At 35.9% G+C, this 69,473-nt stretch overlaps 3 protein-coding genes across 3 annotated transcripts in view; 2 read left to right on the top strand and 1 right to left on the bottom strand.

The window, feature by feature from the left end:
- The window catches only part of LOC132556935 (uncharacterized), a 2,307-nt gene extending 626 nt beyond the window's left edge, over positions 1-1,681 (top strand). Inside the window, exon 1 of the mRNA XM_060221389.1 lies at positions 1-1,681. This exon is cut by the window's left edge and continues 626 nt beyond it. Coding sequence (XP_060077372.1) covers positions 1-1,681 — 1,681 coding nt within the window.
- Positions 1,682-16,060: 14,379 nt separating this feature from the next.
- Positions 16,061-16,711, top strand: LOC132556987 (uncharacterized). Its single transcript, XM_060221451.1, has one exon. The coding sequence runs from the start codon at positions 16,061-16,063 to the stop codon at positions 16,709-16,711; it is 651 nt and encodes a 216-aa protein (XP_060077434.1).
- Positions 16,712-27,570: 10,859 nt separating this feature from the next.
- On the bottom strand, positions 27,571-57,211 carry LOC132556981 (uncharacterized). Its single transcript, XM_060221445.1, has 15 exons — positions 57,137-57,211; positions 39,265-39,288; positions 37,533-37,700; positions 37,088-37,242; positions 36,151-36,243; positions 35,747-35,813; positions 34,954-35,117; positions 33,500-33,614; positions 32,862-32,888; positions 31,261-31,434; positions 30,716-30,867; positions 30,346-30,438; positions 29,684-29,750; positions 28,170-28,327; positions 27,571-27,765 (listed from the first exon to the last, which is right to left on the bottom strand). Exons 1-15 carry the CDS (start codon positions 57,201-57,203, stop codon positions 27,571-27,573), a joined length of 1,719 nt encoding a protein of 572 aa, XP_060077428.1. The 5' UTR covers positions 57,204-57,211.
- Between the last annotated feature and the right edge of the window lie 12,262 nt (positions 57,212-69,473).

Raw genomic sequence — 69,473 nt, 5'->3', positions numbered from 1 at the left:
ACCAGTTTGTGGCCATTTCATTGTGTATATTCTTATAACATCCATATACTCGGGGTATACAGACGGTTGTGGATTGTGGAGACAGATAAGGATTTTTTTATTCTCATACTTGAACATATTTGACCTTGTTGAAAGGGAGACAACAAAAGTGAGTTGTAGGAATGTGTTCTACTATAGTGCTATTGTCATAGAAAATGTTACCATGACAGCAGTATGGATGGTCGCTTTCGAAGGAGATTACCTATTTAAATTGTGCATTGTTTCATTAATGATAGTCAGTTTCATATTTGGAATTATTCTAAAATCTTCAAGTTGTGGTTGTATTCATTGGGTGGATTCGGATGATCCTATATCTGTGGACACTATGGATTTAGCATTGTATATAACCAAACAGGCCATCGTGGGCCAACATACCAATAATCACAGTGGGGATCAAAGATCACGTGATCAGCGTTATCTTGAAAACGGCAGCCATATTGAAGATACAGTGCATATCGATCACATACAAGGTTATGACAATGAAGGATTCCATAGCATATCGACACCAAATCTTGAGATTCCTTTAAATCTATCAAAGAAAAATCATTCCAAGAAAAAGAAATCTGCAGATGGGTCTTTATCTCAATCTGATAAATCTCCTAGGAAACTAGGATTGACCGGAAGTAGTGGTGACGTTGCTTCGAGCAATAGCAGAAATACAAACACCCTGAACATCAGTAGCCAAAGCAAAGGACAAAGTAAAAAAGGCATACATCCCGCCGATGATATGGTAATTGCTGCAGATGCTGTGTTACCACGGTCATCAATCAAACAGCGTAAGTCAACTAACGGAGTACAACACATCCCAGTACAGGGAGCGCTCTCCGACCGAGGAGCACCGAAACCAAGAGACAATTTGATGGTTAAGCAATTCTCTATGAGAAAAACAGCACATACGAAGGACATTCCGTTATTTCCCAACGAGTGTAATGGGATCGAAGGATCTAAAGCTTTTGGTTCTCCTAAGGCCAAGCATGTCCTTAGTAACTCCGTGGAGGAATACGATCCGGAAGACTCGGAAACGTCTGATGAATCTGAGTACATCAGCTATAGCTACTACTATGATACGGATTGGTCGACCATGCTTTCCTTTGATTCTGAGGATGCAAATACTTGGGCTCAGCCTGTCTCCCTTGTCAATCTCCACTCCTTGCCCAAAGACAAATCATCTGCCACCCAAAGTGTTCAGACTTGGCTCAGCCGACTAGAGGAGTGGGCACCGATCATGGAGCCACCGGAAGTTGCTTTAGAGGAACTTCCTGATGTGCTTGATAAGACATCTAGAGACCAACAAAATCTGTACATTAGCTCCTCTCATCACAGTGACACATCTCATCGTAGTTCCAGTGCATATGACTCTGCGTATCGCCATATCCCTGTCATATCAGACAAAGTGCAATCCCCTCATCCAGATCGCTCTTATAGGGTCGACACCCATCACAACACAGCCAACCCCACAAATTATGCCAGTTACGATTTGAAGAAAACAGACAAACTTTGCATTTCGCCAAACGAGTTAGACCGGCCACCCATTCCTGCCCTGCCAAGGACAGGACGAGGAACAATGGTTGACAACGGTGTGTTGCTATGGCAACAGGAAGACGCAGCTTCACCGGATTGTGTACAAGAATCGATGGTTTAGAATATGTGATATATGCTTTTATTTTTTACAAATTAAAGAAAATAAATTACACATACAAAACGCATGTACTACTGTCATTATCAAACTAGGAACAACTCTGAACATGTATAATTTTGTCATAATCATTGAAATTAGGACAATGACTTTGACCTTTTGTGTATTATAACGTGCCATGTCGGTAACATATTATATCAGAGTTAAATTAAATGCTAGGGTATATTGTACACGAAGAAAGATAGACTACAGGGAATTAAATTTCAATAAGATATATCTATCTTGCGGTATTTATAGATACAAGGAACGAGGAGGGTTTCTGTGTGAGCTGCATTGAAATACTCAATATTAAGAAATAATAGACTATGAATTTCATTGAAACCCTATATGTGCCCTTAACTTTACCTTGTAATGCTTCGTAAAAGTTTTTTTACCACGCATTGCAGTGTAAATTAAGTTTCATAATATTATTGTTCAAATGTCGAATTTCCTCGTGAAACATCTTTAAAAAATAAATATTACAACAAGAACAAGAACATTTGACAAAATACACAACTTTGATATCTAAAATTTGAAAATTACATTATCAAAAATATATAATCTTATATTAGCCAACAGGCAATTGAGGTCTCGCATGTTAAAAAATATCTGAAATGTTTATATAACTTACAATATCTTTAAAGCTGACATGGTATCCGATACCCTTGAGAACGATGTGATATACCCGATGACATGGCTGAGCAGACAACACTATCCATTCAATCACTCAGTACTGACTTTTAGCACAATAAGTAATCATTTCAGTTGACTAGTTCCTATCAAATTCATTACACATTGGATAGGTTCGGTAGATAATTATTTCTACTCAATAGGATTTTTTAAAAGGATACAATACAAGTTTCCTCTTAGATAGAGATCACCTTTGGTGATGAATCGTGCTAGTTAAATTCGCTTTACCATTTCTTCAGGGTTTCCGGAATTACTTTACCGCTGTTCCCCCTCTACCAGTTATTGCAATTACACTAAATGAACTTAAGTACCGTTTTAATCACATCGACCCAATTTGTTTATATCATTCTAACGAGATTCCAAGATTTTGGTTCTCCCAAGGCCAGACTTGTTGTTAGTAACTCGTGAAAAATACGACCCAAAAGTCAAATAATGACGAGTATAACAGTTATAGCTGTGACACACATTGGTCGATCATACATTCCTAGATTCTGGAGATGTCAATACCTGGGCTCAGCTTGTCTCCGTCGTCAATCCTTGCCCAAAGATCAATCATCCGCCACACGAGGTTTTTAGACTTGGCTCAGACGATAATGGAAGTGGTCGTTATCGAGCCACTGGAAATCGGTCTCTCTCGACTCTTTCATATATTAGAATCACACTACCGAACCAAAAGATATCTTTAATCCTATCGAACCATTTTGTTACAATTTATATTAGAAATTAAGACTGCACAAGGTAAATGTTTTACAACACTTTAATTGTAGGTGAAAATTTCATTATTTTGCGCGCGCGAGCGCACACAAACACACACACACACACACACACACACACACACACACTCTCTCTCTCTCTCTCTCTCTCTCTCTCTCTCTCTCTCTCTCTCTCTCTCTCTCTCTCTCTCTCTCTCTCTCTCTCTTCAAAATTCAAAAGCTAGCAGCACTAGAGCAAGACTAATAAATTGTGTTACCTGTAACTGAGCGAGATCGGTGTATCTCAGGGCTAAGATCCTTTAACATCCTAACCTCGGCTAACGACTCGGTTGGGATTATGATACAGGATCTCGACCTTCGACCAAGATACCCTGATCTTGCTCAGTTACAGGTAATTTTTTTTCTTGCACCTACTACTCTGAAAATTATTCGATATTTTATCAGAATTTGGCGTACCACATGGGGGCCTCAAACTACACACACAGCCTCTTCACTTTTAAACAACGTTTGGATAGTGCCGCTTAAACAATGCAGGCCGCACTTACAAAAAATACAACACATTTTACAGTGAAAATCTTATTTTATCTACAACACTTGGAATATGATTAATTAAATAGAATATCGTTGAATTTTTTTTACAACGATATAGCTTACGTTTCTGTTGAAATGCATGGGTGTAGGTGCCACATGCGTCCACACGCGGATGAATACACCGATGCGGAAACGCACGTAAGAGTACTAGACAGATCGGGCGAGATAGAAAAATCTAGGATGGGGTATTACGTGGAATATCCCTATCTGAGGTGCGAGAAAAGTTGTTCTTCTCCCCGAGGCAGGATAATTTTAACACTTATACAAATCGAATACTTCCTGTCTTTTCATGAGACAAGGAAGGTTATTTATTTACTAGTAAACTAACTAAAAGTTTACCGGTTTTAACCATAAACGCTGTATATCGGTAAATAGTTGTTAAACAATGCCAGAGAATATTTAAGTCAAAGTTATAATATACTTTTAATGTATTATTCAGTTCTATTGTATTATCCCGTGGGTGATGCTAAGAGTTACTGTTTAAGTTATCTTATGTACATATACCAAAATACCTAATTGTGGCTAGCAGCAGAAAATACTCTTATCTTTTCCATAATTTTTTTAAATACAAGTCCAATAAAAATCTACCACGCTAATGTATTACAAACAGAAAGGGGGGATATGTATACTTTGTACTAACCTTTCTGGTGTAAACTTATATACCTGGACATGTTTATTAATTTGCCCTTGTTCCTGTTATGAGAACATAGCATTACGCATACATTGTACCTGAATTATTTACGTGGCGGATATCAGTGGTGAGTTTACATCCCCGTGAAATCTTTATAAATCTTCCAATTTTTCTCCCATTTTTTTCGTGAGTTAGAATTAATATTGTTTACTTGTTGGTATATACCTTTGTTGATATTTGTGAAAGCTGTATGTTACAGTTCAATTGATATCAAGGACGCAATACTGTTCAACATAAAGGACTCTGTATATACGTGGGATATAGTGGTGTAAAGCAGGAGTACATCTGTTTTATCGTTTAAAATAAGATATTAATCTTAATAGATAAAGATCGCAGCAGGTAGATATGTTTATAGTTGTCATGAGAGGAAAGTCTCTAAATTTAATTTAGAGCCTCAACTACGACTCTGAAAATAGTAAATTTATAGTAGTCTAGCTGTAATTTTTATATTTTGTATTTTTTTTTTTTTTTTTTTTTTGGAATCCAATAGAATAAAATATATATAAAAAATATTATTATTATGTACACGACCCCGAAAGAACTAGTAAATAATATCGGACAAGAAGCAACATTATGCTACTTTTGAGGAATTTCAGAGAGATTATATAGATATATCTTTGAGAGAGAGAGAGAGAGAGAGAGAGAGAGAGAGAGAGAGAGAGAGAGAGAGAGAGAGAGAGAGAGAGAGAGAAAGAGAGAGAGATGGGGTGGAGGTGGGTGAGGCCGGGTTGGAAGAGATGTAATAACACGTACATTTTACAAAAACTAGTGAATGATATTAGCTTGTGTTAGTTTTGTTAAATTTTCTCAGGTATGCTCTATATATTGACATCTCTTATCTATAAGCATCTGCCAGATAAAATCTATAATATTTTAATAATTCTATAAAATATCAGTCAACTTTTTGTCTGCTAGTTTCTTCCCAGGCATCTGGTGTGTGACTACCACGCCACCAACTTTTTCTTCCATGTCGGATTTAAATTGACAATCGATTTATGGTCATACTATTCAAAATGAAAAAGCAAACACAGATCAAAGAATACAATATTCCGCACCGAATACTGCAGGGAAATTCAATAAAGCGTGTTCACCAACAGCGGCAAATTATTATAGGCCATCGATTTGTGTCAGAAACAATGGTGGTCGCTAGAGAAGCTAAAGTTACCGCCCTTGACCTATCCATGTCAACGCGCAATGAATTCTGAAAAAAAACATCTACCGATCTTTAAAAGACAATATATGAATGCCGTTGTCACTGCAAATTAAGGTACGTAGAAATTGGACCAGAGGGCAATAAACCGAAGACAAGCTGAGGACAAAAAACTGAGGATTGGAATCACACTACAGCTTCATTGATGGTCCAATGTATTATGTCTGTCGTCGCTTTGGTTTTCTGGTAACCGGAATAAGTAACTTTATGCTTACTGTTTACGTATAAGGGAGGGGGAAGTTAATGAAATCCATTTTAATATGTACAACATGTCTCTATAAATGTCCCCTGGCCGGTCTAATATCTGACTTATTTTGAATAATAAAATCCATGCATAAGCATTAATGACATTACGGTATATTAATTATCTCTATCGTTTTAATGTATAAGTATTAGTGACATTATGGTAAATTCATTATTTCTATCGTTTCAATGCATAAGCATTAGGGACATTACGGTAAATGAATCATTTCTATCGTTTTAATTATAAGCATTAGGGACTTTACGGTAAATGAACCATTTCTATCGTCCTGAACCACTGATTGCTTCTGTAAGTGTGTATCTATATATTTGTCGGGGCTACATTTTTGTATTTTTATATTGAATATCCATGACTGAGTAAACGATTTAATTATATTATTTCAGTGAGGCTACGGAACACTCAAATTCGTGAGAAAGTAATTATTTTGAACATCAAACGTTTATTAACTATTAAAATATAAAACTGAAAGCATCCTGGATAGTGAATCTAATTGTTCTGTGGATAGATATATCTCCTGGCACATACAAGTAATACATTTGATTTTTGTTGTTCATTTACCATGACAAAATATATTGATGAGGCGTGATTCATCTATTTATGAACTGTAAATTAACGTCTTTCACGAGATGTCAACAACATAAAAAATATTAATATGTTCAATACCATCGCTCCTTATATGGTTATCAGGCCTGTAAGGGACGTGAAATACCTGTCGCAAGGCTAAAATTCGTTCAATTTTTTTAAAACAAATTATCTGTAAGAAGGGAAACAACTCTTTTTCTTTTGAAAAATAATTTCCTATACATGTACCAGGTACATATCAATGATACTCACAAATATATACCACAATGTCAGCTTAAACTTTATTTTTAAAAAACAACTTTTTACAAAGAGTACAGACCGACTTATATGGTATATATTAAGTAAGTGAATTTGTGCAGTTGCATTGTTTATGATAGTATCTGTGGGTTACAATAAGTAATACAGGGTATATGATCTGCTTTAAACAGGTGCGACGATCCAAAGCTGAGTGTGAAAAAGAATTCATTAAAATTTTAAAAAAAACTGAGAAAATTTTGTTGCACTATTAACTGACCGAGTGTGATTGCTATTCCTGTGGTTAAAAAAAGACATATCATCTTTACAGTAAAAATGGAGTGATAAATCATGTAATTTTGGACAGAATCTGACAAAAAACGCAGTCAAGCTGCACGTGATCTTCCGTTTGTTATTGAATTTTTTGTATGGATGTATATAAAAGAAAACTTTACAGAAAAACCTTTTGACACATGACAGCTGGATTGTGGACAGTGTTGACACATGACAGCTGGATTGTGGACAGTGTTGACACATGGCAGCTGGATTGTGGACAGTGTTGACACATGGCAGCTGGATTGTGGACAGTGTTGACACATGGCAGCTGGATTGTGGACAGTGTTGACACATGGCAGCTGGATTGTGGACAGTGTTGACACATGACAGCTGGATTGTGGACAGTGTTGACACATGGCAGCTGGATTGTGGACAGTGTTGACACATGACAGCTGGATTGTGGACAGTGTTGACACATGGCAGCTGGATTGTGGACAGTGTTGACACATGGCAGCTGGATTGTGGACAGTGTTGACACATGGCAGCTGGATTGTGGACAGTGTTGACACATGGCAGCTGGATTGTGGACAGTGTTGACACATGGCAGCTGGATTGTGGACAGTGTTGACACATGACAGCTGGATTATGGACAGTGTTGACACATGGCAGCTGGATTGTGGACAGTGTTGACACATGGCAGCTGGATTGTGGACAGTGTTGAAACATGGCAACTGGATTGTGGACAGTGTTGAAACATGGCAGCTAGATTGTGGACAGTGACAGTAAATTTAATCAAAACAAACAGATATGCAACAACGTTTAAAAAAACAATGTTTCCTACTCTGTGTAAATTCTATATGAGTACTTTATTTGGCTGAATTTCATTAATTAACATATATTTTATTTGGTAAATGAATTGATAACGATTTCAAAAAGAGAAAAAGGACAGTTTTTATTCATTATTTACAATATTACTCGTGCTCTGTACAGACTTGGAAGGTATGACCTACAATACCAAATCGTATTATAACATATCATACATTGTGTTATTTTGATACCTTTTCCAAACACTAAGCAAGCGCACTAATAAGGAGTTGAAAGACAACAAAAATAACAGCCTGGCTATCGTTGTCAAAGCTCAACACTGCAGCATTCAAATGAAATACATTCCGTTAATTGGATGTACGAGAGAGCTTCAGATTCTCGATTCGTGAGAAAAGACTCAGATACAGTGTGACAAACAGAGGTGTCAATCATTCGGGAAAGATGTGAACGAAATCAACTTATCTTAAATTAATTGAATCGAAAAATGCGCATGAGGAGAAGACAAACATGAGTAAAACTCGTGCACGTAAGGCAGGCTAAATATAAATGGTTATGTTATTTACTTATGAAAAATCATTTTTATGATATTCGATGTTTATTGATGCGTTTGTTATCAGTAATTTATAATGAAAATGAATCCGGAATTAACTTTACGAGATGGAGACAACAGCACTAGGGTAGATATATTTAGCAAATCGTTCTCCTTCATTTTAATCTTAATTCGCGACGAACGACTTTTGTGAATTTATTTCCGTTATATAATTCGTGATATTCGCACATAAAAAAGCTGATTTACATTAGGTGGAATATATGGTAAAGAGTCTGGAATAAAATGAAGTCCTGCCTGCTGAATCTATGTTAAAGAGTCTGGAATAAAATGAAATTCTGCCTGCTGAAACTATGGTAAAGATTCTGGAATAAATTAAAATCCTGCCTGCTGAATCTATGGTAAAGAATCTGGAATAAATTAAAATCCTGCCTGCTGAATCTATGGTAAAGATTCTGGAATAAATTAAAATACTGCCTGCTGAATCTATGTTAAAGATTCTGGAATAAATTAAAATCCTGCCTGCTGAATCTATGGTAAAGAATCTGGAATAAATTAAAATCCTGCCTGCTGAATCTATGGTAAAGATTCTGGAATAAATTAAAATACTGCCTGCTGAATCTATGTTAAAGATTCTGGAATAAATTAAAATCCTGCCTGCTGAATCTATGTTAAAGAGTCTGGAATAAATTAAAATCCTGCCTGCTGAATCTATGGTAAAGATTCTGGAATAAATTAAAATACTGCCTGCTGAATCTATGTTAAAGAATCTGGAATAAATTAAAATCCTGCCTGCTGAATCTATGTTAAAGAGTCTGGAATAAATTAAAATCCTGCCTGCTGAATCTATGTTAAAGAGTCTGGAATAAATTAAAATCCTGCCTGCTGAATCTATGTTAAAGATTCTGGAATAAATTAAAATCCTGCCTGCTGAATCTATGTTAAAGAGTCTGGAATAAATTAAAATCCTGCCTGCTGAATCTATGGTAAAGATTCTGGAATAAAATGAAATTCTGCCTGCTGAATCTATGTTAAAGAATCTGGAATAAATTAAAATCCTGCCTGCTGAATCTATGTTAAAGATTCTGGAATAAATTAAAATACTGCCTGCTGAATCTATGGTAAAGATTCTGGAATAAAATGAAATTCTGCCTGCTGAATAGATGTTAAAGATTCTGGAATAAATTAAAATCCTGCCTGCTGAATCTATGTTAAAGATTCTGGAATAAATTAAAATACTGCCTGCTGAATCTATGTTAAAGAGTCTGGAATAAATTAAAATCCTGCCTGCTGAATCTATGGTAAAGAATCTGGAATAAAATGAAGTCCTGCCTGCTGAATCTATGGTAAAGAGTCTGAAATAAAATGAAATCCTGCCTGCTGAATCTATGTTAAAGATTCTGGAATAAATTAAAATCCTGCCTGCTGAATCTATGTTAAAGAGTCTGGAATAAATTAAAATCCTGCCTGCTGAATCTATGTTAAAGAGTCTGGAATAAATTAAAATACTGCCTGCTGAATCTATGTTAAAGAGTCTGGAATAAATTAAAATCCTGCCTGCTGAATCTATGGTAAAGAATCTGAAATAAAATGAAATCCTGCCTGCTGAATCTATGTTAAAGATTCTGGAATAAAATGAAATCCTGCCTGCTGAATCTATGTTAAAGATTCTGGAATAAATTAAAATCCTGCCTGCTGAATCTATGGTAAAGAGTCTGGAATAAAATGAAATCCTGCCTGCTGAATCTATGGTAAAGAATCTGAAATAAAATGAAATCCTGCCTGCTGAATCTATGGTAAAGATTCTGGAATAAATTAAAATCCTGCCTGCTGAATCTATGTTAAAGAGTCTGGAATAAATTAAAATCCTGCCTGCTGAATCTATGTTAAAGAGTCTGGAATAAATTAAAATACTGCCTGCTGAATCTATGGTAAAGATTCTGGAATAAAATGAAATCCTGCCTGCTGAATCTATGGTAAAGAATCTGAAATAAAATGAAATCCTGCCTGCTGAATCTATGGTAAAGAATCTGAAATAAAATGAAATTCTGCCTGCTGAATCTATGTTAAAGATTCTGGAATAAATTAAAATCCTGCCTGCTGAATCTATGTTAAAGATTCTGGAATAAATTAAAATCCTGCCTGCTGAATCTATGTTAAAGAGTCTGGAATAAATTAAAATACTGCCTGCTGAATCTATGGTAAAGATTCTGGAATAAAATGAAATCCTGCCTGCTGAATCTATGGTAAAGATTCTGGAATAAAATGAAATCCTGCCTGCTGAATCTATGGTAAAGAGTCTGGAATAAAATGAAATCCTGCCTGCTGAATCTATGGTAAAGAATCTGGAATAAAATGAAATCCTGCCTGCTGAATCTATGGTAAAGAGTCTGGAATAAAATGAAATCCTGCCTGCTGAATCTATGGTAAAGAATCTGGAATAAAATGAAATCCTGCCTGCTGAATCTATGGTAAAGAGTCTGGAATAAAATGAAATCCTGCCTGCTGAATCTATGGTAAAGAATCAGAAATAAAATGAAATCCTGCCTGCTGAATCTATGTTAAAGAGTCTGGAATAAATTAAAATACTGCCTGCTGAATCTATGGTAAAGATTCTGGAATAAAATGAAATTCTGCCTGCTGAATCTATGTTAAAGATTCTGGAATAAAATGAAATCCTGCCTGCTGAATCTATGGTAAAGAATCTGAAATAAAATGAAATCCTGCCTGCTGAATCTATGTTAAAGATTCTGGAATAAATTAAAATCCTGCCTGCTGAATCTATGTTAAAGAGTCTGGAATAAATTAAAATCCTGCCTGCTGAATCTATGGTAAAGAATCTGGAATAAAATGAAATCCTGCCTGCTGAATCTATGTTAAAGATTCTGGAATAAAATGAAATTCTGCCTGCTGAATCTATGTTAAAGATTCTGGAATAAAATGAAATTCTGCCTGCTGAATCTATGTTAAAGATTCTGGAATAAAATGAAATCCTGCCTGCTGAATCTATGGTTAAGAATCTGAAATAAATTAAAATCCTGCCTGCTGAATCTATGGTAAAGATTCTGGAATAAATTAAAATCCTGCCTGCTGAATCTATGGTAAAGATTCTGGAATAAATTAAAATCCTGCCTGCTGAATCTATGTTAAAGATTCTGGAATAAAATGAAATTCTGCCTGCTGAATCTATGGTAAAGATTCTGGAATAAAATGAAATCCTGCCTGCTGAATAGATGTTAAAGATTCTGGAATAAAATGAAATCCTGCCTGCTGAATCTATGGTAAAGAATCTGGAATAAAATGAAATCCTGCCTGCTGAATCTATGGTAAAGAATCTGGAATAAAATGAAAATCTGCCTGCTGAATCTATGTCACTTGTTAGTGTTGTCAGGGACGCCATGTTTTCCATATCGATTGATGGTATACAAAGCAATCTGCATATGTGTTAAACGGGTTGTTGTCAGGCATACCACCATTGTTTTGCACAACGTCGAACTTTGACCTTGGTCGCAAGGTCAACTGTTGGTAGTCCATGAGCCGTTTACAGAGGTGTTCTGTAACCTTTAGGAAACGACAACTCTGGCAGGGACTGCATATTTCCTATGCGATTTGGAGAGTGTTTCCTATTCACAAGACGAAGATTAGAGATAAGGGTAGGATATTTTGTAAATGAAGTAATGTTAATACGGTCAGAATATAAAATAAAGGTAGAAATAAGACGCTATGGTATAATATAGGTATAGTACTGGTAACGAAATGTTGAAAAATCGGATTGAGAATATTCCATTTTTGTACTTTTTGAAGCGAACATTAGGTGTACTGTCGTAAAATCGAGTGCTGCAAATGCTTTAAAAAGTTATTATTTATTACAATATTGTCAGACAAATGCACCGACAGGTAGACACGTCTGTATTGCTGTGGAGTCTCACGATATCCGAGAGCCGAACACGGGTAAAGGAGAGGTAAGATGCCTTCCGGGTGTAGCTACCCGGAATCCTTGGAACTGTACTTAATCTACAATGTTATTTCACAACACAAACAGCCGTTTAATCGCTCCATATTTCAAGAAAATTATGATGAGATCTAAGTAGAAATACAACAACTAGTCACCAAATTACTAACCCTTGAATCTCAATGATATTTTTGTTATGAAAATTATTTATTTTTTATACATTGTTATTTTTTTCAAACGTAAGCTATTTTCATTAGCCTTAAAGATGTGATCAGAAAATCTCTTTCTAAACTTTTCCATAGAAAATATAAAATTCAATTCTATCCAAGTTTTAAGTACATTTCAATAAACGTAAGATATTTCGCAATGCTGGTGCCAATATCCCTTGTCTCAAATTTTGTCGAGTTGAATATATTTCAAAATCTGAATCACGCTATTCTGTATATTGTCGTCTTTGATACCTGGTTCCATTGGTAAGCGGTGACACAATGATAGGTTTGTTGACGCTGTGATGATATAGTGTGTCCTTCGTATTTGTTTATAATCTCTATTGTATTTTACAGAAAAAAGCTTTGTATTCAAAGCAGTATCACTCAAAGAACATTTTCATTCCGATAAATACGATCTAAATATTTTATTTTGGTCTACGCATGAATAGAATTTTCCTCATTCATCATACAGAGTCAGAAGCCATATTATACGTCTAAGTTGCATACTGGTTGGCCTTTTAACAATATATTGCCCTGTACCAAGTCCTGGCATTTTAATGGAGTCCTTATGTACCTGAATTGCACGCATAAATGATTAGTGATCACGATTTTTTTTATTATACTTTAATGGTAGACATCAATTCTTTGTTAGATAGAATTACATTTTTCAGTAAGTTCAACTTTAATCTTTTTCAGCCTATTCTGACGTAGTGAGTTGTACATACATAACATGTATGAATAGTTCGTGTGTTTTGTAGGTGTGTATACACAAATACTCCATTATTACAAACCAGCACCACGGCTTATCGTTTTTAATGTGTGCAAGCATTTGGCAGTGACAGTTCTAAAACTGAAAAGAGACATTTCTATATTTGGAAGTATTAATAGAAAGCAATGGCATGAATTTTCTAAATACACAGGTAAATTGAAAAGAAGAAACTTGGAATGAACGAGAAGTTTGATAAATGTTGGAGGTTTACAATGGAATGCTACCTTCCCGTAGAGTGATGGCATGTTATTTACCAATAACACGGATCCGCATGATATGTCCACGTTTAAACGGTGGAAATTGAACAGAATGTAAGTATATCACTACCTATCATTACAATATCCTATCTTGGATCAGATAAGTCTTATATATTTAGAAGTTGAAATCTCTGTTATTGATATATGTATATGTATGTAAGTATCGAAGATTTACAGTTTACATATCTGAAAACAAGTTTATGCAATAAAATCTACGATAGAAGTTTACAATGTTAATTGACAATAATACACATTTAATGGTTTAAGCGACTACTTTGTATTGTTGATTCTGAGAATTTTTTTCCTTTCGGGTGTATTATACTATACATTATCTCAGCTTTTGTACGTGTCAAGTGAAGCGTTTTACATTCATTTTAAAACCCAAGATGATATACAAATATAGGTTTAGTAGGTCATTCCCATTACAGTTTACCACTGATCAGACCACTGTGTGCTTTCTCTGTTCTAGATTAATGTGGAGAATTGAAGTAATAGTAAAGGGACAATACCCATCTATTTAATGAAAATACAAACTAATTCAAACCATACCAATTTACAGTCTATATTGTTGTGTTGTCCTTTTTATTTCGTCAAAACATTACGTACGAAGTCGTACATGTAAACGGCGCAGTGTTTTTACATTGGAAAGTTTAGTGTTGCATTTATAGTAAATTGAAAAAGGTCAGTAGGAGAAAACTGCGATCATAAAAAGTAAACTAAATATTTTTTATATTCAACAATGCTAAACTTCAAAATGTAAGGCGACTGTGGTTTCACTGCAATTTTCATTTCGCCGTGGTTACGAATCTAACAAAACATTTATGATATTTCCTATTGTATTTACTTATGTACATAACGTAACCACTTTTGAAAAAAAAATATTTGAGAAGCGTTTGAAATTCGCAATTTCTTTTAATTTGGTTTAATGATTCTTTCGCAAATTAACGCGAATGCGTATAATACACAATCTGAAGTATTGAAATCTTCGTATTCAAAAATTCCATACAAATATTACAGACTGTTATGTCAACATGATGTTTACATACACTATTTGATATTGACAATAACAGACTATACACGTATGGTATTTGACGGTAAATATCTGGAGTATTGATAAGGTGACGCTTTTTGTGATTTTAAATCTTCAAGGCCCTCTCAATATCACATAATTGTGTGTTTTCACCCCTAAGTATGAGTAGAATAGCTTGTCCTAAAAACTGTACTTATCACCCGTGTGACTTTTGCACAATCTTTAATATTGCAGGTGGTAGACACTGCTGGTGGAATTTTAGTCCCCGAAGTTTGCCTTAACCTACACATTTAAATGAATTCGGATAGAGGCATCGTTTTATATTATTGTAAACAAACATACAAAAGACTATTTTGGAACACACACAAATACTGAAGCGTTTATCTGTTGAATATAAAACATATATTGATGCTGGTTACGTTGTTGTAATGACTTCCTGTTGACAGGACTGTACTTATCCCACAATACATTTAAAACGTCTGTCCCTGTAAGGCTGTTTTAGTCAATTACAAGGCCGACAATGAATTTTGACAGACCGCAATTAAATACATTGTTATGATTAAATCGAGCCTTGGATTGACGAACTGTCGTTTCAGACATGGTGTCAAGCCACAATATTCAGGTCTAATTGCTAGTAAACAGACTAAAGTTGTTTTTGAATATCATGAATTGATTGAATTGGCAGCAGTCATTTAAAATAGATTTTTCCTACCTAAATTTGTTATACATATACATTTATATATTGTCTAAAACATAACCACAGCTACGATTGAAATGCCAAGTGTGTTTGTTCAGCAAAATTGCCGTCTTCTCGAGACAAAAAGACAATGATTAGCGGAGCGACGTAACGATAATAATCGGTTTGTCGAGGTGAAAAGACGTTGATTAACAGGTCGAATTCCTTCGCATCGCAAATTAGCGACATCACATTTTCATTATTTCCAGTTTCGGTACCTCGCTGCGAAATGGCAATAATTAGCAATTGACAAAACTAAACGGCAAAACTGCAGAAATCTGCCACCATTGTAAAGCAAATTTGCACTGAGGTATGAAGTGTGCGAGACAGCAACAGATTCATAGGACATTTGGGCTGTAATATATCCTTATGTACAATAAATAGGATGGAAGATAATTGATGATATGGCGATACAATTATTTTGAAAGTCAAGTTGATGATCTGACATACGAACATTAGGCACATGTGTCTGATGAAGGTGACAGTGTATTCATCGAAACGTTACATATTAGTTTGGTAGTAAGTCTTGATATAAGAATTTACTCAAAAAGCGTTACCGATCTGGAGGAAACGTTTCGAAATGGTAAGAGGTCAAAGTTCTGATATAAGGACCAATTTATAGAGAAAGAAATCAAACTTAAATTGAATTGCTCACAAACGTAACAATTCCCGATACAAGAACTTTATTATGTCGTCATTCGTGGCTCCGTGTTTTATCTTACCCGAAAATTAATGTTGTATATTGCAGATCGCTTGTCATTTTGAACACAAAATGGCGGATGTGGTCGGAACGATGGCGAATGTTTCATATGGTGTCACTGTACCTGATGGTACACCGATTCAACAGAACAGTACCATTTCTCAGGACTACGATGCTGAGGGTGCCATGAAATTCACCGTGGCTGTAGTAACCATGTACAGTGTTGGAATGGTTGGAGTGTTGGTGATGGGACTTCGACACAAGAAGAAATCGAATGCCGACGTTGATAAAGAAGTTGATTATTTCATGAAAGATATCAATAAAGTCCGAGTTCGTCTGGAGAAAAAAGGCCGTTTAGATTCCATAAATAAACTTCTTACCTCGATAAATATAGAACAGCGAGAGAAAACCATAAGTGTTGTCGGATCAGGGATGTTACCATTTATGGCTTTGCCAGTGTTTATGAGTGACTGTTCTGGGCAACCAGAAGTGACGAAACCGCAGACCGTTGACTCTGACATGGATACTGACGACGGAGCCAGTAGCACTGACCTTGATAATTCTATGAATGGCGCACCTGGTTGGTATCGTCGACAGGAATCGTGTCTAACCGAGAATACCATTTTGGAATTAGATGAAAACGACAATAAGGATCTAGACGAGGAAGATTCTTTGTTAAAGTCAAACTGTATAGAGCTCAAAGAATTTAGCACAAAATGCTGACGTCACATATGGTGATAAATAGATATTAAAAACCTGACAATATTAATTCTACTAAAACAACTTAAATAACAAAAAACTTGTATGTGACATTAATGATAAAAATCACAATACTCATATTTAATTCAATGTACTCAGCAACAGGTACTTTGATATATATTGTATGTGTGTTTTATTAGAATATGTTCATAAAGAGAAGGAAACATTAACACAACTTCACTTTTTGCCTTATACTTGATATTTTGTCTTCGGACTAAAGACAGAAATTTGCCGTGCGCAAATTTAAGACATTTTCAAAGATGAACGGATTTTCTAAAACCTCAACCCCAGCAGCAACATTGTCAAATTTGTTATTTTTTAATGGATTTCCGAATGAAATATCGGCGTTGCTCTTATATGTACACTTATCGACGTCGGTAAATAAGTCGCCCCAGAAAACACGTCAACGAACCCAACAAAATGGCCGTCAAAGCGGCGGATAAAGGCAATTAATAATAATATAACACTTTAGGTAACGGCAATGACCAAGCGCAGCGGATCGGCCGAATGTGTGCTATCAACTCGAAAGTAGCAGCACACGTGACACACTGAAGGAATTCGAACTAACTCATCAGATAGGCTGAATGTGTGCTATCAACCCGAAAGTAGCGGCACACGTGAGACACTGGAGGAATTCGAACTAACTCATCAGATTGGCCGAATGTGTGTTATCAACTCGAAAGTAGTGGCACACGTGTGACACATTGAAGGAATTTGAACTAACTCATCAGATAGGCCGAATGTGTGCTATCAACTCGAAAGTAGCGGCACACGTGACACATTGAAGGAATTTGAACTAACTCATCAGATAGGCCGAATGTGTGTTATCAAATCGAAAGTAGTGGCACACATGACACACTGACGGAATTCGAACTAACTCATCAGATAGGCCGAATGTGTGTTATCAACTCGAAAGTAGTGACACACCGACGGAATTCGAACTAACTCATCAGATTCGGAGCATTATAATTAGAAGTGGCGCATCAAAAAACAAACAAACAATGAAAAAACGAAATGTAAATTTCATACCTGTACCAAATGCTTTTATTTTTTCTGGACCTATTGTTGTGTCCCGGATGATCAGCCAAGGTTATTATGGATGTCATATTTACAAATTTTGGTTTATGTTGTATTAAACATCTGTACGTTTGTGTACTTATAGTAGATTGATACAAATAGACTGTTTTTCCATATGATAACGAACTTTGGTTCTTAACTGCACAATCTGATACCCTAAAGTAACCCATGTGTACTTCATCTCCTACATTTCATTGATTGAAATATATTTTATCGTACAATTACAATCAAATAAGTTTTAACAACTCAATATCGTCTTCTCTGTATTAGTACATGATACAATGTACAATACAGCAAGAACAATTCATTAATAAGATGTGTGTAAATAAAGAAGTAGGATAGAAAGTACAGAGAAAGGAGAAAGGGAGGGTTACACTCCTGTCTTTACGTATCATTAACAGCTATGGTAGGTGCTGTGTCAAGAAGTAAATACAAAGTTGATGTCTGATAATAAGAAAACAAAGATGGATTGAAATTACATTCAACAATTTTATTTTTATTCTCGATTGTAGAGTGGAGCAATGGCCGCCTCGTTCTGGCCTTTAATCTCCTCCTTTTTTCTCCCCCATTCTCGATCGCCTATATATCTCAGTCAGTCTTCCGCGATGTTTTTGACATCACTGTCAATGGCCTTTGTCGTGTCGGTTTTTCGTACAGCCCCTGAAATATTCATAAATTCATTTTCATTTTCACATGAAATTTGCGAAATTTGTGGTACATTTTTGTAATATCATCTTTCAAGATCAACAATAAGAACGTTGACATTTGTCACAACAATTCTTCTTTGTTCAAGTATCGATTTGTCGCCATTTACCGAAATTATCGATATCATCCATTAAAATATTTCTGAAATGGTTTCAGTGAAACAGTGCACCAGTTCTACTCATTACTATATAATTAAAAAAAGTTAATTGCATTGTAAATGTAAACCTCAGAGTATGTATTTTGTCGGATTTTGTTTGGAATACCTACAAGAGAAACAACCAGATATTTACATCAATATCATTTATATGGTATTCCTATTTCATGCTTGGAACATACCTGTAATAAATTACAGCTTTTTCAAAGATAATGAATAGAATTTTATGAGAATATTGTATGTGAAGTTGTGTGTAAGCTCCATCCTGACATTCACGTGCAGTTCAATTGTTTAATGAGAAAAGTTAGCTAATTTGAGAGACAGACAAGAAATATTATGATTATGACACTATCTCACAGTTGTGCATTAATAAATTTATTGATAAGAAAACCCAGTGAACCTTCTAAGCCTGTTTTAAACAATTGTACAGCGTTCTGTTGTGTGTAAGCTCCATCCTGACACAAAGGACTGGTTCGGTGGCGGGAGAAACTGGCTGACCTATCTGTCATTTAAGTTTGAATCTAAGTCCATGCCTACACATGTTCTTGGACATGCCCTGGGCTGGTTCTATCAAATGACTCCCACTGGAGTTTTTGTGGTAACTTCGATACTGTTGTTGAAATATACTGAAGCTTTGAGTAACACTAAGGATCACAAGAGCTCGAAGTCATCAAACGTTTGGCAGAAAATGCAGAAAAAGCATCCGGCTGGCGATGACACCGACGAGACGAGACGAGCCGATGTGGAAGCCAGCACAGACGAGCAGTGGCAGGGCCACCGGTGCTGACCCACCAGCGGGAGAAAGTTGTATTTTAGGGCTGAAACATCTGAAGAAGGCTGGATACCACCTGATGACATCTACATAGAGGCTTCACAGAGGAAAGACAGCAATGATATGCTATACACAAGGGGTGTCACAGCAGAAGATCAGCATCTGTAAGTTATCAACTATTGCAGATATGATATTGAAAACTATAATGATAATTATAGCACGCCCATAAAATGTTCTGTACGTAAGTCTATATGTTTTGGGCTTATACATTATGAAACAATGAAAATACTTTCAATGCGGTTGTTATTGATCATGTTAGTTGTCATTACTGTTGCTGGCGGGTGCAAACTATCATTTTTTACAAAGATTATGAACAGAGAAAATGACATTAGGCCAGCAGTGGGCCAACGAATGTAAATTTAATTATAAGTTTTATTTCATTCAACCAGCGTTGGCCCAACACCTGAGAATTAAAGGTTGTGATTACAACAATAAGCCAATATTTGGCCAACGTAATTACGCCACCGCCAACGTAAGGTCAACGAAACGACCAACGAAACGGACAACAACCAATGTTAACCCAACATCCTATGGAGTGGTCAGGTATGTTTGAAAGATCGCGATTTCTTCAGCAGTCAAGTTCAAACCATAATACTTGTAAACAGTGTAATACTTCCAAAAGATTTCTCGTGTATCACAGCAGACAACACCTCTAAACACCAGGCTACATGATGTCCTCGACTCCTTGTTTGTATTTGATGCTACTGCATCTGGTTGTTCTGTCATGAATTCAAGCTAGATTATCAGAGCATTTGGCAGTCGACAATCAAACAAACCGCTTAGATTTAGTCCATTTTATTAAATTGTAAATCTTTTACTTAGAGTCCCCGGTGCCCACAGCCGTCGAGTCACCGGTGTCCATATGAAATGTTGAACATAAACAAACATAATTCCTAAATTCTGCAGACAATTGGTTCAAGTGGCTATTTGAAATGAATTCTTTGTTAAAATGTCGGTATGTTCAACATCAAATTATGTTTGCTACCAAAAACACACACATTTCAAAATTGAGCTTGTGTGCCGAAGTGTTTGAAATAACCGTGTAAGATTCAGCCTCAGTCATGACAACACGACTTTTTGCCGCGATAGTTATAGCAACTAAGATGGGTTAAAACTACACATATTTAATAAAAATAGACCGACACATTATTCGGGATACCACAATAAGTTACATTATATCAAAATACCTGAGTCATGGAGGCTTGCCCCACATCATAGTTACTTTTTCTTCATTTCTTCTCATCATTACCGAAAATCCTAAATTTAAAAGCCTTCCGAACAACGCATCAATCTATATCAAGAGAAAGTAAAGTTCCAACACAAGTTACTTTCGAACAATATCGTGACAAAAAACCGTGTTGCCATGATAAAAACGGTGAGTAATACACTGTTATACAGGAGTTATCTCCCTTTACAACCTCGATACTTCATTAGTCACCGTTTTGTATACCGGGACGTATACTACATTATCGTCCCTATGCACATGTAGCGGTACGTATATCGTATCTGCTTTCTCAAATACTTTTGAAACCACTGAACGAAATATATCAATATACTGGAGGACATCCTGCAATGATCCTGAAAACGGCGGACATCATTTATGTATTGATGTTTTTAGGCAAAATAAATTTTAAATAACTTGCGGCTGTTTTGTATGAACATGGACACAGTGCACTGTAATAGAAACTGGATGATAATGGTCAGTATAGATTACCCTAACCTGAAGTTTATAATCTGCCATTAGGGGAATACACGTAAAGCGCTCTATTTCAACACGATGATGATGTCATGATTTATTTATGATGGTATAAAGTCGTTTTACTTTGGTGAAGTTTTGTTCTTGTAAGAGTTGTTTCCCTTCGTACACCAAGTACTCCGTGTTGGCCTACATTATGACCTAATAATATAACCCGCTGGTGAAAAGTTATTGTCCTCGGATTGAAAGATCCCATAACTACCGCACCGTAAGAGGAAGGGCTTTCATACTTTGTGACAAACCTTTCTGGCGATACCAAACGTTTATGACCCGTTTGACCTACATTTGAAAAACTGAACCATTACACCGTAAGATATAAGTGATTCCCAAGGTGTGCACACCATTAGCACGTGCCTTACACAGTATAGTTTTAATGTCCCACTTTAAAATTGTGTTGCAACCGGGGTCATAGCTTTTCATAAATTCATCTGAAGTTCTTGTTATCTTCGTTACACAGTTTCTATCGTTTGCATATTTATGTAGGAGTTATTTATCATAACAACAGGCTTGTTTTTCTCAGTCTATTAATGACAGATTAATTGTATCTATATGCTTCACTCGTGTTTCACACACCTGAAAAATAGAGATATTCTGTCTTACTTATCAAATATAAATGATATGTGACGGGAAACCATTAAATACCCTCTGTTGATGAAATTCGATGTAATTGGTGTCAAAATAGTATTTCTGTTACTCAATCATCCACGGCTAGAGAGTTTACCGTGACCATTTTTGTGACACTTTGGTGACAGTGTTGATTTACAGTATAATGTTTGAATGTTATACAATACGTGACATAAATGAAAACAAACTCAGAATTTACTGGAAAAGTATTATATTACATGATTGTAAATGTATGAGCCAGCTATATTATTAGCCCACAATTAAGTTTTGATAACAAAACCGTTTTTAAAACATGAGATTTTTAGTAACAAATTTTTCCATAAATTTCACCTCTAAAGAGACATACGTCACCCAATTTAATGTTTATGATCTTGACAACAAACACTGTTACCTACTGGGTTACCTATCTCATGGGAAAAAAACCAGCAATCATTTTTAAACCTATGAATATGCAAATCAGTAATCAGACCACAGACATGAATGTGTAAACTATCTATTGAGATACGTTTGTTATGTTTGACCTCTAAAGTTAAAAAATAAAAACGAAACTATGATAAAATCATCTGTCGTCGCTGAAAAATATTGAAAATACGATAACATCCTGGGTGGATATGGTTTCAATAGATTTCTAGATGCCGTTTGTCATTACTTTGGATCGTTCTCTAAACTTTACTCACTCAACGACATTCAAATAACCTTTCAATGACGTCAGAATGACAACAGGGGATACGAAGTCCGGTTTCTGTTAAATAATGACGGCTTGTTACATGTGTAAGTGTGTCTGAGAAATAAATATGATCTTTGGAATCAGTCACCCATCGGCTTTGTTCAACTTCTGTAAATAGACAAGTATAATCTTATACACAACAGCCTTATGAAAATAAATTAGTTTTTATAAAGCAAATATGTGAAACCATTTCTATCCTGGAAAGGTAAATCAACGCCTTTCCCCCGGTGTTAAGTCTCCTTGTCTACCCTTGGGTTAAAACAAAGTACACGTTCTCTTTGAACGTTTTGGAAACGATTGAAGTGATGTCACTGACTTGACCCAGAATGGAACTACTTTTATGAGATCACACACATGCAGTATTTTGTCTGCTACTGAAATCTTGTGGTATCCTCAAAACTGAAATTTAAGCTCATCTTAATCAACAACATATTTTTAAATATATATATATATATAAATTTATAATTGTATTTGATGTTTTCTTGTAATATACTTTGGAATTATATCATCAATCTCTCTCAGAGTTGTTCTTCTGTAAGCAGCTCACGGACTTATAGCTGACCTCGCGGTCAAGGTCAAAGTTTGATGTCGGGCAAAACTATGGCGACATCCCCGACTACACCAATGTATGAAACATCTGTCGTCTGTTTTATAGGCCATCGATCAGCGTAAAAATACATTTGAGCTTTTTGAAATGTTATATCACAGTATATATGAACATGTACCCCAAGAACATCGGTAGTGGAAAAACGAGGATATAAAATGTATCCACGCCGTTTGGAGACTGTTTACTCCAAAATGATCTTCTGAGAAATAATCCGTAACGGTTGTAACCATATAAACTAATGCAGTCATTTTCCAGATGAAAAAACAACTATTTTCAAAATAATAATACAAATAACAAAGGAGAAAATAATAAAATACTTTATCATTTGACACAAATACGTTTTTCAAGAATCTTGAAATGGTGTTAGCCGTTTGCAGAGGCGTTATTGGGATACTGCAATGCGATAAACACTCAGAAAGCCTCGGTAGTTACAACCTAATTATCTCCCCCTTGGGTTGAGATCCCCTTGTCTCACCCTCAAGGGAGTGAAACATTCTATTAGTCCATGAAACAGAGCCATGTACATTATTTTTCTCAAAATTTCTTAAAAGAATTTAACAAATCGTACGCTATTGTGTAACCTATTCATCCCACCGTTATCCAGCTTCGAAATCGACATCAATTAATGATATTTTCCTCTTCGTAAAATGATGACGCTATGTTGTACACTTTTATGAGTAGCGCCACAGTACGTGCCAGCCATCTCCCTCCACTCGGTCTCGTATGAGATTGAAAGAATCTTTAACCTCATCGGGGGATCTCTACCCAAGCTGACGACATCAGACCTGTCCTGCTGTCCTTTTTATGAACGTGGTTTTAGCTACGAATGGGGACACTCCCCTTCAGTGGTTTTAGCTATGAATGGAGACACTCCCCTTCAGTGGTTTAGCTCTGAATGAGGACACTCCTCTCCAGTGGTTTTAGCTATGAATGGGGACACTCCCCTTCAGTGGTTTAGCTCTGAATGGGGACACTCCCTTCCAGTGGTTTAGCTATGAATGGGGACACTCCCCTTCAGTGGTTTTAGCTATGAATGGGGACACTCCCCTTCAGTGGTTTTAGCTATGAATGGGGACACTCCCCTTCAGTGGTTTAGCTATGAATGGGAAACTCCCCTTCAGTGGTTTAGCTCTGAATGGGGACACTCCCCTTCAGTGGTTTAGCTCTGAATGGGGACACTCCCCTTCAGTGGTTTAGCTATGAATGGGACACTCCCCTTCAGTGGTTTAGCTATGAATGAGACACTCCCCTTCAGTGGTTTAGCTATGAATGGGGACATTCCCCTTCAGTGGTTTTAACTATGAATCGGGGAACCCCCTCCAGTGGTATAGCTACGGATAGGGAACCCCACCCCCATCTTAGCACAGGGGTGAAACAAGAAAATCTCACACCGGTGATTTCTTGTATCTGGGAATGAAATAACTCCTCCTCTCCTGGGTAGTGTTGATATACTTATTCAAGAGAAGAGGAATTATCCCATACATAGAAAGAATGGGATAACCCTTGGAAGTATAGCCAAAGAGTATGGAGACACCTTCCCATCAGAAACCTTTTCATAGCCTCGATTTGATATATGGTTCTGTATATATTATCTTCTTAATATATGTTCTTTGTGTTTTCCCCACGTTATATTGTAGCTTTGAAATATGATTCAACGTGCTTCCTCATCAGTCCAATGAATGAAATATACAAACAATACTTTTTCTGAGATTTTTAAAAATTTTATTAAATAAACAATTGATTACAATCCTGTTAGTAAACTACATACAATGTAGTGACACATCAGTAGATAGTAACTAAACATATTCTATACTAATTCTTATAGTGTATTAATCTCAGATATATTATGACTATAAAGGGTTCTTGACGAGCCTTCTCGCAATCCTAAATACTAATATCCGAACATCGTATCTAAAGAAAGCAGAGAAATGATTCGAACGCTCCAGACAAACAATGCCTGCATTTCCCCACTATTGTATATCACCGTCTATTGAATGGCATTTCATCATCCATTTAGATTATCAAAATGAGATTTTGGCACTGACCCCTAAAACGGTGTGATAAACTGAAGTCAACGATAACGCTACCGTACAGCCGGTTATTTTCGGCGAGACGATATTTTCGCTACTTTGCGATACAGTAACACGATCGCAAAAACTTATTCAAATTATTATTAAAGAGACGGATATGTATTTAATGTCCTTTAAATTTCAGATTGCGATTTTTTTTTCAATTCGTTGAAATAGAATTCAGTCGTCTTGAAAGCAAATTGCGAAAATTTCGATTCTTGAAAATAACAGCAATACGGTATGTTATTACGTAACACGAATATCTGTACTATTATGTTATTAGGTCTAGTACTTCTTACAATCACATTCACTATAATGGTATATTACAGCATATTAAACTTCAAATCTCCACAACTTTAAATAAACACGTGAAAACGATGACACAAAATTCCCCTTATTTCTATACTCATGGCGCACACAACCTCTCCCACACATCCAAACACCTCATAAATGATGTATTTTTAAAATGTTACCATCTCTTGATTTCAGTAATTTAGAATTCAAATCGCCAGTTCTACATTTGAGGTCCTCAGACATGGTACTTTATTGTAAATGACTTAAGGCAGAAACCACAAATGTAATGAGGCCTTTTTTATTCCTTGATTTTATTGCGTCAGTTCTAAAATAGACGCATCTCTCAATTTCGCCTTGTTGATATTTGATTTTCTATTCTCACACAGTCATTAATTTTATGGATACATCGGCGCCGAAAGAATTCGAATATATCGTCAAAAACAACGTTTGTTTACAAAAGGCTCTGTAGCAACATGACAATCGCTTCGCACGATATACTTGATAATGGGTTTGGGAATCGCCATTACTCCCATTACAGCGACAATTTTGAGGACAAGTATGTCCGTCGATAAACCGACTTGTTCCGATTGTCTTAGAAATGGTAAACCTAAATATATTTCTAAACGTACTAATTGCGTTTATTTTACTTGTTATCTGGGGACAAATGAATACCAATAAATTTTATAGTGTATATCAAAACACCGGGTATTCTGAACTCAAACAAAATCCTATTATAATATTTGAAAAAAATCTGTAAATAATTCAAATGTATATGAAATATATAATAAAAAATATTGTAATATGAGCTTTGGAATTTTCTGATGCTTGATGTAATATTAAACATTGTAGAAATATGATTTTTATCAACCATTCATATTAAGACTTGGCACAAAATTGGTTTCATATAAATATTTATAAACATATACTTAATATGATAAACGCGTCTAGTTATGATTTAACGGATAGGTGTTTTTTAATTTATCTGTTTTGGCATAAATCGCCTTATGTAACAAAATCGTCAATATAGTGATAAATATGTGAAAAAACGAAAATAAAATCATATTTTCAAAAATGCATAATTTTCTCCACAAATATTGAAATGCTCGTGCATTGCTCATTATAGAAATAAAGATATACGTTTATATAGAAACTGTAGCACTCTCGGTGTGTACTATAACCATCGCCTACAATCGATGTAAAACCTCACACAGGTTCACATATAGGTTTTTAATTCATAGTATTCACAAAGTGTCTGGTTAGAACGTATACAGATAATGTGAATCCTCACATATGGTTAAATACCAGTTTTAAATTCATAGTGTTCACATAGTGTCTGGTTACAATGTATACAAATAATGAATTCGGAAAAATAATGTATTGCAGCGTGTTTCAGGTTAAGATGACAAACTGCTCAGTATGTGAGAAAAAGAAATTTAAATGTGTTTTAATGATATCGTTTTTTTTTTTCTTTTTTTCTTTCTTTTCTTCTTTGATTACATATATATTGAAAGAAATGATTTAACTTTATTTACGGTTAACAATTTTGAAAACAGTGAATACATAAGTTTGCGAACAGCTCAGTTATAAATAATCTTGCGAACTTAAACTCTATAGAATTGGCAAAGAAGCAAGAACGGCTTTATAGATTTGTCATGCTTTGATGTGTTAAGTGTTATGGATATTTCTGACTTTGGGGGAAAAAAATCACGATATCAATATTTTTGAAATAACAAATGCTTCCACCATTTTGGAAGATGAAACCATTACCTCTCTACTGGAAGATTAATCTTTTAGACACATCTTATTTTGTTTAACTTTTCCCTGAGTCTGGTGTCATTACGACATCCTATTGCACACGAAGCTATGACGTCATTTGCACCGTGTATACCATTAAAAAATCTTAATTTTGCTCTGAATTGTTTTCTTTTTTATCGTACAGTGCTGACAACAAATCTGTTTTCTGTTTCAGTGAAAGAAATCAACGGAACATCACAGCAACGGTAACAAGAAGTGTAATCAAGAACTGTGTAGCGGATATAGATGGCGCTGCAGAAGTACCGAGGTAGTTGTCGTAACTAACATAAACGATTCTGGTTTCGAGTGGAAGTGGTGGTCTGTAATTATTCACAGTCCTTTTGCCATCGGTGTCAAACACTTCACGGAACTTGGCAAGCTACAAACAGAAATGGAAGAGTATGACTCACTCGTGATATTATAGTGGTAAAGGAAAGATACACTCTCCACACACACACACATATATATATATACTTTCCGGACATATTAAAGAAATTATCAATCACCTCTATTTCACTTTTTCCTTCTGTAATATGTCTTAAAAAATACCTATCATTGGGGGCGCAAAACAATGCCAAATAGTAATAATAATGCACTCTTTGATAAAAGATACATTTCTGAAAATTTCAATTCAAAATTTTCGACCAGTTACCAAATTGATTAACCTTTTCAGAACTATTTGAGCAATTGTTATTTTGATTACCAGGGTAGATTTCTACATCTAAGTACATATCATACCAATATGTTAAAGGTTTATTGTCGATCAAGTTGTAGATGTGTTACCTGTTCTGAGGAGATTTTGATGGTTTCTTCGAACACAGTCCACGTGACACTTTCGTAACATGGTGGAGTTGTAAGACTGCCCTTGTAGCGATAGTAACGGGACATGTCTTCAGTCATCATGTATCTGATATTGAAGGAGTCAATGCTAGCACTAGTCTCTGCAATAAATACATAAGTTTTCAGGGGAAAAAAAACACTTTTAACCCCCTAACGAATATTTTATTTCTTGATTTACAACTAGCCCCCCTGGTTCAACAGTCATCAATACTAGCCAACCATTTGACCAGTCCTTGCTGTTTCTCGGTTTAGACTAATGGAGTGAAACTTTGCCTCTCATATAACATGTAGGTCTCTTTCAAGTAGTTAGTCATATCGTCAATCGTGATCTGTTTGCTTCCGTCCATTATTGCTTAAACACAAAACCTGATCTTCCACTTTTAGCACGGTTATATGCTTCCCATGTTGTCTATCTCTTTTGCACGTAAGAACTGTCAACGAAATATCCTGGAAATTGATAACGAGTTGAATTGTTTAATGGTGATCGTGAAAACGGACCAACCCATTTGCTCTTCGTTTTCTTTTACTTTTCAATAAATAGGTAATGTTTTAAAATGCTTTCGTTTCTTTAATCTAATTTTCTTGAACAAAATATTAACATGTTAGAGACGTCACGGTTCAGTGTCATTGATGTGACATCCCTCCTGGTCCATTACACTGATACCAGATTATGCCAGTCATGTTTTGAGCACCCGATAAGCACTAACCGTTAAGCCGTATCATGTATGCTTAAATGATTATACATATGTCGCAGTCTGTGCACAAACCCCTACTTTTACCCCTAATGGAAGAACGTTCAGTCCGATGGCAAAGATTGAGGGTTTATCAGGTGAAGATCAGAACTAAAAAGAAAACGAAAAGATACGAAGATCCCGAATTCAGTCGCCTCTGGTAAGATAGCAATAGGGCAATAGGATAACTAACACCCCATGGACAGACGATGAAGGGTGAAGTGGGATCAGTTTCGTACAAGTGCATTTTATATTCTGTCCACATATTCTGTATGTGTTCCAACGTGTGTTTTTTTAAATATAGCTGAAGTGTATAAGCATAAGATTGTGTATAATAGTTATGACAGTAGATCACAATGAATATGCAGTTTGCTTTCATTTCACGCAAAAAAGTAATGAAACTATTTCGTAGAAGTTAAACTTTTTGGGAGCCTTGGCCATAACAAAGAATAACACTTCGGGACGAGGTTCACAAAATAGCATAAGAAATGAAAACAAACCTAAGTTTTTTTTCAAATAAAACAGGCTTAAGTTGAAATGTCGAGGACAAAAATTATAGGGAGACCGTCATTTTGTGCCTTTTTTCGATTCATGACGTAATGTGACTGTGTAGTGACACATACGAAAATAAATTACATTTGCGAATTCATTGGATAACAGGCCGATTATGGGAAACATTTATACTATACGATAAGAGATATCAAACCCAAGCAACACCATACTTACTAGGATATTTGATTAAATGTAGGTTGTCAACAACTGGGTTGTAATTACAGTTAAGGGTATGTCCAACCTGTGGGAAACGACAAGACAAAAGATATGTTATGCGAAAAATGACACACAAAACATTAATGTTCCTAGTTTTCCGCACATTCTGTGTATAGTTTCGAAATCCTAAACTAAGAAATTTAAGCAACAAGAATTACATATTCTTGACATTGCAAAATAATTCATTTGGAAATGAAAAGAATGGAACCAACATGCAAATTAAGAGCACCAAACGCGTCCAGCATCATATAACATAACGAGAGACTGTAAAAGTTCTCCATAATTTTCATCAACATGCATCTTTTGAAATCCCGTGTTACGAGTATGTCCTTCAGTTGACAACTTCCTGCAAATATTATGTCTCGAATTTTCCAGGATTCGAGGTTATTTTCAGTTTTTGTGGTAGATAATAAAACGGACAAGTAACATGAACTCGAGAAAAGCTAATCACTAATGTATCTTTATCAGTGAGTGTCACTGAAAAGATATCTTAAGAGAGATAATACCGGAAGCAAAACAACAACGGTTAAAAGTTTAAATGATGTTGCACGAGATTACTTTGAATGTTAACAATCTGAGAGACTGTTACAGATATCCACACCTATCCAGAACACACTTACTTCAAAGAAGAAGCCGAAGACAGCAAGACCATCGGCCTTGTCGACGGCTTCTGTTAAGGAACCATACTTCATGTTGTAGTGAACGAAGTGAACCTTTAGAAAAAGTAAAACAAAAACAGGTATAATATATATAAAAGCAGTCATAACTTTCAAATATCAGTTGTGATTAAAATGATAAATATTTTGATGAGATAGTTTAAAGAAAACACGTTTATCTCTGATCTCGTGCACGATTAATCAAAGTATTTCTGAATCAGTTCTTGTATCGTAATTATTTAATTAAAATGTCATCGTTAAGTGTTTCAATTCTAATATTGCCTGGTTATATTCATTCTTAACTGAAATCTTAATTGACCAACGTGACACTGACCTCCATCGGATAGGCCTTGCCGTTGTAGGTATGCTCGGATCCCATGCCATTGTTCGCTCCCCAATGGAAGTGAAATTGTGCAAGTTTGAATGTTCCCGGTAGACCACCATTTCTCGTCGTTACATGAACGTTTCCACCAAAATTCACTTGCACTATTAATAACAGTGAGAAAATATTAGAAATTTCTTATTCGATTTTATGGATACATATATATCAGTTATTTAAGAATTTATATCGTTGGGACTTTTAATTACGAATTCGTGAAAACACAGGTTTTCACGGAATAATATAATGGTGGCCATATTTGGCTTAGTTTCTAATTTTTGTGTGGTTTGATCAAATGGCTGTAGCACATAAGTTGTATTTTTCAGAGAAGTCATGAACTCTTGGTTCCCGCTGATGATAATATTTTCAATGTATTTTATATCATGATTTTAATCCATTTCTCGAAAATGACGAAAAATAAAATCCACGAGAAAAAATCCGTAACTTTGAAACCACGCAATAAATGTACATGATAGTCAATGATACTTAAATGTTCTAACCTCCGTGTCCGTTGTTGGAAATGGATGGTTCATGTATGGTGGCATTGTCGTAGTTCGTCATGTCAAACAAACCGAGGTCTGAGCGATAGGCCATTAAAGACTTCTGCGGCAGGTCGATGGGACTTTGGCTATTGTCCGCACAGATAGGGTAGACACTAGACCAATAATCAAGACCTTAAAATAAAGGAAGAGTTGACATCAAAAATAATATCACTTTTCATCATGTATGAATCTATCCTATCAGCGTACTTTAAGGTCTTTATCTTACTTTCTTATCTGTTTCAGATATCTATAGGTGATATATGTATATTATATACTAACATTCATGTTAAAACCCGTTTTGTCATTCTGAATAAATAAAGATAGAAATTCTACATACACTATCTTTCTATGTTATGTCAAAGAACGGTGTGACATTACAGCAGTATATATCAGATAAAGCTCGCTCACTTAATTTGCATATCCGCCGTCTTGAGTTTTACATATATTATGAAGGTAAAGCAGGAGAACGGAGACCATTTTAACGGGGCCGGGCACATTTTCACCGGTCACTTAGTACACCTAACACCGTTCCATACGCATTGGTGTAAAAATATAATCGTTATGTTATTTGTTGAGGTTCCCACAAGACTCACAAATCAAAAGCGAGAAGTGTTATATAATTGTCGTCGCCGATAACTTTGGATGACATTACTGGGTTGTATTCTTGGAGGACGGCAAGTTTCACCGTAAGTAATATACAGAATCGATGCCAAATTTTCAGATTCCGGAAACAATACCGAAGAAGAAGCAGGTTCAAAGGTTCTTGAGACCTTTGAAAACGTTAAAAATGCATTTGTGCTCAAAAGGTGAAAGGGTCAGCAACGGGGTAACTAGACTTATAACTTGACGGAACGGTATGATGAAAAAAAAAAAAAATCATCATCAGGTATTCTGAACCCGGTGTCACCGTTCAACCGTTCCCTCCAATAATAATTAGATGCTACTGTATAAGAGGCGACCAGAGGGGCTAGCAAAGTAAGCGCTTGTAAACGTATAGAAAGCCTAATACAGTTCAAATGTAACTGTATTTTATTTTTTTAAATTATTGAACAAGTGTAATTGTCTATTAAATAGCATAAATTTACATGACCATGCATTAACCTGCATTGACAATGATTTACAAATAAAAACAAATTAGTTAATTAAGTTTTGTTTTGCCTCTTATCTTATATCTTATATTGGATACAGAGTCAAAAAATAAAGAAACATATATTTGTACCCCCTCCTACCCCCTTCTTTATGCTTGCCGCCTCTCCAGTTTTTATGACGTCACAAATATTTTGACGTCATTATCTCATGAATATTTATTAATGAGTTGGGAGTGCATTTCTCCACAAGACATAAACATCTCGTAATGGCGTTGCTGCGTATACCATTGACGTCATTAATAGTAACATTGTTACCATCATAACATTGCGAGAATGATTTTACAATTTCATCTTTATGAATATATAGAATATTAAACTAGTCAAAATGTAGACAAATATTCCAGAAAGATATGTATCAATTAAAATTTATTTCATGTCAGAAGCCGACCTTTACTGGTTAAGTAAGCTTACCTTTGGCGCCCACGTATGTCCAAGATGCTGAAATAATATCATACAATAAAGAAATCAATATAAAATACAAATATCAAAAGAAAGTTTTTGAAATGATATAACAAAAAGCCATTGAAGATAAATTCTTACCGTATTCCGATCAATTGGAAAACTGAGATTTCAACAATACTGATTGTTTTGAAATAGATTAGTGAGGTACTTTTGGCGAAAATGGTACATAAACACAGGGAGGGTAATTACCTCTTATTGATACAGTATTTCAATTCAATATATTCCAGAACACTAAATTATCAATCTACACGTTATTATTAGCACGAGACAATCATAATAATCAGATATCAAAATGAATTATTTCGGTTAGTTTACATAATCTTGCTCATTTTTATTTCACTAAATTTGTGACATTCAGATCAAAGTTGTAAGAGGATCACATGAAATGTGACATTTTTCAAAAACAAGACATCTGTTCATTATGAAAAAAACACATCTTATTATAATAAGATTACCATGCAACACACTGATGTAGACAATCAATAGAAAATTTCCCTACACTGGCCTTATTCCAGAATCTTTAAAATGTATCTCCTTCTGAGCTGAAACCGACCATAAGTGAGATTTTGTAAAGAGTAAATAGTGACCTGGATTTGGTTGATAGCTGATGTAGACTTTCCTTCCATTCAGTGGCTGCACTGGGCGGTAGTTATTGACAGTCGTCTTATTCTGATTGTCTTTCAAAGTACGGAATTGCTCCAACTGCAACAAAATACATAAAAAAAATTCACCCAGAATCCATAGAAACTCTAAATAAAAACATGATATATAAGTAGATAATATGCTATATATAGGAAGAAGGTCTACACAGCCTGTACGCGACTATAAAATGTTCTTTAAAAGAACAGTTGTATCATAACGTGAGCCTAATTTGTGGAAACTTTGATAAAGAGATTTTCGTAAATAGTTCAAATCTTATCAACAATTGTTTCCTTTATTGGTTCTAATTTATCGACTGTTCATGGGTAATAAGAAACAGACTATAGTTACCGTTAGTGATTATGTTTTCCAATGTATCGATTTCTCAGGGATATTATAAAACAAAATTTAGCTAACGCTAGTGATTATGTTTTCCAATATATCGAATTTTCAAGGATATTATGAAACAGACTTTAGCTAAGACTAGTGATTATGTTTTCCAATATATCGAATTTTCACGGATATTATGAAACAGACTTTAGCTACCGCTAGTGATTATGTTTTCCAATCAATCTATTTTGACGGATATCATGAAACCACTATATTTTCATCTACTGATACTACTTTCAAATGTATCCATTGCCCGTTATCTTCCCATCGTTGAATTCAGAATGATGACATTTTAACATCATCTTCCTCTATATGTGTTAAAAATGTGGCCAAGTGAGACCCTTTACGCTATAACAAGGGTCATCTACTAATAGATATGGCTTGATATGTGTGTAATATATTGTTTTTATTTTGAGGTTTGTGAGATTTCTTGTACATAATCTTTTTATTGGTGACTTTTCACCTTTGCACTTTGACCGATATACAACCAAATACAACCAGGTATAAAACATGGTGACCTATTTACCATGCTATGTCTACACTATTTTTTCAGCAGAGAGGAGGACATATTTACTAACAAAATCATGGTAGAACAGAAAAAAATATATCATCACATATCTGTTCTAAGTGAGGAGGATTTGCTCAAACAAAATCACATATTACTACGAAGCATGTACAATCAAACTTTGTTAACTCGAGCTCGAATGACTAAAAAAACCTTTATTACTCTAGTCATGGCCATTTCTTCTTAAATGTGAATGAAATGTTTTAAATGGCGGATTAATTGATGTTATCTTGAAATATTTGCTTATTAGAACAAGGTTTGTAAAACTCCAATGATAAAACCTATTTCGCGAGTATTGAACACATCTAAAATGAAGGTGTTTAAGGAACCGTTACATATTCCACGACATTGTCAATGTGACCATGAGGCAGACACCATGGCTTTCATCAACCTGTGTAAGCTTCTTTTGTAAGCTTATTGAATATTAATGACATGGTAAGTTATTACCTGATGACCTGATATAGGAACTGTAGCCTCAAACACTGTCCATGTCACACTTTCATAGCAATTGGGCGTGGTCAAACTTCCCTGATAACGGTAGAAATGTCCGAGGGTAGTAGAAGCTGGTAACAATTTCATCAAATCGAAAGACTGAAGAGCCTTTTCGTCCTCTGAAAAAAATGTCAATATTCCGTTACACTTCGTATTCGATTTAATTCATTTCTAAAATCAAGATTTAAAAAGGGCCTCATAAAACCTGTTGTCTGTTTCATTCCTCTTTAGGTGAAAATTTTATCCTACAATATTTGTTTGGTATTTCAGCCCCAATTAATGACACCTGTAGTTACTTTAGTTTATTGCCTGACAAATTCTATCACAATGTTTCTTTCTTTGATATTAATATCGGGCAATCAAAGACTAAATATCTGCTATTTTTCGTATAATCTAATTCCTAAAACTTAGATATACAAAACGTAAAACGCATTTTCATAATGCAAGGTATTGTTTTGCTGATATTGTGTATCGTTTTCAGAAAGCAACACAACTTATTTTATTATATTGATATTATAACCCGAGATACATTTTTAAAATTTTATATATTAGATTTAGTTTTTTTCTGATGTATTTGTTAAAATAAATGGGTTTCAATCAAATAGGCTATACTTACCTTTGTATGCTTTCATTCTGTGGTCCTTCGTAAAATGACATTAAAATATTGAGATTGTTCAGACACAACGATTAGGATGTCTTACAGAATTCAAACTTGTTGGAAAACTGTAATCATTAAAAACTCACTTACTGTAGTCAGGTATCTCTGACAGACCACCTACGATAGGGGAATAATCGGGGTTGTCAGCAGAACTTATCTGAAAATATTTTGATCCAATGATATCATATTGGCATGCTGAAATTACACATGGTCATTTATAATAAGTTTTCCAGTATCTTCACTCATACACAACAAAAGATGGATGATTTATAGAGAAGTTTGTAACGCTTAAGAATTTGTAGTAGAAACACAGTTAGCGAAATTTGACAAATTATAGATTGCTTTTAATGTTACACGAATAAATAGATATCCGATGAAAGACTATGATAAAAAAATGACAGCTTTAAAAATGAAACTGACTTTTGAAAGTAATGTTGATTGTTGTACAACTTACCTAGTATGGTTCCATGTTTTATGTGATCTATGTTGCTTACCTCGAAGAACGCTCCAAGAACAGCCAATCCATCTGGTTTGTCTATAGCCACAGAGATGTTCTCGTATTTGGTATTGTAGTGGACAATATGCAACTAGAAAACAGAAATAACTTCTTTTCAATCAAAACATCTGAAAGACAGAACAACTTGTGTACTGGCTCTTCATTATCCATTGCAAAACGATACAACTAAGGTCTCTTTTTTTGATATTATTATTCCTGAAAGAGGAACAATGATTTTAACTACGTCTCCCTGAAATTTTATTCTCCAAGCCTGTCTCTTTATCGTGGTAGTTATGTATTTCACTTTCTATCTTTCATACTGTTTATCTGCCTCTTGCTGCCTCTTTCAATTTCCATGTCTCTGTGTTACCACTTGAAAAAGAGTTAATTAATTTTCAAAGGTTAAAAAATCAAGGACCTTTAGCTTGTGTTTTTTTTGTAACTTTTGAAAAATAACTAACGAGAGTGAAATAAATGCCATAAGAAACAACCATGAGTTTGTATTTCCGGATTCTACCACAAAAAGATATATTCTACACAAGGAAGCTATTGGCTCTGTTTACGAACTTTGGTTGTAGCGCAATAATATGACATGAAGTAAAATGCCGCTAATTGATATTAAAAAATGACAATTCCGGAATACTTCAGAAATACTATGATCAATTACAACTTATTACAAGAAATATAGTATTTTTCAAGTCCATTATACGATAGAAATATGTATGAAAATTAGATGATAAGAATAATATTAGAACTATTCTGCGGTTTGTTGAGTGCATGGAGCGCCATTTTTGTCAAAGTATAGAACATTTATGTTTAAGCAACAGTTGACATGACCATTGATGACTGGTGAGTGGAATAACACCAACCTATTGTGGTAGAAATGTATTAAACTACTTAAACAACTTGTAAAGTCTATGTAATAAGATACATACCTCCATTGGATACTTTCTTCCATTTACAGTGTGTTCTGATCCCTGGTTATCATCGGAGCCCCAGTGGAAATGAAACTGAGCAGCTTTGTATATCCCATTCAAACCGCCTCCGCTTACTGTCACACTCCGGGTACCGGAAGCGATGTCAACTGTGGCTAGATAAAGAAGAGAGCACGAGCGTTATAAATACACGTCAACAAACGTCTCGAGATAATGGTGCCATACATGTATTCACAAAGAAGGACCCCTTTCGGCACGTTTTCATTAAATTGGATTTCTCTCGCCTCCCATTATAAAAGAAAACTAGGTTTCTTGATTAGGAACACTCCTCTCCTCTGTTCATTTAGGTACCTATTTATATTTTGTACGAAATGTTCTGAACTGGTAAATAATACTTCGATCTAGAATTATATAATAGATTTCTTAAATGTTAAAAGTTACATACCTCCATGTCCGTTGTTGTGAAGCCTAAGTGTGAAATATGTGGTTATGTCGTAGTTGTTGAAATTGAATCCTCCCAATTCAGGGTTATAATAAACTTGATCAGGAATATCAATTGGACTCTGGGAGTTCCTGTCGCAGATTTCTGACACATCTCCCCAATTTCCAGGTCCTGTAATAAATATCGAAGCTTTTATGACCCTATACTGTTTTGTACCCTCTAGTCAGTCCTTACAATAATATACAGTGTTGCCCCCTACAGAACTCCTATTTTTCAATACAAAGTGCTGTGCAAACTTGTGGCATTGTAGGAAACAAGTTACTGTCCCCTTTTTGTGATAAAAAAAACACAGAATGCTGCCCAAAGTTACCGGAAAACGCACAGTGCTGCCCTCTGCTGGCAATATTGTTAGCCGTTCTCGTTTTAGAAGAGAACAGCGTTAGCCCTTACCGTTAACAGTGATGCCCCCTGATGGCAATATTGTTATCTCTTCTCGTTTTAGGGCAATATTGTTATCTCTTCTCGTTTTAGAGGAGCACAGTACGAGCCCATACCGTTAATAGTGCTGCCACCTGCTGGCAATATTGTAATCTCTTCTCGTTTTAAAGGAGAACAGTGCTAGCCCCTACTGTTAATGGTGTCCCCCTGTTGGTGATTACAGGACAATGCATAATCGCTCCTTTTTCTCCTCTAAATGAGCAAACAGTCAGGTAATTACAGAAAACACATTGCTAACCCTTATTCGCTTCATATGAAAAATTAGTGGCCATTCAATTATTTTTGTGAAATTTTCATGAAAAAAAACCCACAAAAACATACACAAACTACTTTTTTTATTATCTAATCTAGAAAGTGAAGCATTTTGTAATATAGCAAAGACCTCTAAGTGATGAGATCAAAGTCTGTCTCTTTTCCTGTCAATGAAAAGTTTGAGATATAATTTTGAAGATAACTTTGATAAAAATCCGATGTATTCTGGATAAGTTTCTTCCACGTGTTAAAAATTCGCGGGAAACAGATGTTTGGTGCATTTAACCAATATATAACAAGATGTCCTTGCTTTTGAACCTAAACTGGAATTTTATAAACGTTTAACTGTTCATTATCATAAATTTCGTTACTATACAGCTCTTCTTTACGCAAATTTCGATGACAACGTAGGACCGATAAATCAGATAACTGGACGACATTTTTCACGACTGGTTTATAACACAAATATCTCCTTACTTGAAATATATCATGCAACATCGAAATTTTGAACAGTCGATAGAAAAACCCGAGTTAAGTTTACATTTCTATTTCTTATTAAAATTTGACGGGACAAAGTATTTGATTATTTTCAATTTGTTGGTTTCTTCTTGGTATGGTAGTTGTAGATTGTTCCATAGTGTTTAAATCATTTTACAGAATTTTTTTTATAATATTGTATACATATCGTTTAATCTGATCAAACGATTACTGGTTTCTACGCGAGGAAAAAAGAGGCATATGAATTAAATCTAACAGCGTCCGTCGTATCATAAATTTCTTTTTAATAAGGGAGAAATCTTAAACGAAGTAATCTATGCGACAAACGATAGAAGAGAACAATAGAAAGAGTTATCTCCCTTATTATGGGCCAAGCATACAAAGAATCGGGTTTCGAAACATATTACATGTACTGATAATTTCATATCACACAAGGAAATCCATAATAAAACTTCACCATGATGGGAATGGAAACACAAATACTTACCAGTACTGCCTTCGTAAGACCATTCTGAAACAAGAAAATAATGAAAATTAGAATAATGAATCGTAAAGGTAAGACAAAGCAAATGAAGCAGGTTGAGTGTGAATATTGGCTATGTATTGGGATTCCTTTATTTACACAGCAATATCAAAATCGTGGAATTACAAAGTAATACAAAATATAAAAATAAAAACTTCAAAATGTCAAGGTATAACAACAAATAATTAGATAGTAGTAAAAATAAATAAACATGTTATAACTAATTAAATCTAACTCAAGATTAATTTAATCTAACTCTAGATATGTCAACAAAAACATAACAGTTTTCTCTAACATGAAAAGTAGCATTGTTTTGTGTCTATATGTGTTATTGTTTGTAAATATTGACCTTTGTCACGGATATTGTACTAAACAGAGTTCATGTTCCAACACTGCTATAAAACTAGTTTGAACATGAGATACCATTTAGTGTCTCAACCGGGTCTCCTTTGGCAAAATCTCAAACGAATATCTTAAGTACCCACTGGAATCTTCACGTCTACCTCAACAATAACAATGACAATTAAGTTGTTGTTGTCCAATATCTGAACTACTCCAGTTCTGGTCGAATCGGGTTGCGGGCTTAGAGCCGATACGAACAACATAAGTAGTATATATATATATATAGTACGACACGGAAGGAACACAATAGTTAAAAAATGACTCCGATTATAATCTGATAGCATTTCAGATTATAAGCAAAAATATAAGGAAAAGATATGCTGGTCGATTTTTTTTTTTTTTTTTACTAAAAGGCACCTGACCTGTTGCGCTTGTTCGTCGTCTGTCGTCAGTCATGCTTAAATTTTTTCTTTTTAGCACGATAACTTAAGTAAATATCCACAGTTCTTTTTATGAAATTAAGTATGATGAGATCGAGAATAACTTAGTCAATGGGGCCGATTCGATCGTAAATTGGAGAGTTAAGGCCCTTCTTATTTTATCAGTATTGAGACTTGTGAACATTTTCACATTGTGAGCACGATGATTTAAGTAAATATGAACAGGCTTTCATATTAGATTTAAACATATTTTATTGCAGATACATATACATAAAGGATTTTTCACAAGTTTTCCAACTTATACTAAGGCTTTCATAACATTCGGTATGCAAATCACCGATGAGTTCGAAAATGAAGCCGATTCGATTTCAGCAGATTTATTGCCCTTTACATTTTCATTACTGTTTGACCTTGTGAACACGATAAAATGTCTACTTCATATGAGTTTAGGGATGGGCTTTAGGCTTCTAACCATATGTTTTCATAAATGCATTTTGATATTCAATTAATTATATACTTTATACTTTATCTTCAAAGCCATAAATTTAAACAAAATGACTTAATGTAATTTATTTGAATCAAACTTGAAAAATAAAAAAAAAACATTGTTACATACCTGTATTTCAAGTAACATAAGTAAAGAAATTCTTGTCATGCAACATCAAACATAGTCATAGTTTTGGAGCTAGATATATTTTAAAGATAATTAAGACTCAGACTGAAAAATAACACTAAAAAACCTACGAAATGGAAAGACATTCTTAATACTGTCCCAAGCGTAGCAAACTATAAAAGGGCAGACATCTGATCCCAATTAAGACACAGTTGTATTCAAAGTATTGTTTTGGATGAAATTATTAATTAAATAAAAATCCCTTTTTCTTAAAATCTATGTCAATTTGAACGAAGGCATTTCAAAACAATGAAAGAAATGAAAAATAAAATTATATATTGACAAAAATAACCATTATGGGAAAATGAAAAATTTTACATCTAAATCTGAATAAAGAAAATTAAAAAAAAAAAAAATCGAAATGAGAACCGAGGCAGTCATTAAAACGGACAACTACAAGACATGCCTAACGACTACTAATGTGCATTGTAGCTAAACGGGACTTTATCTACCGTAACGTAAGCACAAAATTTTCATATTCAAAAGTAAATGACAGGATATCGGTAACCATATTATAATAATTAAATATACATTGTAACCCCTCTAATTGAGATTAATGTCTTAGTAATAAATTATAATATTTCTTCAAATATTAAAGAAACGAACTTCCTGATTGTTATAGAAAGTTTGTAAAGGAAACATCTAGTTCTCTATTCATGTTCCTGTTTATATGTAAAAAAAAATGTATGGAAAATTACATAACACACAAAAGACGTTTAACGACATTGTGGGCATGCATACTAAGGGCTGTGATCATGTGCAGCCGTGCTTACGTAGGTTTTATGAACCCTTCTAAAATGACATGACTCATTTCAAGTAGGGACGGACAAAAGATTTACAAAATGTTTGAAATGTGACTTGGAAAAACAACTTCTAAGGTTGCCGTTCCTTTACGCTATAGTTCAGTTCTGTGGTATTTTTCAATTATTATTTTATTTCAGACTGTGATGTCGATTTTATCCCTGTTGTTGTGGCTGAAAAATATTTGATGTGATTGCCACCTCCTTTACCTCGCCCTGTGAACTTTGTTTTTATCAAAATACGATGGCTACCACTGCTTTTGTGAATAATCAAACACTCTTTTAAAGATATAAAATGTGCCAAATAAAGACAAAAAGTAAATTTTTACATTATTCCTGCAAAGAAAAGACGAATTTCAGTCAGGTTGGTACTTAATATAATACAAGACACTCTGAAGCTCATTTAAACGTGCCATGACCATACTAAACTAAACAAGTTATTCCAGCTTACATCAATCACTCTTGTTCGCCCGAATAGAAGCAAATGATGGGTCTTTCTGTGGAAGAAAACCCGGAGTACCCAGTGGAATACCACCTAGCCGGACGGGTGGTGAAATACCTTTATATGGCCGTTCAGGGGAATCGAACCTATGTAATCTGAGTGAAACACACATGCAGAGAGCGAAAGTAAGCGTAACAACAGCAGTGTCGAGGATGCTGATAATGAGCTGCTTTCAAATAAACACTTTAAACTTTCAAAATTAGAATTTTCTGGCCCTTTTTTAATTTTTTTTCGGAAAACAGGACGTACATGGCGAACTTTTAAGTACGTTTGTGAAGATTTCTACAACCATAAAGTGTTCGTTTGACTTTAGACATCTCCATTGTTAAGCACTCTTTCAGACAAGTACGTCCGCCTTTAAACATATTGAATTTCATTTTCTCAACAGAAACTGAGCAGAACCTAGCATGCAATAATATCGCGGCATTAATCCAGAAAGATACAAATTGATTGGTCAAATGTTTGCTATCTTGACAACCTGAGTTCCTTGTTATGAGTATATGCACTTATCATTAGTGCATGCAGTATGTGCTATCAAAGCAAGATTTTAAAACGTGCTTGTCGATTTTTTTCACATTTGAAAAGGGACCTTAGATATATCTCAATTAAGCTTGTAATGGCAAACATAAACAGGAGGTATTGAAGATGAAAGTCTATAGCAGTTTTAATTTCTGTTCACTCTTTGCATCGACAATACACCTTATGCACTGATTACTCCAGATTTCTGCACATGGGAAAAATGATGCCCTCATTTTTGATTTTGGATATGTTCCAAATGTAGACAGTGTTTATGTCACACCTCCTTCTCCAGGTAGAGAGTGTTTTATGTCACTCCTCCACCTCCCCCCCAGGTAGACAGTGTTTTATGTCACTACTCTCCCCTCCCCCAGGTAGACAGTGTTTTATGTTCCACCTCCTTCCCCAGGTAGAGAGTGTTTTATGTCACTCCTCCCCCTTCCCCCAGGCAGACAGTCTTTTATGTCACATCTCCTCCCTCAGGTATACAGTGTTTCATGTCACATCTCCTCCCCCTGGTAGAGAGTGTTTTATGTCACTCCCCCCTCACCCCAGGTAGACAGTGTATATGTCACTCCTTCCCCCAGGTAGACAGTGTTTTATATCACACCTCCTTCCCCAGGTAGACAGTGTTTTATGTCACTCCTCCTCCCCCAGGTAGACAATGTTTTATGTCACTCCTCCTCCCCCAGGTAGACAGTGTGTTATGTCACACCTTCCCCAGGTAGAGAGTGTTTTATGTCACATCTCCTTCCCTAGGTAGAGAGTGTTTTATGTCACACCTCCTACCCAAGGTAGACCGTGTTTTATGTCACACCTCCTTCCCCAGGTAGAGAGTGTTTTATGTCACTCCTCCTCCTACCCCAGGCAGACAGTGTTTTATGTCACTCCTCCTTCCCCAGGCAGACAGTGTTTTATGTCATACCTCCTCCCCGTGGTAGAGTGTTTTATGTCACTCCTCCCCCTCCACCCAGGTAGAGAGTGTTTTATGTCACTCCTTCCTACTCCCCCAGGTAGACAGTGTTTTATGTCACACCTCCTCCATGGTAGAGAGTGTTTTATGTCACTCCTCCCCCTCACCCCAGGTAGACAGTGTTTTATGTCACACCTCCTTCCCCTGTTGGACAGTGTTTTATGTCACACCTCCTTCCCCAGGTAGACAGTGTTTTATGTCACACCTTCCCCCAGGTAGAGAGTGTTTTAAGTCACACCTTCCCCCAGGTAGAGAGTTTTTTATGTCACACCTCCTTCCCCAGGTAGACAGTGTTTTATGTCACTCCTCCTCCCCCAGGTAGACACTGTTTTATGTCACTCCTCCTCCCCCAGGTAGACAGTGTGTTATGTCACACCTTCCCCAGGTAGAGAGTGTTTTATGTCACATCTCCTTCCCTAGGTAGAGAGTGTTTTATGTCACACCTCCTACCCCAGGTAGACCGTGTTTTATGTCACACCTCCTTCCCCAGGTAGACCGTGTTTTATGTCACACCTCCTTCCCCAGGTAGAGAGTGTTTTATGTCACTCCTCCTCCTACCCCAGGCAGACAGTGTTTTATGTCACTCCTCCTCCCCCAGGTAGACAATGTTTTATGTCACATCTCCTCCCCCAGATATAAGTGTTTTATGTCACACTTCCTCCCCAGGTAGACAGTGTCATATGTCACACCTTCCCCCAGGTAGAGAGTGTTTTATGTCACACCTCCTCCCCCCCCTCTCAGGTAGACAATGTTTTATGTCACTCCCCCTTCCCAGGAAGAGAGTGTTTTATGTCACTCTTCCTCCCCCAGGTATCAGTGTTTTATGTCACATCTCCTCCCCAGGTATAAGTATCTTATGTCACACTTCCTACCCCAGGTAGACAGTGTTTTATGTTCCACCTCCTTTCCCATGTAGACAGTGTTTTATGTCACACCCCCTTCCCTAGGAAGAGAGTGTTTTATGTCACTCTTCCTCCCCCAGGTATAAGTATTTATGTCACACTTCCTACCCCAGGTAGACAGTGTTTTATGTTCCACCTCCTTTCCCATGTAGACAATGTTTTATGTCACACCCCCTTCCCTAGGAAGAGAGTGTTTTATGTCACTCTTCCTCCCCCAGGTATAAGTATTTATGTCACACTTCCTACCCCAGGTAGACAGTGTTTTATGTTCCACCTCCTTTCCCATGTAGACAGTGTTTTATGTCACTCCTCCTCCTCCTCCCCCACGCAGACAGTGTTTTATGTCACTCCTCCTCCTCCCCCACGCAGACACTGTTTCATGTCACTCCTCCTCCTCCCTCCACTTATAAAAAACAGAAAAAGATTGGTTGATAAACATGTCATTTATTGGTTGTATGGGGTATCTGGAAAATAAGTGGTTTCGGCAGTATACGATAACCTCAATCAATGGTACGTGTTTGTTATGATTATGTACGTGCATCGTGTTACGGTATATAGTAACTACACATGTAGATACACACGATGTCTCTCAGCTCCTTTCTCTCACTCGGTGAAATATTAATGGTCATCATTAAAGTATAATAGAAAATATCTTTTCTTGTTGAAAATGTTGATTTTATTTGCTTATTAGATTAAAAAGTATTCCATTATATGAAAAACAGCGAAAATTTGAACATTTAAAACAAATCAGTTTGCCCTTTCAGTTCCCCAGGCTTATAATGATACTGATACTAATCTTCTTGTCTCATGATAGATTGTCGAAATCTCCCACCAGCTATTACCATCATAGAAAATTACATTTGGTATATTGTAACTGACAAGCAATCAGTTGCAAATGATACCTACATTTAACCACTTCGGTTTTTAGCAATAAGCAACAATCACTCATTACGAAACCTACTTAAACCATCTGTATGACAATAGCTCTAGTAATTGGAATAGGAGAGGCATGACAAACAAATTGAATCACCTGAAGTTATGTGGTATTCTGACCTCATGGGTCTAATCCTGAAATGACCCGTTCTTGAAATATTGACACACGTATCGATTGTAAAAGTATTCTAAATGTAAGAAGATTAAGAACACTTAAGCTGTGGTTAATTGTCTAGATATTCCAATTTCGGTTTGAGTACGTTTAAGAAAACATTTCTAAATCAAAATACCAACCGAGGAATACTCGCACTTATTGTACGAAGTACATGGCCCGCTGGTCACCTTTTATGTCCACAAGAAATAAATGACCCTTTAGTACCGAAACACATAACTAATCCTTGTATTACTGTGGACTCAAAAGATTTTATCGAAGGTGGTAAAGTGTCTTGCTCGGGTCAAATTCTTTAATACGCTATCAATAAATTCAAATTACGTAAAATTTGTTTATTTACTGTGACAAAGCAACACGGGGCTCCTTTTGGATATATGTATATAAGTATATATAGTGAAAATATGGTAAATTCTCCGTGCCATATCAATGGGAGAAAAAACGAAATTAAAATGCCTATAAAAGATCAGGAGATCGAATAACGCCACGTGATCCCAATTCAATACACCTTACCTCTAGTGTGACATTTCCCTAGCCTTAAAAATGATGAAATAATGCTTTGAACTTTGAAAGTATTACATTGTAAGGGTATTCCAAGTCCGAATGAACGAAAATAACAAATATTTTTTATAAAATATTTTTTATAACTATTTAGATATTTAAATATCATACATCGTATCCAGACTTCTTTTAAAATACTTTTCGTCGACCACAGCCCGTTATGCATGGACGTCAAAGATTTCTGTGTAATATTCATCAGCCTTAAAAACATATTTTACAAACTTTGCTTCTGTCTTGAACCATAAACAGCACCCAATACACTAGTTCTAACAAAACACACACCAAGGTCTCAAAAATTAACAAAGTAATTGATGTTACACGACAATCGTGACTTACAAGCTGCTATATCAATATGCTTAGTCATTTGTCGAACTTTTTGATTTACGAGATGAAAATATGGATATATTTACGAGAGACTTTTGAACTATTGTTAACGACGTTAATTTCAGTATTCGATCCACTTATACAACACTTATGTGTCTTCGTTTAAAATTACATGCAAGTTACCCAAAATTTAAGTCAAACTTCACAGATACTCGTGAAAAATAATAACATAATTACGCAATTACCGCATAACCAGTACATATCTGCAATTGAACATGTCCTTAAAACCATGTTTTTTTTTGGCAATAATTCATATGTTTTATGTAAGGCTAAGTTCGAATTCTTCTACAGACTAATTTAACATCGGTCCGGAGATCATCAATTTCACACCGGTACAAAAAAGGGGTCAATAGATGGACCAAATCATCCGGATTATACGACAGTTTTTCGAAAAAAATAAGTTCAAGAAGTCAGAGTGACAAATCTTTACATAAATTTGCAAGTATTCGCTGAATCAACTTTGTAGATTGTGTGATATATCAAGTATTCGCTGTAGATTGTGCGATATATAATATATTCGCTGTAGATTGAGTGATGTATAAAGTATTCGATGTAGATTGAGTGATGTATCATGTATTCGCTGTAGATTGTGTGATGTATCATGTATTCGCTGTAGATTGTGTGATGTATGAAGTATTCGCTGTAGATTGAGTGATGTATCATGCATTCGCTGTAGATTGTGTGATGTATCATGCATTCGCTGTAGATTGTGTGATGTATCATGTATTCGCTGTAGATTGAGTGATGTATAAAGTATTCGATGTAGATTGAGTGATGTATCATGTATTCGCTGTAGATTGAGTGATGTATCATGCATTCGCTGTAGATTGTGTGATGTATCATGTATTCGCTGTAGATTGTGTGATGTATCATGTATTCGATGTAGATTGAGTGATGTATCAAGTATTCGCTGTAGATTGTGTGATGTATCATGTATTCGCTGTAGATTGTGTGAGTTATCAAGTATTCGCTGTAGATTGTGTGATGTATCAAGTATTCGATGTAGATTGAGTGATGTATCAAGTATTCGCTGTAGATTGTATGATGTATCATGTATTCGCTGTAGATTGAGTGATGTATCAAGTATTCGCTGTAGATTGTGTGATGCATCAAGTATTCGCTGTAGATTGAGTGATGTATCATGTATTCGCTGTAGATTGTGTGATGTATCATGTATTCGCCGTAGATTGTGTGATGTATCATGTATTCGCTGTAGATTGAGTGATGTATCAAGTATTCGATGCAGATTGTGTGATGTATCATGTATTCGCTATAGATTGTGTGAGTTATCAAGTATTCGAAGTAAATTGTGTGATGTATCAAGTATTCGCTGTAGATTGTGTGAGTTATCATGTATTCGCTGTAGATTGTGTGATGTATCATGTATTCGATGTAGATTGAGTGATGTATCATGTATTCGCTGTAGATTGTGTGAGTTATCAAGTATTCGATGTAGATTGTGTGATGTATCAAGTATTCGCTGTAGATTGTGTGATGTATCAAGTATTCGCTGTGGATTGTGTGATGTATCAAGTATTCGCTGTAGATTGTGTGATGCATCATGTATTCGATGTAGATTGTGTGATGTATAAAGTATTCGATGTAGATTGAGTGATGTATCATGTATTCGCTGTAGATTGTGTGATGTATCATGTATTCGCTGTAGATTGTGTGATGTATGAAGTATTCGCTGTAGATTGAGTGATGTATCATGCATTCGCTGTAGATTGTGTGATGTATCATGCATTCGCTGTAGATTGTGTGATGTATCATGTATTCGCTGTAGATTGAGTGATGTATAAAGTATTCGATGTAGATTGAGTGATGTATCATGTATTCGCTGTAGATTGAGTGATGTATCATGCATTCGCTGTAGATTGTGTGATGTATCATGTATTCGCTGTAGATTGTGTGATGTATCATTTATTCGATGTAGATTGAGTGATGTATCAAGTATTCGCTGTAGATTGTGTGATGTATCATGTATTCGCTGTAGATTGTGTGAGTTATCAAGTATTCGCTGTAGATTGTGTGATGTATCAAGTATTCGATGTAGATTGAGTGATGTATCAAGTATTCGCTGTAGATTGTATGATGTATCATGTATTCGCTGTAGATTGAGTGATGTATCAAGTATTCGCTGTAGATTGTGTGATGCATCAAGTATTCGCTGTAGATTGAGTGATGTATCATGTATTCGCTGTAGATTGTGTGATGTATCATGTATTCGCCGTAGATTGTGTGATGTATCATGTATTCGCTGTAGATTGAGTGATGTATCAAGTATTCGATGCAGATTGTGTGATGTATCATGTATTCGCTATAGATTGTGTGAGTTATCAAGTATTCGAAGTAAATTGTGTGATGTATAAAGTATTCGCTGTAGATTGTGTGAGTTATCATGTATTCGCTGTAGATTGTGTGATGTATCATGTATTCGATGTAGATTGAGTGATGTATCATGTATTCGCTGTAGATTGTGTGAGTTATCAAGTATTCGATGTAGATTGTGTGATGTATCAAGTATTCGCTGTAGATTGTGTGATGTATCAAGTATTCGCTGTGGATTGTGTGATGTATCAAGTATTCGCTGTAGATTGTGTGATGCATCATGTATTCGATGTAGATTGTGTGATGTATAGAATGCTCGATGTAGATTGTGTGATGTATAAAATATTCGATGTAAATTGTGTGATGTATCATGTATTCGCTGTAGATTGAGTGATGTATAAAATATTCGATGTAGTTTGTGTGATGTATCAAGTATTCGCTGTAGATTGTGTGATGTATAAAATATTCGATGTAGATTGTGTAATGTATCATGTATTCGCTGTAGTTTGTGTGATGTATCAAGTATTCGCTGTAGATTGTGTGATGTATAAAATATTCGCTGTAGATTGTATGATGTATCATGTATTCGCTGTAGATTGAGTGATGTATCATGTATTCGCTGTAGATTGTGTGATGTATCAAGTATTCGCTGTAGATTGTGTGATGTATCATGTATTCGATGTAGATTGTGTGATGTATCATGTATTCGCTGTAGATTGTGTGATGTATCATGTATTCGCTGTAGATTGTGTGATGTATCATGTATTCGCTGTAGATTGTGTGATGTATCATGTATTAATGATATACTGCATATTTTTTTTGTGAGAACACACCAAGAATTGAGCATGAAAGGTATGTACACGTGACTGAAGACCGAGAGGTTAGAATCAGTTTCCAGTGTCAAATATCTTTTGTATGTATAAATAGATATTTCAAAATACAGACAGGCAGAGATATCTGGTGAAATAAAATCACATAATTTATTAAGCAAATTCGAAGATACTAATGCTTTTTCAAGATTCTGGTTTTTGTTGGACAGTAACATTCAATATGTTTCACTTCTTCAAAACATAACTTAGAAGTGAAATAAGTATAACATAAAGAAAATAACAAACAGAATGCGTTTATGTAAACTTTCTTTTTCACATTTTTTTTAATTGAGCTACATATAAAAAGTCGACAGGATACGCAATATTGCATCTCATCTAGGACCTCTTAGAAAAGATATTTACAGTTAGGAAATTGTTTACCCTCCTAAAACCCTACCACCCCCCGCCCCCCACCTCCGTCTCCCGAGCTCCATGTTCGGCTAAAACCCCATACCGTTAAAAGGAAAAAAATCCGTCGCTATAGTATATCTCAACGACACGGAAGAATCTTATCTATAATGCTTGTTATTTACTCATTTTTTTAAACAAGAACCTGGATGTTTACAGGTGTAGAAAGATATAGCTGAACTAACTATATGCAATGTAAGCTATTTGTGAATCATAAAAATTGTTTGAAGATTGAGTTACCAAAAATATTGACTTCAGTCGTGTCAAATATCAGCTGTCGACACAGTATATGCTGAGATAGCATTCTCCGTGTTAACTAGTACGTAACATAGCTCTGGAACACAAATACGCGTGCTCAATCTAAATAGCACTAGAAAATAACAAACAACAACGCAGTCTTGCTTTACAGAAGTTGTTATACAGCGCTTCTAGTGTCAGGCAACGCGAACAAGGGCAGATAATTAGTTCCGTTTGCATTGGAGGTAAGTAAAAATCCGAAATCAATTGATATGTAAAATTTCCTCGAAAACCCTTTATATTCTCTTTTCTTAGAACAGCCACTGGTGACCCTTCACAACAAAATGAAATATTTTCTTCACGGCAATAAAAAGTTCCCCTTTTCATTGACATAGTTACATAAACTGAAACATTTTCACGGAGTATCATATTTAATCTAATCAAAACTTAAATTTTATGTTTTATTTAATAAATGTAATAAGCGACTTGTAATTATATAAGTAAACAATAATAATAATAAATAAATTACGCCGTTGCTGCGTGTGTAACAAGTCACCCGTACATTGCCAAAGCGTGTGCGTTATAATGTTAACAAATCCATGTCTGGCAAAATAAATTCCCGTAACATTTTCATGTGTAAATTCAAACGTCAATGTTCTCTTTACCATATGATTTAAGTGTTGAAAATTTACTGTGGGGTGACCCTGACCTTAATGTAACAGAAAATGAGGAAATCTTTCTTGCTGTCCAAAATTTCATTTTTTTACAGTAAGAAATTTGACTAAACATATATTTGAGTAATATAATTCTATTTGTCTGACAGTAACTGCACATAAGACTCCTAAAATATTGTTACGTAATACAATTTGTACATTAACCATGTATTCCACCAACTTATTCCTTTTTGTTATTTGCTTTTCCCTTTACACCAAAATTAACTAAACACTAAATTAATATAAGTGTATATTAGGCCACCATACGTAATCGTTATACAAATAATTTTCTGGGAGAAGGATTAATATAAGCTTCAAGCTTGTTTCCTAATCCCAATGTGTTTCAATATGTATAATTATATGTTCATGTTATTCAGAAAATAAAATACTGTTTACAACAACAATGTTTCCATGCTAGTATGGTGAGCATTTTAAGCTGGTAATGTTGTGTAGTGGTGAAACTAATGCTGTCAAGTTAATGTCAACAAACAACAGCAAGGAAACAACATAAAACAAAGCAAAAAACAATAGTTTAACGATAGAGAATAGTTGAAAAATAAAAAAAAAAATGATAAAAGTCAAGGAAAAAGAAAAAAGAAGTAAATGAATAAACACGTGATCAAGAAGGTCAAACATGTTTTCGAGATATTTAGTGATTTACATCATTTTTTTCTAACGTTGATGGGAACCGGAAGTGGTAGAGCTGTAGATAGTTATTCATATTTTCCCCGTTTTTCCTTAATGGTTTAACCAATATTTCTTAATATTCTGTGTAGATTTGTCAACTTCATACTCGGCGAGTTTCACTTACTAAAGAACAAATATAACAACACCTTTGAATACACAAATAATCACTGTCCTATTATCATTATTATAAAGTATGAAATGATTTGCGCAAAAATAAAAAAAAATAGCAGATCTGAAAGGACAGAATCATATACAATAGACACTTATATTGAAGAGGAATCGTCCGTGATGCTAGGGACTAGAGGAGTGGGTACCGTTAGGTGACGACCGTAGAAATGACAGACATCTTCTTCAATATGCAATTATTTCAAAAGAAAGTCAGGTACGTGTTAATGATAAATGTCAATATCCACATGGTTTAAACGTCTTTCTGCTATTAAATTATGAAAATCCAGAAGTTGAGGCGGTCAATGCACCACGAGAAATAACTGGAGAACAGCATTTCTTTCAAAGTACACAAACACAAAAAACCGCAACCTGTTTATGATAGAAATGGAAAATATTATTTTGTTTGGCTAACACCCCACGGCCGAGCCATCTAGATACATACAGATGTCATTCCAAATTATAGACTTAACACGGTACAACTAAATTCGACGGTCAAACGTCATGGTTGATGATTGTAAATGGGTCTGAACCGTACGTCATTTAAGCTGTATTGACCTTACAATGGTGTTTTGAGTGTTTGAATAACGTTTAATGTCGATGTGTATATACATGATATAGAGGGAATTATTTCTAATGCTATTACAATCACACCAATTGACTTGGGGGTAAAGCAGAGTAGGTGGCTCAGTGGTTTTTCATTGAAACATATTATTGTCGAGGGTAAAAGGAAAATCCGATAAAAAAATTGTTGACAGGTGAATGTGATATTAAAAGAGTAAATATGGAGTGTATAAAACATAAAGCAAGTTATTCAGAACACTCTTAAAATTGGTACTATTTCACTTGTAACACGCATACAATGAATGGCTGTTAATGACTGGCATAATAACTACTTCCCCTCCGGTCTTATTTTTGTTGAGAATGGGCATGTGTGGAAGAAAGGTTCAGGGGCGAGAAGGGTATACCAAGATACATTTCACAAAAACGTTAAAACATTGACAAAATCTTCAAAAGCGTAAACACAAAACAACACAATCTACCACAGCGTTACCACACAACACAATCTACCACAGCGTTACCACACAACACAATCTACCACAGCGTTACCACACAACACAATCTACCACAGCGTTACCACACAACAAAACCTACCACAGCGTTACCACACAACAAAACCTACCACAGCGTTACCACACAACAAAAAATCTACCACAGCGTTACCACACAACAAAATCTACCACAGCGTTACCACACAACAAAATCTACCACAGCGTTACCACACAACACAATCTACCACAGCGTTACCACACAACAAAATCGACCACAGCGTTACCACACAACACAATCTACCACAGCGTTACCACACAACACAATCTACCACAGCGTTACCACACAACAAAAAATCTACCACAGCGTTACCACACAACAAAATCTACCACAGCGTTACCACACAACAAAATCTACCACAGCGTTACCACACAACAAAATCTACCACAGCGTTACCACACAACAAAAAATCTACCACAGCGTTACCACACAACAAAATCTACCACAGCGTTACCACACAACAAAACCTACCACAGCGTTACCACACAACACAATCTACCACAGCGTTACCACGCAACACAATCTACCACAGCGTTACCACACAACAAAATCTACCACAGCGTTACCACACAACAAAACCTACCACAGCGTTACCACACAACAAAATCTACCACAGCGTTTCCACGCAACACAATCTACCACAGCGTTACCACACAACACAATCTACCACAGCGTTACCACACAACAAAACCTACCACAGCGTTACCACACAACAAAATCTACCACAGCGTTTCCACGCAACACAATCTACCACAGCGTTACCACACAACAAAATCTACCACAGCGTTACCACACAACAAAATCTACCACAGCGTTTCCACGCAACACAATCTACCACAGCGTTACCACACAACAAAAAATCTACCACAGCGTTACCACACAACACAATCTACCACAGCGTTACTACACAACAAAATCTACCACAGCGTTACCACACAACAAAATCTACCACAGCGTTACCACACAACACAATCTACCACAGCATTACCACACAACAAAACCTACCACAGCGTTACCACACAACAAAACCTACCACAGCGTTACCACACAACAAAATATACCACAGCGTTACCACACAACAAAATCTACCACAGCGTTACCACACAACAAAATCTACCACAGCGTTACCACACAACACAATCTACCACAGCGTTACCACACAACAAAATCTACCACAGCGTTTCCACGCAACACAATCTACCACAGCGTTACCACACAACAAAAAATCTACCACAGAGTTTCCACGCAACACAATCTACCACAGCGTTTCCACGCAACACAATCTACCACAGCATTACCACACAACAAAATCTATCGCAGCATTACCACACAACAAATTCTACCGCAGCATTACCACACAACACAATATACCACAGCGTTTCCACACAACAAAATCAACGAAAGCGTTAACACGCAACTCACACCACAGGATTTCGTCAGATGCAGGTGGATGGAAATGGTTGGAAAGTTTTACGGTGGTTATAATGATCTCAGTGGAAAAGGTTTCTTTATGCGATGTGAACATGGACGTGTTTGATGCTCGTTAATTTGCCTGTTTGGTTGGTTATTGTATACTTAGTTGTCATTTGAGAAAGTGACATTACTTACTTTGTTGACCAAGGTTTACGAGGCGGATGTCGCAGACGAAGCAGGTGATTTTCCTTCCAAAACACTCACTCTTATTGCATTTTAATGAGTCTCAGTACATTTTAAAAAACAAATATTTGGCCGTAAATTTCATGCAGCAACAATGAAATTTGGAAATTATCATATTTAGCATCCCTTAATAATAAATTGATAATTGTTCATCCATTATTATGTCCTTTCTGATGGATGGGAAGGTGGGATAAAAGGAAAGGCCAGCCGCCGAGGTGTGAAGTTACTGCCCTGTGGCGTATAGGAATTAGTACACCAGGAAACGGGTACATCTCAACGATGATAAAACTTTAGTGGTACATGGGCCATTTTATGGGTGGCGTAGACAAACATCTGAAATATGGGCTTTGCACAGATGATGGCAATATTATAAGAAAATAATTACTCTGCGTTCATTGAAGGGGATATAAGTAGCCATGGTATAAAATGAACTGTCAGATTAGATGGTCTTACTTGAGTTACTCAGTATCTCCATGCATATTCATATATACGTATGAATGTGTGTGCACTTGACTGTATCGTCATTTAAGTGGGATATGGAATAAATTTCGAATGAGAAGGTCTGTATAACCTTGTACAGTACAACAATTGTCATTACGCCGATTACCTAAGGATCACTTAGTCCGATAGTTATTGACACGGAACTGATCAGATTAGCTATAGAAACATGAACATTGACGGAGAAGCAAACGAAAAATAAATAAAACAGACAACAAAGCAATGGGCCGTGACTTGTACGTAATCTGAAAATCTAATCGAATAACTAAAAAATGACAACAAATTTTCATCTTAAGAATTTCTAAAAATATGTTTGTAACGAAAAAATGTTAAACTTACGAATCAGAGGCATACATTTCAGAATTTTAATTCATGAAGCGATATATTGATATTTTTCTGAAATGCCGCTAAAATTTATTTTAAAAAATCGTTCGCGAGAAATCCGCAAATGCGCGACGCGGTATATCCTCAATAGGATATCATATGACAGAATTTGAGTTCTGTTGACACATTGCTATTGTCTTGTTTTTTTACAGTTACCCTCAATCCAAATATAAGTACCCTAGTACACTTATAATGGAGTTTACTGGGGCCTGTCAACACCTGCAACACAAACTTAACATAAAGTATGAAACCGACAGACATCTCTCTTCCAGAAGCGGGCTAAAAATGTATCCGGGAACTTTCCCGTTTAAGATACCACAAGTTCTGTGATAAATTCACTTACACACAAATCGTGTATAGCATACCGACGTTGTTCACTTCGGGGAAGGACACTGATGTAGGGGTGTTTCTGTGACTGAAATTTAATGAATTCTCTCTGATGATTGGTTGGAGCTAGAAAGGTCCCGTGTTTTCTTACAAAATGGGAAATCGACAAGAACAACACATTACGTGCGCTGATTGGTTGGGTATGCTTCTGGGCTGTCTTACCTATGAATTATACACGCATGACTGATTCTTTTACGGTATAATCTACAGCTCGCGCAAGATATAAAACAAAGGTGTAGTATGTTAGGATTCGACACCTATTGTATTTGAAAATATCTGGCGTATAGCGATGTGTACTGCAGTATCAGAGGGGACACCGGGGGACTACTTAAATGTATAAGACAACAGGTTAAACATATCTAGAGTTACCCTATTAACTGTAACTAATTGATATCCTTGAAACAATTTAAATTTGTTTACCAAAGGAGAACTTGCTTAAAGCATACAGGAAGAAATTACCAAATTAAACGCGGTGTTTATCAATGCCCTTTTATACCCATATGTATTGGAAAATGATGACCGCATTTGATCAGATCTTAAACAAAATTCCAGCAATGATTGTATATGGGTGTAGTAGAATGGTATTTGATGACGTAGCAAGACTGGTTATATTCGTATTTGTTCTCCTTTAAATTGAAGCACATAAATACAAACTGGAATCTTTTCTGAATCTAAAACATATTTAACTTTTACATCAGAAAATATAACTTTAGCAACAACGCAATTGATTATTAGAGATTGTTTAACTAACTAACTAACTAACTAACTAACTAACTAACTAACTAACTAACTAACTAACTACCTAACTAACTAACTGACTGACTGACTGACTGACTAACTAACTAACTAACTAACTAACTAACTAACTAACTAACTAACTAACTAACTACCTAACTAACTAACTAACTAACTAACTAACTAACTTTACAAACTAATCTATTAAATATTCAGACCAAAACTTCACATTTCGTTTGTTCGATTTTACTTTACACTTTAGAATATGCTTCAATGCACAAAATATAGGTATGGTACGAGATAAATAGGATCCATTTCACATTGCCTAAAATCAACCACATTCAGCACACGTAAAATATTAATATCTTCTGTCATGTATAGAAAGGCGGATGCAAATTTAACTTTAAAAATGAAATAAAAAAAATTAAAAAGTTGTAAAAATCATTGAAGTTTTTACTTACGACCGCCGCCCTTGATTACATGAATTACACCGTAAACCAGCACCAGTGTGAACAAACTCCTCATCATTGTGATGATTTCTACCCAAAAGATATCTTTCTCTGGATATTACGAAAAAGTTCCTGAAATAATCCCTTTTCACAGCGATCTTGGATACACCCAGTTAGCTTCGATGACAGTGCTACCCGACAAAAGGCATGCTTTATATATATGGCCGGGTGGTCAGGTATGGAGAACCCTCAGTGCAAAATCATTACATGATATGTGTTTAATAATTAGTGAGTATTCAATGACACGGTAAGAAATCGGAAGAAAGAGACATTAACTGTAAGCTTTATAATAAAACCTGTACGTAAATATTGAAATATCCGTATAAAGGAAATATATTGTCTCCAGCCATACCATAGTTCAGTATAGATAATAATTTCTTGTAATATCTAATTCAATGTATTGCCAATACAGCTAAATGTTAGACAGAGCACACCATCAGGGATAATACTTAAAAAGTGTCTACCACACGAACTGATTATAATAAAAAACACATAAAACTAATAGAACATGATGACAAGTATAATAATGATATAATAGATATTAAACTACCTGAGATGGCAGATTTAAAATGTCATTATAAGCTTGCTTACAGAACTCTCTCTAAACATATTACACGGTGCCGTATTCGTTCCAGGACTTGAATACATTTCATGTACGTTACCATATGATTTACTCGCGCTGAGAAATTGGGATGTATAGAGTGATTTAGGATTTGTTGTTGCTTGACAGAAAGGGTATTTATGTCGAAATAAAGAATTCAACATTGCTGCTGCATGCATATTTCTGTCATCTTCATGATTTATATGGTAATTATCACACCTGTTTACCTGACGCAGCAAAGTGTAATAACATAAAATAATTTTAAAGCTTTATCAGTTGCCAAGAATCCTATACAGATATGCTTGAGGTGATCTATTTGATTATTTTTGCTGTTTGGCTGTCGTTATCATGTTTCATACAATCAATCGTATTTTCAAACTAGTTTTAATTTAATCCGCTTCTTTGTTTGTTTCCCTTTTTTTTGCTTTCTCTTGTCAACAAAAGACACGAGTTTATAACAGTCATTTTGTTTACTGAATATCGTACACTACACCAATTATGAAAAAGGAACAACAATCGAGATATCATAATCTTAATCAAACACGTATTCCGAAAAAAAAATCTTCTGTGTCATCGTTAACACCTGTCATTTAAATTTTGTTCAATCCAAGTAAATGCAGCGTTCCCAAACGAGAAAACGGTAAACAAGAACAGACCACATGTATACTAAAGAGCCTCAATCAGACATGCCCAATATCCTATCGCACAAGAATTTGACAACCACAAGTCTATCCCATAGTTCTCAACAACACCATCTTTACAGCACGACGCAGTGCGTAAACTCGATGGGACATTCTAAGGACTATCTAATACTCAAAATAAATCAAAATTTTCACTTCAAAAAGCAACTACGTTTAATGTGAAAACATTATTTGATTTAGCCTGAATGAAAATTATATGGGATGTCATAAAAGGTTATTGAAGGTCTCGACTGACTTGTATTGACAACAAACATGGCGGTGATCACGGTTTCTATATCAGTATTACAAAATTATTCTAGATTAACCAACACCCAAAGGTCAGGCCTTAGCCCTAAATTATAACGAGAAATACCGAGAGTGTGAACCTGGTATGATTATGACACCTTTTATTGCAACGATGTTGTGCACGATCTTCCATACAAGGACAGTCACGCACCAAATCCATTCGACCATAACATGCACACGTATTTGCGGGACACACTTGTACGCAACCGCGATAAGTACTCACACACATTAAAACTCGAAATGTTTCCTTCTATTGAGAACAATGTTATTGTTATAATTATTTTAGTAAGAAACAAAAACAAACATGATTGATTTTCAAATAACCACGACAAAATAAGTGGTAGATATACGCAGCCCAATAGGTCAAATGTTATTATGCCGTAACTGCCAATCTATCTGCTTGTACTGTCTCAGACGAAAACTTATTCAACGAGATTTCACATAGAACTCTTCAGTGGCAAAATTATTGGTATAACTGCATGTTAAAAAATAATGCGATTGATTACCCAATAAAGTCTCAAGAAGCATTATTGCGAAACGGTGGCTACGGCAACGTCGACAGACAGTCGACAGATAACGTTGACAGGTAACGTTGACAGGCAATCGACAGATAAAGTTGAAAGGCAGTTGACAGATAACGTCGATAGATAACGTTGACAGGCAGTCGACAGATAACGTTGACAGATAACGTCGACAGATAACGTTGACAGGCAGCCGACAGGTAACGTCGACAGGTAAAGTCGACAGATAACGTTGACAGGCAGTCGACAGATAACGTCGACAGGTAACGTTGACAGATAACGTTGACAGGCAGTCGACAGATAACGTCGACAGATAACGTTGACAGATAACGTTGACAGGCAGTCGACAGATAACGTCGACAGATAACGTTGACAGGCAGTCGACAGATAACGTTGACAGGTAACGTTGACAGGCAATCGACAGATAAAGTTGAAAGGCAGTTGACAGATAACGTCGATAGATAACGTTGACAGGCAGCCGACAGGTAACGTCGACAGGTAAAGTCGACAGATAACGTTGACAGGCAGTCGACAGATAACGTCGACAGGTAACGTTGACAGATAACGTTGACAGGCAGTCGACAGATAACGTCGACAGATAACGTTGACAGATAACGTTGACAGGCAGTCGACAGATAACGTCGACAGATAACGTTGACAGGCAGTCGACAGATAACGTCGACAGATAACGTTGACAGGCAGTCGACAGATAACGTTGACAGACACTGGACAGGTAACGTTGACAGGTAGTCGACAGGTAACGTTGACAGGCAGTCGACAGATAACGTTGACAGGCAGTCGACAGGTTTTGTTGATAGGAAGTCGACAAGTAACGTTGACAGATAACGTTGACAGGCAGTCGACAGGTAACGTTGACAGGCAGTCGACAGATAACGTTGACAGGCAGCAGACAAGTAACGTTGACAGACACTCGACAGGTAACGTTGACAGATAACGTTGACAGGCAGTCGACAGGTTACGTTGACAGGCAGTCGACAGATAACGTTGACAGACACTGGACAGGTAACGTTGACAGGTAGTCGACAGGTAACGTTGACAGGCAGTCGACAGATAACGTTGACAGGCAGTCGACAGGTTATGTTGATAGGAAGTCGATAGATAACGTTGACAGGCTGTCGACAAGTAACGTTGACAGGCAGTCGACAGATAACGTCGAGAATGCCGACAGGTAACATTTGTGTTTAACTCGATAAGTGATATGTTCAGTGTATACTTGACTGTTAAGTGGACTTTGTTGATCATCAATGTTAAAGTTATTGACGTTTACCTAAAATTCTCTCCAAGTCCAAGTGCTGTAATAGCCAAACATGGCATATAATTTCACTTACAGTTTACCGTGCACTGTATAAGATTTTCACTTAACTCGGTGTTTAACTTCTCTCGAAGCACGTGTACTGTAATACCCATATATGGCATGTACTATTAGCTGAGTATGATCATCTGCATTTTGAATTTCACTTACAGCGTGCCGTTATTTGCACTTTCTCGATTCATTATTATAAACACACGTATGATAGATAGATCATGTTTGCTTAGTATTGACCGTATGCATATATACATGTAATTCAGCGATATCTCACAGTCGGTGCTGTAATGCGAGGTACGTGGTTCGACTCTCCCAACCCGTGACGGTGTGTATTTCTCAGGAAGCTGATAAAGGGACTGGACGGCGTTGTTGTGGTTGTGTCTATTCTGGTAACATGCGACGGGCCTCCCTATGGTGTTCAGTGAAGCAAAAAAACTAAAATAAGTTATTCTAAATAATGCTACGTTTTCTGATTCCATAAAGCAATCCATTTTTGTATAACCTAAAAGACTTACAACTTATACCACAACGCTGATAAATGAAATGGGAAAAAGAGTACATTAAACGACTCCGTATCGCTGGTAAAGGAAATTCACTAGAAAAGTACAAGAAAGGACGACGTCGGCTCTCAAAAATATTATTGAACTTTTCTGGAATAGAGTCTACAAAACATTAAAATAAGATAAAACATAAAATAGATTGTTCTGGTTGTGAAACCTCCAATTCAGTGGAAATAAAGAAATTAATTCTGCTCATTTGAAACAGGTCAACTATACACTCCAATAAAAAGAAAACAGGTTCTATGGCATAATTACTCACGAATTCAAATGTATCTTTTAATTGTCAAACTTGTATAATGTAATAATGTGTTCAGGTCGGTTAGATATAAAGTACAACAAAACGACTTTATTGGTTTTAAATGGCGACAGCCCGTCGTGAATTTTAAAATGTGAATAGATCACTGTTCCTCCTTATGATTTTCTATTTCAGATGGTTTTTACTTGTTCAACGATAGAGCTTATCAAATGCGTTGGATATTCACAAATCTGTAGGATATCTGTGTCATATTTATTTATTTATTTCATGGGTATTACGTCCACTGTTAGGGACGGTATTCAATAATTACTGGATATGGTACAGGAAATTAGATGTGATAAATTAAATCCTAGGTATGCACACTTCTTAAAATTTTTATTACGTAGAACATGTCTGATCTCTTGCTTTCATACTACCATGAACGCAGTTTAATACTACATATATACTTATAGTCAATGGATGAATTGGTTACCTGTATGTATATTGCATCCTATGCTATTAGCATTTGGAAATAAAGAAATTGAAATACAGAAATGCTCCTTCCAATGCAGTTAGACATGTTTTAAACATACAGATGGTGTGACAAGCCAGGTCTCCTGGCCAACTAAGTGAGTAAGTACATTATGTTGCGTGAAGTGGAAGGGCATTGTTCTCTATGGTCCCAAAAGCGTGGTTCGATGATCCCTAACCGTTGTACATGTGGTTTGTCAGAAGCTGAAAACATTAACGTAAGAACATTTTACGCCTTAGTTCCAAAATTGCGATACAGTTTCAATTAACTGACAGTTATATGATACTATGTAAATTTGTACGACAATGCCAGTTTATAAACTACATTTTGTAACCAGAGTCTGACCATTAATTATAACGTCTCCTTAGTGTGAATATAAACGATTCGCCGTGAAAATAGCTTTCCCGCTGTACTACACTGTAAATAATGAATAACTCTAGTTTTACTCAATCAATTTCTAATTGGTATAAAACAAGCAATATGTGTAGGGAATGTGAATATCGCCTTATAAAGTTTTCCTACAAGGCTTTGTCATTCATAATGTTATAATATAACCATCCAGTTTAGCTGTGTGTGTAACCCTGTAGAGGCTATATTTTTTTTTTTGTTTTTTTTGTCGATGCTCTTGATATCGCCAAGTAAAACCGCTGACGAAAATTATTGATATTCATGAATGAAAATGGAACTTGGAACCACGCATATTATTACATTATAATTATTATCTATAGAAATATGATATTCCCCTGGAGTTAGGGTAACCCGTTGATAAATACGTTTTATTCCGGACTAGCGAATCAAGCTACCAGATTCAGCTAAAGTTCGTCGACCTTTAGGTCAATGAACACAATTAAAACAGGCCTATATTTACGCGTCACTTCCTTTCTGGCATGCTTAGATGGTTTCAGTTTATGATTCTCGTGAGTCTCAGTGTGATGTCAAAAACCAGGGATCAGTTCTATCAATGTTTAAGTGTTCGGCGGGGAATCTACCCATATCAACGCAGGGATGACCATCCCTGTATTATATACATATGTATGTACACGACAGGTGGGGTGACTTTCCCTGTATTATATACATACGTATGTACCCGACAGAGGTGGTGACCTTCCCTTTATTATATACATATGTATGTACACGACAGACGGGGTGACACTACCTGTATTATATACATATGTATGTACACGACAGACGTTGTGACTTTCCCTGTATTATATACATATATATGTACACGACAGGTGGGTGACTTTTCCTGTATTATATACATAGGTATGTACACGACAGGTGGGAGTGACCTTGCCTGTATTATATACATATGTATATACACGACATACGGGGTGACTTTCCTTGTATTATATACATATGTATGTACACGACAGAGGTTGTGACTATCCCTGTATTATATAAATATGTAAGTACACGACAGGTTGGGTGACTTTCCCTGTATTATACACATACGTATGTACCCGACAGAGGTGGTGACCTTCCCTGTATTATATACATATGTATGTACACGACAGACGGTGTGACACTACCTGTATTATATACATATGTATGTACACGACAGACGTTGTGACTTTCCCTGTATTATATACATATGTATATACACGACAGACGGGATGACTTTCCCTGTATTATATACATATGTATGTACACGACAGAGGTTGTGACTATCCCTGTATTATATACACGTGACGGTGTGACTTTCCCTGTATTATATACATATGTATGTACACGACAGACGGGGTGACTTTCCCTGTATTATATACATATGTATGTACACGACAGATGGGGTGACTTTCCCTGTATTATATACATAGGTATGTACACGACAGGTGGGGTGGCTTTCCCTGTATTATATACATATGTATGTACACGACAGGTGGGGTGACTTTCCCTGTATTATATACATATGTATGTACACGACAGGTGGGGTGACTTTCCCTGTATTATATACATATGTATGTACACGACAGACGTTGTGACTTTCCCTGTATCATATACATATGTATGTACACGACAGGTGGGGTGACTTTCCCTGTATTATATACATATGTATGTACACGACAGGTGGGATGACTTTCCCTGTATTATATACATATGTATGTACACGACAGGTGGGGTGGCTTTCCCTGTATTATATACATATGTATGTACACGACAGGTGGGTGACTTTTTCTGTATTATATACATATATATGTACACGACAAGTGAGATAGTCCTCCCTGTATTATATAGATATATATGTACATGACAGACGGTGTGACTTTCCCTGTATTATATACATATGTATGGACACGACAGGTGGGGTAACTTTCCCCGTATTATATACATATGTATGTACACGACAGACGGGGTGACTTTCCCTGTATTATATACATATGTATGTACACGACAGACGGGGTGATTTTTTCCTGTATTATATACATATGTATGTACACGACAGGTTGGGTGACTTTCCCTGTATTATATACATATGGATTACCATACCACCGGATTACTTCCGTGGGTATTTGATTATATGTACCCATTTATAAGAATTCGGGAATCGAATATCAACAGTTTTATGAAAAAATTGTCCTTCATATGAATATCAAGAGTATGATAACGTTTAATTAAAAGTCAATACGAGGTATCTTACTCGCCAAAATGTCAAAATATAAACATATACATACACTAGCTAAAACAAGTGACCTATACTGAGCATAGGGGCGAAATTTGTTAAAACCTTTAAAGTAACAAAAATGCGAAGAAGCATGGTATTTTGCAGAAGCCCGAGACAAATAGTGGCAATAGAAATTACCTTGACCCAATTTCAAGGTTACCGGAGTCAAATTTGATATAACTTTGAAATGATTTTATTTTTTTCAATAACCAGAAGGCTGAAACATATTTGGCTAGTAAGTCCCCCCCGATGAAGTCTGACTTTTTTTTAAAAATAAATTACCTCAAACAAAATTCAAGGTCACAAAGGTAGTCTTTTTTAATGCTTAAAACAATATCCTCTGATTTATGAAAAGATCTATAAGGATGGCATCTGGCAGGTCGGTCTCTGGGATGTATCCTGACAAAGTGTGCATAAACAAATGACCCTAAACTATATCAATGTCATAGCGATCAACGTTGCCAAAACAACTTCTGCTGATGGACCAAAAGGCCCAGAAGCATGATATGTGGATGAAATGTTCCTAGTGTAAATCCTAACAAAGTTTGCGAGAAGAAATGGCCTTGACTCCTATCTAAGGTCACAGAGGCCAAATGTTTTAAACCTTTTTAATCAACGTCTTCTGATAAAAGGCATAGAAGCATGATATTTACCGGTTTGTTCCTAGAATGAAGTTGGAAGAAGTTTGCGAAAACAAACGACCTTGACATTGGTTAAAATATTCTTCTCGCAAATCAAATGGCCAGGAAGCAGGATACGTGACTGATAGGCTTGTGATAAAATTCTAGTACTAGTTACCTTAAAGAAGCATGGTATTTAGATGGTAGAATTCTAGGAGGAAGCACAACGAATAGTGCCAGAAGAAATGACCTTGGCCCATACTCAAGTTACTGGAGTCAAATTTGGCATATAACCTTAAAACGACTTCTTTTGATTAACCGGAAGGCCTAAAAACGTAATATCTAGCTAGTAAGTCTCATTTAAAAATCACTTTGAACTAAAAGGCCACAAGGGTAGAATTAGTTAAAGCTTTAAACCATTTCTTCTGATTAATCAAAACATCTAGAATGATAAATGGCAGGTAGGTCACTAAGGATGAAGTTTGACAACGCTTGTAAAAAAGAAATTACCTTGAACCATATTCGAGGTCACAGGGTTCAAATTTATCAAAACCTGTAAAAGACTTTTTTTTGGTAAACCTAATGTCCAAGAAACAGAAGATATGTTGGAAAGAACAGGTGTTTCTAGGTGGAAGCCCGACACATTTTGAGAGGGAGAAAAAGGTGACATTTTCATTAGATCCAGTTCATAACTGCCACTGTTTTAAGATTAGTGTTAGAAGCTTAAGTTTGCTGTGGAAATTGGATTAAATCGATTGGATGTTCTTATTTTTATGTCAATGGTGCAAGTTTTAATGTATTTGCTATGAACAAAGATTGTGTTTTTGATAAACACTGAATAGCAGGTGAGCGATGCAAGACAAATGGGCCTGTTTTTTCCCCATACTAGCCATATATAGAAGGAACGACTAAACAAGGCGAGAATGTTCTATCCAGTGATGGAAAAAGTCATGGTATCTCAGTCGGTAGAGGATTGGAAGACTCTTAAATCTTAATTTAAAGTCTAATACTTTTGTGTAAATATTCCACTGTGGTGACAGATAAATCATGCTCATTGGGTTATGGTGAAATAATCTGAACTTATGCAATTGCGATAATCCAACACGAATCAATACGTTTTGACACACGTCTGTGTACTTAGGATTTCAAAACTGACTAAATACAAGCTTTATCTAAATATTGATATTATGATTGCTGCTGTTTTTAACGAATCATCATCAAATGTTTATTTTCTGACGTCATCTTTTAATGCGCACTAGAAAGCTTAGGTAAGGAAGAAAATCTTGAACTTTGGCATGCATTGTTTAAGTTTAACGCAATGTGTTCGATGTTCAATACTTATTCAATTTCATTTAAAAGTCTATGATGTTTACTTAATAGACATCATTTAGGGTGATATAAAAATAGATAATATATAATGACCTCCCTGGCGTTGACGGGATTCCATATCTATTGTATATCTGTATCTATACACACAGTCCGCTAAGAATTAACAAAGGTGGGCAGCTTTAAACTGCATTGGTCGAAAACAAAGGTACGATCGATCTACCTGTATATAACTTCATAACCGCCACAACTATAGCGTGTGTGATTAGAATGTCAGTCCTTCAAATACCAACATGAAACTGCTTTTGATTTGCACGAGATCTTTTTTCAGTCAGATTATGTAATATGCAAAACATACCACATACTCACACTACAGGACACAAACTTGATACATAATACATTAGGCAGAACTGTGAAGCCTTGTTTGCGTGATTGTTTGCACAACATTATTTTGATAGAATTTGGTACAGAACAGAAACTATGCTTCGGAGATAATTTACCTTTTAAAATCTTGGATAAAATTCTTACAATTAATACATTTTAAAATAAATCCATTTTCTCACTGGGTTTAAGTACAACATAGCAAAGGTGGAAAACATCCTTCACACACACTCATACACGCGCGCGCGCGCACACATATATACTAATGTAACCTAGAACTACTGATTAATCTTACCATTCTATCATATCAGTGTATATTACTCAGAATAGGTAGGAATGTCTATTGTAACAAATACTTATGTTACTTACACTTACTGATTAATAATCAAGTTTTAGGAAAAGGTTTCCTTCTTTTGAAGAAAATCACAACAAAGCTTGCAATTGCTGGTTGAAGATCACCAGTTTTCAATATGTTCATGAGTTAATCATACTTGTCCATGTTATAGAAGCCTTCAATGACAGAAGAACATTTCAGAACAAACTGTTTATTATGTCAGCTTATAAATTGCATTCTATTAGAAAATATGTTTCGTCTTCCACTTTAAGCTGGTCACATTTGGAACAAAGTCTGTCCATTAGTTGAACGGGCGGCCTGGAGTATCGTTCCGCCTCAGTGGCCAGAGGAAGTGAGTCTGCACGAAAAGAGCAAGGTTACGTCTGTGATGTTTAGGTATGGCCATTCGCACGTAACGTCTGACAATAACGTCATTCATGTGCGAAACTTGTTTCCGTTCACATTTTTACCCCTCATGGGCTGGAGTCTTCTGTGGGTGGAATAGTCTATAATTCGGAGACGACTCCCTGGCCTAATGGTTCCTAACGTCTCCTGATGTTCGTGTCTGGACATCCGGTGGTGGACGGGGTCCCATCCGTAGTGTATTGTCCAAACATCCAGGCCGCCTTATTGCCGGGTCCTAATTTTTTGATTCGGGAATTTAGAAGTCCATGGTAAAAAGGTTATAATAACGTAGAATAAAGTTATGAATTATTATTTGGGCTACTGGGCGGCGGTATGTGCCTACTTTTATTAGCGATAACCACAGGAGGATCTTTATCGTGCGTGATTGGAAAGTTCTCACATGGTCCACCAAGTCCCATCCGGTGGACTATTAGTTTCACGTACCAGACATTCTGTATATATAGACACGAACGCCATATCACCCTGGTAGCAATACTGGAGGTATGTTTTCCATTCCACTGCACAGTATTTATAATCGAATGCACCTTCGTCGCCCATATAACACTGCCGACCATAAGCACTGGTTCTACAACTGTTATAGAGACGTGTAAAAATATCGCAGGTCATACCACCAGATGAAAAAAAATTCCTATTAACACACCTAGCGCTCGCTAAGCTGACTTTGATAATTCTGTCATAGCCTTTGGCATTTCCAAATGTTCATCTAGCCATGATCCATAGTATTTGTACCAACAAGTTGTTTCAATGTCACACAAACCAATGTTGATAACGACATCCGTTTTCTGGGTGGAAGTTTTCCTAAAATAAACTACTTTAGTTTTGGACGGATTTACTGTTAGTTTCCTGTCCTTACACCATTTGGATACAACATTAAGAAGAGTCCGGATTTTTGTCCGGATATGGAGCCATTACATCAGTGTTCAGTAATATAGCTAACATGATGTCATCTACCTGTATACCACATTGGAAGTCGTTAATTTTTGTGCCAGATCATTTATATATAATTAAAACATACATGGAGATAAAGTACACCCCTATTTTACCTCGGAATCCACACTGGACCTTAGTTTATTATAACGGTACACAAGGACTGGACCGCTGTCAGGACGTGATGTTCACACCATCGCAGTTTATACCACAACAGGTTACGGTTTATTGAGTCAAAGGCTTTCCGAATGTCGATGAATCACATGTACGTAGATAATTTGTTTATTTTCCTTGTAATAATTACAGAGTACAACGAGAAGATATGATCTTCACAGCTGCGTCCTTTACGAAAGCCATTTTATTAATTAGGACAGAGTACGCCACCCACTTGGTTAATCTAGCACAAAGTACATTACAGTATACTTTGCAGGGACAAAGATGAGAGAAACTCATCTGTAGTCCAACGATATTCTCCTGTCACTGGAGTCAGGTTTATATACTGGATTTATAATAGAATGTTATGGCCATGTACATGAAAGTATCATGAGCAAACAGTCTGATGGTGGCATATCCTCAGCCATGTCAATGATGTAGTATAGAAAAAGATTTGGCCCGAGGACCGAGCCTTAGGGGAGCCCGCGATTCGGCCCGAGGACTGAGCCTTAGGGGAGCTCGGATCTTTCTGGGACATGATCGGACATTTCCCTTTCTACCATGAGAGACTCGTTCTACAGCTTAGGAATTTAGATTTCCAGGCAATAGTTTTCCCAGTTATTCCATAGCCCTTATGTTTACGGATGAGTAGTGAATGACTCGCTTTGTCAGAGGCCTTACTGACACACCTGTTTGTT

The sequence above is a fragment of the Ylistrum balloti genome, unplaced genomic scaffold, assembly GCF_031769215.1.
Source record: "Ylistrum balloti isolate Yb309-2 unplaced genomic scaffold, AGI_CSIRO_Ybal_v1 Utg370612, whole genome shotgun sequence".
NCBI lineage: Eukaryota > Metazoa > Mollusca > Bivalvia > Pectinida > Pectinidae > Ylistrum > Ylistrum balloti.
The sequence above is the reverse complement of the archived record's forward strand: the minus strand, read 5'-3'. Positions and strand labels throughout refer to the sequence as shown.

Bases quoted from the DNA above. Each gene is read 5' to 3' on its own strand.
- LOC132556987 (XM_060221451.1), top strand. From the start codon at position 16,061: ATGGCGGATGTGGTCGGAACGATGGCGAATGTTTCATATGGTGTCACT.
- LOC132556981 (XM_060221445.1), bottom strand. From the start codon at position 57,203: ATGATGAGGAGTTTGTTCACACTGGTGCTGGTTTACGGTGTAATTCAT. The intron at 35,814-36,150 runs GTAAGCAACATA...AAATATTTTCAG, and splicing joins TTCTTGGAGCGTTCTTCGAG to ATAAGTTCTGCTGACAACCC. The intron at 29,751-30,345 runs GTAAGTGTGTTC...CGTTTCCCACAG, and splicing joins TCTTCGGCTTCTTCTTTGAA to GTTGGACATACCCTTAACTG.